Here is a 72,089-nt window from a genome sequence, read left to right as displayed (position 1 = left end):
ATATTTAAAAGTTAGAAATTGTAATAATTTTTAAAAGAAAGAATAATTAATAACATTTAAAATATAAATTAAATATTTCAATGTTAAATAAAGAGTAATCAATAAAATTTTAAAATAAAAATAAATTTTTAGAATTTTAAAATATTAAAAAAATTAAAAAGAAAGTAATTAACAATATAAAGTACATTCAATAAGTTAAGTTTCAAGATTTTATTTTTTTATTTTTTTAAATAAGAGTTTATTAAAGTGATGAATTAACAATATAAAAAAAGTCATCAGGTGAACATGTGTTGTATAAAGAGTGAAATTTAGCGTAATTGTGGAAAAACATATATTCACACTAGTTATCAAAAAATAGAACTAGAAAATTAATGTATCAATTGTCAATTTAGTAGATATATAAGAATGTTAGGGGTAACTATTTAAGGTGTAATAAATTTGCAAAGTAAGTTTCTGAAAATTATGATAACTGAGGGGAGGATAAATGAAAAAGTTAAAAATAATGTATAAGCAAATTCATTAGTTACTTCCTTACCTAGTCATGAGACTAATATTCCCAGTAGTCTATTTTAATAATTCTAAAATTTTAAAATTTGAGTTGTTTACATACCTCATCTTTCTAGGCTATCACATTATATGTCAATCACATCATATGTTAATTAAGGATAATTTACTTTTTGAAGATTAAAAGGTTATATTTTATCAAAGAACAAATGTTAAAACAAATTAACAAAATTATATTGAAAGTTCATATTTAATCAAATAGGGAAAATGAAAGTAAATGTTAGATTTATAATCAATTGGTTCTTATGATTGAGGCATTCAATTAGCCCACATATATTATTATTTAAAAAATGTAAATAATTGTTCTAGTGTAAATATAAAATTAGTAACTTTTCTAACCTTTTTCATTTTTAATGCTAATTTAGATTACCAACATATAATTTAGTTTATGTAAAACAATCTAACAAAATTATACTAAAAATATATAGTGCATGTTTTAATTTATTAGAAAAAAATAAAGGTGATATTTATAGCGAGTTCTTATGGTTGACCCATTTAATCAATATTTCATTTTTATTGTTTAAAAACCGCATTTATTGTCACATCCCATCTAATAATATATTACATCCTCCTCATTCCAATAAGGAGGGACTCTTGCTCTGATAGAACTCTTGTTTATTGATGGACCTATAATTTAATCCTAATTTACAGATGCATTTCTTGCATGCACTGGAAAATCAACTAATTTAAGCAAACCTATTGACCAATTGAAATTTCCAAAAAAAAGAGAATTCTACACTAATTAATATTGTAATTTTGATGTCTATTAATTGATTTGACTAGAAAATAATTTAAAAAACGAATAGAAGAAAAATATGAAATATAAAATAAAATTCAATTTATGCTAAATATTAATCATTTTAATTTTAACTTACACAATCAAGGGTATAATTATAGATTTATAAAACTCAGAACGGATGGACGCTTGTAACCCAAAGGAATCGAAAAACAGTTTTTCTCAGTGAAAAGAGGGTAGCATTACAGTCACGCAATGCCATCCGCAGAGCATCTCCACCTCGAAACATTCTGTCGAGAGGGTAAGGAAATCCACCAAAGAATAATAGATAGATTCTTTCAGATTTTATAGCTCTAGATGTTGCCATAGATTTGTATGTAAAATGTGGATGGATATAGAAAACACGTGAACTGTTTGACAAAATGCCTGAACAAGTCACGGTTTCATGGAATACGATGATACCATGACATGCACAAAATGGTGCTTTCGATGAGGTTATACATATTTGAAATGTCTCGTCCTAATGTAATTTTATGGACACCAATAATTGCGGGATATGCGCACAAAATGTGATTGCTGAGAAAGCCTTGGCTAGCAAGTGTGAAACAAACTCCACAACATTTGTCAGCATCATCCCAGCACATTCTGAACTGGGAGGTGTCGAACTGATGGGGACACAATCTAAGAATAGAATGGACACAATAGAAGAAGGGAAATTGTATTAACTGAAAAATAAGCTAGTACATTCAGTACAGAGGAAATAAACTTCAAAACATGCCCTAAGGGCTTACAATAGCATAAATGTGGAGATAATTTCTCCTATCAGTACTTCCTATCAAACTCCACTCTGAACTGTCTTTTACAATGCCAGAAATCTCCTTAAATAGACTCCGGAGGGTTAAGGACTAGGAATACATTTTAGAAGGTGCTAGTAGGCATCCACCGACCAAATAGAAGGCTCCAGAAGCTGCGTTAGAAGTCGGCGCAAATCTAGAGGAATCTAGAAATGGTAACCGAACTTTTGGGATGCATAACTTTTGAACCGTAACTCTGATTGACAAACCGTTTATATTTCCAGAAAGCTCTCGAAGTGCTCTATAGCCTTATGGACCAGCTTCACTCGTCCCCCATTTTTTGGCTCTTTTCAAAGTCATTTAATGCCCCTAAATTGACTTTGAAGCATTCTTAGGAAGTCTCCAAAATTCAAAAAATTGCAATAACTTTCAAACCGTGGGGCCTTTTGACCTGATTCTTTTTCTGGAATGTTCTAAATCACAATTATATTCATTTGGCCAATTCACACCTTCTAGTTTACCAAAATGATGGCCCAATTACATGCTCTTATTTTTTCGGGAGTTTCTAGCACACTGATAATGGAACTGTGAGAATTGGAACCTTTATTTGACCCAAATGGGTGTCAAAAAATGAAAACACATGAAATAGAAACTAAGTCTAAGTACATTTTTTTAGGTGACACAGTATTGCCCTTATACCTCTGGATGCTCCTGCATCACAAACTGGGTATGGAAATCCATCGATGTACACTGGAAAGTGGATTTTCGTTAATTTTTCTGATTACCAGTGCCTTTATGGATATGAATTCAAACTGTTGAAGCATTCAGAAGGCTCAGATACTGTTTGACAAAAAGTCTCAACGAGATGTCGTCTCGTGGACTTCAATGATCGTAGGATTCACACAAAAATTGGTTTTTTTGAACAGATCTTGGAGACTTTAAAGCAAATGCGATTAGGTGTAATGCCCAATTACACAGCCCTTATCAGCATCTTCCCAGCCTATACCCAAATGGGGGCTTTAGGCGGACTTTCGACAGACTTTGTAGTTGTGTATGCCGTGATAGACATGTATGCAAAATTTGGAACCATATGAAAGGCATATGAACTATTTGACAATATGCCTCAAAGACAAAATGGGCTTGTTGAAAAATCTCTGAAGACCTTTAAACAAATGCAATGATTGGGTGTAAAGCCAAGCTCTTCAATCTTTACCAGCAGTCTGCCTGTGCCAAATTGAGAGATTTAGAAGGGTGTACGAAATCCATCAAAGTATAATTGAAAGTGCATTTTCGTCAGATGTTGTAGTTGGAAGTGTTCCATAGACATGTACGGAAATTGTGGAAGTATACCTAAGGCACGGAAACTCTTTAGCTAAATGTCGGAAAAAAGTGGGGTGTCATTGACCGTGATGATACCATGATATGCACAAAATGGTTTTCTCGAGGAAGCTTTTTCAGAAAACACCTCAACGAAATTTGGTATTGGTGTTATAGACTACAATGATTGCAGGGTATGCACGAAATGGCCTTGTTTGGGCTTGTTGAAAAGGCCTTGCAAACCCCTCAGGAAATGCAACTGGAAGATGTAAAACCAAACTTCACAACCTTTATCATTATCCTTTCAGCGTGTCGCAGAACGGGAAGCTTGGAGAAGGGTATAGACATCCGTCGAAGGATAATTGAAAGTGGACTTTCATCAAATGCTGTGGTTGTCAGTGTCCTGATAGACATGTATCCAAAAAGTGGAAGTATACACAAGGCACGGAGGCAGTTTGACAAAATGCCTGAAGGAGACGTGGTCCTATGAACTGCAATTATAGCAGGGTATGCAATGCATGGCTATGGGGAGGATGCCCTTAAACTGTTTGAGCTAGTGAAGCACTCTTGAGCAGATCCAGACCAAGTAAGCTTTGTGTGTCTCTCATTTCCATGCAGCCATGCAGGTTTAGTCGATGAAGGTTGTAAATGCTTGAGCTCCATGAGGGACTTGTATTGCATTACACATAAACTGGAGCGTTATGTATGTGTGGTTGACATTCTTGCTCGTGCTGGCTATCTTGAGGAAGCTTTTATCTTTATCATCAAAATGCCAATGAAACCTGCTATTGTCGTGTGGATTTGTTTACTTAGAGCTTGTAGATCACCTACGAATAGGAGGTGAGATTCTATTTCAGCAATGTCCTTTTCGAGCTGAACCCTAAGGATACTGCATCTTATGTTCTTCTGTCAGACATCTACACAGAAGTGGGCAGGTGAGGGGATTCTCAATAGGTAAGGAGATTGATGAAAGATAAAGCAATAAGAAAGGCACGTAGACGCAGTTGGATTGAAGTCCATAAAAGAGTGCATGCTTTTTATGCTGGGGACAGATCACATCCACAAACACAGGAGATCTATGCAATGCTAGAGTAACTTTCTTGTGCGATGAAGGCAGCACGGTATGCTACAAAAACAAGACTTGCATTGAATGATATTGAAAAAGAATTATTCCTCAATCATCATGGTGAGAAGGTGGCAATTGCATTTGGGTTGTTAAACACATCCCTCTTTGACCGACTGTTAGAGTTGTACAGAATCTTTGAGCATGTGTTGAGTACCACAATGCAACCAAATTTATCTGCAAGATAGTTGCAAAAAAAATGTCGTAAGAGATGCGATTAGATTCCATCATTTCAGTCATGGACGGTGTTCTTGTGGAGATTATTGGTGATGCTAAATGAAGCAGGCTAAGCACAATATCAAACTTGCAGTGACAAGAAGGAATCAGATTTTATATGGTACCATACTTGCAGCGATAACAAGGAATCAGATTTTATGTTTCACTTTATAAGAAATTATTTTCTTAAAAGCTTTGATAGGCACACCATGCCGTTGAGTTCAGAATGTAAAGTATCCATCCTTGCTGACATATATTGGTGAAATTCGTGTTAATACTTGTAGTATATTGTCGTCGATATGTCTGGACATGGCACCAGTTTTGACAAAGCACATCAAATGGAATTGACCCTAAGAGTCACTAAATGCTACAGGGAAGCAATCTTTGATAGGGCATATCTCGGAGCTAGTGCAAGGTATGGATGCAATTCCAGGTGCTACAATATCATGTTTCTTAAAACTACAATAACCTCTTTCATTTTTTGAAGATTGGATTCTATTTTGATTTTGCGGCGGCCCCATCTTGGGTGATGCTAAAACTTGTAGTGTTGGCCAGTACAAAGTCACCAACTGGTGAATCTCTCTAACCATTCATCGTGGGATCAAACTATCTATTTTGTTAGCTTCGGGTGGCTGGGTAAACCCCAGTCCCAAGATCATCTCATCTTGTTGATCACTCAAACATTCTCAAGAACACCAAATGAAATTGACCCTAAGAGTCACTAAATTCCATAGGACAATTATCTTTGATGGGGCATATCTTAGAGCTTGTGCAAGGTATGGATGCAATTTTAGGTTCTATAGGATTATGTTTCTAACACCTACAATAATCTCTCTCACTTTTTTTGATATTGGATTCCATTTTGATTTTGTGGCCCCATCTCGTGTGATGCTGAAACTTGTAGTGTTGGCCAATACAAAGTTGCCAACTGGTGAATCTCTCTAACCGTTCGTTGTGGGATCGAACTATCTATTCTATTAGCTTTGAGTGGCTCGTCAAACCCTAGGCCCAAGCTCGTCTTATCCTATTGACCACTTGAATTTTCTTGAGCATGCTAAAAGGAATTGACCTTAAGAGTCACTAAATGCCATAGGGAAATGATCTTTGATGGGGCATAGCTTAGGGCTTGTGCAAGGTATGGATGCAATTATAGGTGCTATAGGATTGTTGTGTTGACACCTACATTAACCTCTTTCACTTTTGGAGATTGGATTCTATTTTGATTTTGCAGCTCCATGTCGAGTGATGCTAAAACCTATACTATTGGCCAATACAAAGTCACTAACTAGTGAATCTCTCTAACCATTCATCGCGGGATCAAATTGTCTATTCTGTTAGCTCCAAGTGGCCACTTAGAAACATTTTTCCCTGCCACAACTTTCAAAATCAGATTTCTTATTCTAGCATTGCCCTTACAAAGATATATTTTGAGGAATATTGGAGGCACAACTATTGTAGAAAGCCATGACTACCAATTTGAATTCATGGGCACAATAATTTATTCCTCTTATAGTAAAATACATGACTTTCCCTCCATGCCCATCCACTTTTCCAATTTCCCCTCCAATAGTGAATGAAACCTCACTGATATCATACAATATTGTCCCAACTCCATTCCAATTGTAGATAAATTATGTTCCATGCATCATGAATTATATTCCAAAAATCTCTCCACTGAGTTTACCTCTCATGAGTTGCTTGATCCCTTCTTCTCCTATAAATACTCCCTTTCCTAGTGGAAGAATAATGGAACTATATAATTGTTTGCCCAATTTTTCAATTTTCCCTCCTCATGAGAAGCAAGGTTTGAAGGGTCCTATTGTCACAAAAGTTTACACCCTTTCCTAAAGTTTTTACCTAAAGGAAACCTTATGAAACATGGAAATAATATCCAAGTTCTGGGACTTGAACAATGAAATTGAATCTCCAGAGAAGGTCAACTACCTTACCATCAAGGTGCACCTAACTACTCTTGGGAGGAAAAGGGAGAAGGAGATGCATGAAAATCAAACAACCTAATCTAATATAAAGGAGGTGATACACCAAAATAGTTTGTTCATCCTTATCTCTGCCTAACAACGCACTATTCATCAATAAAATCTCAAAATAAATTGATTCAACCTTTTCTTTAATTCAACAATCACATGTAGATTAGGAGCCAAATGAGATGCTACAAGGAAGGAACTTCACTCTATATCATTCAAGGCCAAACAGATACTATCATGCAAATTGAAGAATGGAAACAATACACTAACAAAGGAAAAAATGGTTTACACTTATATTAATGGGAGAATGAGATTCAACATAAATATATATTCATTCGTAGGAAAAAGGAAATTACAATAGCGGAGCACATGATACAACTACTATAGAATTAAAGAAAAAAGGCTAACCCTTGAAAGGGTTACAAAACTTTCTTTTATAATTCAAACATAACTAAGAAAACTTCTACTGGAAGCCAAAACCAACTATTGCCATTAAATTTTTATAGAGAACAATCATTATTGATCCAAAGAAGATTTGATGAAATGCATGTCCATATGCAAAAAATCTAATCCTACACACAAATCTGAGCCCTAAAGAGATAGAAACAATGGCCATAGCTACATAGTTGAGTGAATAGATGACTTAAGGTGATAGAATGTCCTTTGCATCAAATAGGCATGGAGATCATCAAAAAGTAGTTGTAGACGATCAAGAAATTAGTTTGCCATTAAAGGACCACCTTGATAGTGTTTCAATATGCCAAATCAGCTATGTCATCATGTCAGCTGAATTCAACTCCTACTCTATACCTTTCCTATGATTTTATTGGTTGAAGACCCCTTATTATTTCTAGCTTGGACAAGAAAAAATTCTTTTTGTGTCAACCTACGGTCCTACGATCTTATGATCACCTTTGAAGTCAAAACCCTTTGTATCATCATCAACAACAAAATTGGCCTTTATGATCTTATGATTGTTAGTTTATCACATGGTCAAGGGTTCCCTTTTAAGCTTTCTTCGATCTTATGACAATAGCTTTTCATAGCATCACTAGTTTGCATTTTAGCTCCTATCATGTTATGATCATAGTTTATCATGATATCAGGCCTTCCTTCCTCCTACCTTATGATCTTATGATTATAGCCAACTAACCTTTTTGTGACATCGACAACTTCCCTTTAACCACTACTTCTGACTCCTGATCATATGTTGGCAGTTTCCTTCATTGTTGTAGCCTTGGAAGCCTTAACCACTTACCCTTACGATCATATGAAAGGCAATTTGTCATATCATTGAAAGACTTCATTGCTTTCCCCTACACTTGGCCCACCATGACATGTGTCAAAAGCTCATATTCCTGCAATGGCTAAACATCAAGCATTTTCAAAATGTGGGGATATGCCAAACATTGATCTATTGAGATCTGACGATAGCTGTAAAACTAGAAAACTCTTGGCATCTTCAACATCCTCAACCAAGTAGGCATCACCAACCTTTCAATGCTCTAACTCATCCTCCATTGTACAGCCTACATACTAAATTTGGTCACACCATTTCCATGCGTCATTGTGTCATTTTCTCACTTTATCTAAAATTCATGCATTTCCATAAAGTGGGCAAGTGACAACCATTGATCTACTTTTGATCTGATGGTCACAACAAAACTAAAATCCCTCTAAGCATTGTCAACACCTCTAACAAATTAGAACATGCCACCCTGTTAACCCTTCTAATACATTTCTTAGTTTACGATCTTATAATCACTTTCCCCTCATGGCTTTGAAAGTCTCCTTCATCTGACCCTACAATATTATGATCACTGACTATTGTAATTTTGGAAGCCCCAAAAATCACCTTCACGATCATGCAATCCTCCTTCAATCTAAGATCATACCCCTTTTATAACCTCAACACATTTTTTTCCTCACAACCCTATGACCTCACAATGCTACAACAACACTTGTCTTTTCACATGGATGTGGAACCTCTCTGGAGCCTTTACAATCTTACGGTAGATAGCATGTCGTTATATTGTAACACCATCTTTCCATTTGCCATGAAGCCCCTTATGATGTCACGACAATAGGGATATTGTGAGATTGTGAACCTTGAAACTTTCATTCATGATGCTACAACCATTAGTATATCGTAAGATCAAGACCACTTGCCATCTACACCTATGATGACATGATCAACTAGATTTTGTAAGATCAGGAGGCTTATCATTTATCTTTACGATGCCCTGCCAACCTTACTTTGTTTGATCAAGAGAGACAACAATGAAGACTTATGACTAGATGATGAAACCCTCAATCGTAAGAATGTGACTCTTGATAAAAATATAATAATTAACATATGATCAAAATATGGCACAAAAAGCTAGGGTTTAGCAAATTTTGACCGTCTGAGTAATATTGATGCCATTAAAGGTATCTCTAATCAGATTTTGATGATGGCATTAAGAAAATGGGGGCGGGGAAAAATTGCCTAATAGGTCCTCCTACAAAACATAATTGTATGAACTTTGACTGACTAGTGTCCCTCCTAGTGTTTATTTGCTTGTACATACCTAAAAAATGCTTAGCCAAACCAACTTGATATAAGCACACTAACACACCACCCTAACTTGGCTAGAGTCACAACAAGCCTCAAAGAAACAACGACACAAACAAAGCCAAAACAAGAGTTGTTAGGTGCCTTGCACTAGGATAATGACAGACAAAAGATATCCAAGAAAAAATGTAACAACTATAGCTATTGGAATCATAAGAAGAGCATATATAATGTGTTTCCATGAATGAAGCTCTCAAAGAGATGGATAAGAAAGCAACATTGATATCAAATTCCATGAATAAATTTAAAATTGTATTTCAATTCTTCTCGTGTTTTTAAGATAAAGAATATAATATAAGCTCTTCAAATTTTTATGACGACAATAAGATTCAAGCTTAGAGATTTACATAATGCAGCCAACTCAAGATTCACACTTCAATGTTAATTGTATAACAGTAAAAAGAATTCAAGTTACATTGTTCTCATCACAAAAAAAACTCCAAATAAGCTACCCATAACTTATACAATTTAAATACAAATTAATATCATAGCCTTATTCACATGTCAAAAGATACTATCAAAGCTTATTATTATGATTCCAACCCTTATTTTGGATGCAAATTACATTAAAATGAAATAAATGCAATACTTAAAATGTAAAAAAGAAAGATGAGATATATATTATGATAACCAATGATGTCATACATGAACAAACTAATGCATCAAAGTTGTAAGTCTAATAATGTCATGCATCAAATATATGTGATACATCAAATATAAAATGTCATATATACATCAAATGTATGTCAAATATGTCCACTAACATAAAATCCAAGATATGTGTCTAGTAATGCCTATACATGTGTGTCCATCCCTATACCTTCTCCTTCCCATGAGGGGAAGGGAAAAAATCCCTAGAGATCTTCAATCATTGCATGGAGGGAGATGATGGGGATAATGGGGTTTCCTCACATGCTCACTTGTCATCTTGTTTAGGCTCCTCTCGAACTAGAGTTGATTAAAAAAAGTATATATGAATCAATAATTATTATACATTGAAATCAAATATATGTACACACAACATTAATTATTTTCTTACCCCCATCAAATAGTCACTATGTACATCCACCTCAAAGGCTCACAGATGATTAGGAGTAACAAGGACCAACAACAATTCAATCAATATAATCACTCAATCATACTTATAAATACTATTTGAAATTTCAATACTAAATATTATAAATAACAACTAAAACTATGAAAACTCTTTCATACCTTAGTCAATGAGTCTGAACTAGCCATCGCGACAGCAACTCCATGATCAATGGATTGGTGAAGATGAGGAGTAGTTTTAGATGTCAACAACTGCAAATCATATAATATAATTTACATGTTTTTATAGAATATAATATAATCAAATGAATTAAATTAATGTGAAACAAATGTACCTCTATGAAGCTCATATCATGCATAGGCTCAAAGTCCCTTGTGAATGTCGATGGTCTAGTAGAGAACTAATGCACAAGGATAAAAAAATTTCCAATCCTTCATATGATTAATTAATAAATATATGTATTAATTTAAATGACTAAATTGATACATACCTCTCAACTAGTCGATAGGACATAAAATGGGGCCTAGGAATCTATACTGGGGCCATCAACATTCTTATCTTGGATTTTGAACAATGTCAAGACATGCTAATTAATTAGTCATTCACTCTACATATGAAATGTGATCAAATTAGTTTATTATATTTGTAATTTACCTATATGCCAATGCCAAATGTGTCACTCAGGAACTCATCAGTTACTAACCCATCATCCATAGTGTCTCCAACATGACTGCCAAATGTGCATAAGCATCCACATTATGTGCACATGTGACCATAGCGCAAAGAAGGCTCCTCCTCAACTAATGGATAGGCGAAATGAACGAGGACCTATGTGAAAGCATTGATAATCCTTAAAGTACTAGTCTCTACATGTTCCTTCACAATTGAAGGAATAATAACATGTTCACCCTACTGCCTAAAAATAGGCATCCTAACTACACTAGGGTCATGACGTGCCCCTGACCTCTCAAATGACAACCTGCCACCTCTAGACTAAGAATCTAACATGTCAAAATAATTGGGGATCTTCCCAAGGATAAATTCACAATACAATTTTTTTAAGAAATACATTGGAACCTCATGATTATTGCATGGAGGGGCATCAAAGACCCTCCACCATTTATCCCAAAAGTTATTTCTAATATCATCATGTTATTACCAATGGATGGGGAACCTTTTAGTTGTATGTTTAATAGTGTCTTGTTTTCCATGCTTTTAAAACAATGCACATATGCTACCTTTCACTATGTCCTTTTTCCTTACATCTTTATAGGATAATTTTTTTACATAATATCTTCTTTTTTCTTCTCTCTTAATACACCAAATATCTAACTGACTACTAAAAGAAGCTACATGGTTCATAATGGACTCAAGGGAGGATGCCTATTGTGCTCTCGTAGGATTAGTATTCCTGCAAGATTTCAACCTACCAATGATTTCTTCTAATTCTTTTTTCCCTCTTTCTATTTAATTCATTATACTATCCTAGGTTCCAAGAGGAGTTCTTTTAGTCGATGGAGGTTGTAGAAGTTCTTGCTTTTCTTGTGGAGGGTTTTGATTTGATCTTGTGGAGGGTTTTCATTTTAATTTTGTTGATCAAGCTGGGTATTTGGTGGTTGACTATTCACACTTCCTGATAAGAAACCAATTGCATTTTAAATAAATAAACAAATTTGAAGCAAAACTAAAAAATACAAAACAATGCAAAAAAAATACAAAACTATGCAAAAACAATAGTAGAAAACATACTTAATGATCATGATCTTGATCTTTGATGACAAAGAGGCATTTTGAGGAGGAGAGTAAGAAAATTATTCAACTTCTACAAATCATGTGCATGCTATTGAGGGGAAAGAAGGTAGTAGAAAAAATAAAGAAGAGAAAATGGAATGGGTCTTGGGTTTGCAGCCCATATATAAAAGTTTTTAAAAATGCATACATGCTTAGTCTTGTGGAGACCAAGCCCAAGTGCATGCACACTTTTAGAATTTTGAAAAATTGAGTTGTGTGTCATCTTTTTGAAACCACAACATGGTGCATTCACCCACCCTATGAACCCTTTTAACACATTTGAAAAAGAAATATATGTCCCTAGGGGTCTTAAGACCCTTAGGTATATATGTTGTCAAGAGATGGATCAAAAGTGGTCATATGATACCCTATGATCCAATTCAACCCATTCGAACAAATTTAATATGTTCCTACAAGTCCCAGGACCTAGGATTTCTACAGACATATGTTATCATAGAATGGGTCAAGAGGGGTCATAGGACAGCATATGGCCCCCTTTTCACAATTCGAACAAGTTTAATATGTTTTTAGGGATCCTAGGACCCCTAGGGAAATATGTTGGCTTGGAGTAGGTCAAAAAGATCACAAGATACCCTATGACCCTTTTTGACCCATTCAAACAAATTTAATATGTCCCTAGAAGTCCTAGGACCCTAAGGGTCATATGTTGTCAAGAAATGGGTTGAAAGGGATCATAGGATATTCGATAGCCCCTTTCAAGCCATTCAAACAAATTTACTATATTTGTAGGGGTCATAGGTCACCTATGAACATTTGTTGTCATGGAATTCGTCCAAAGGGGTCATAGAATATCCTATAACCCCTTTTGACCCATTCAAAAAAATTTAATATGTCCCTAGGGTTCCTAGGGACATATGTTGTCTTGGAATGGGTCGAAACCCTATGACCCCTTTCGACCTATTTGAACAAATTTAATATGTACCTAGGGGTCCAAAGATCCCTAGGGACATATGTTATCATGGAATGGGTTGAAAGGTGACAAAGGATACCCCATGATCCCTTTCAATCAACTTGAACAAATTTTATATGTCCCTAGGGATCCTAGGATCCCTATGGACATGTGTTGTCATGGAATGGGTCAAAGGGCTCATAAGATACCCTATGACCCATTGTGACTCATTCAAGAAAAAATAATATGTCCCTAGGGGTCTTAGGACCCCTATAGACTTATGTTTGCATTGAATGGGTTGAAAGGTGTTATAGGGTATCCTATGACCCCTTTGGACCTAAGGGGTCCTAAGACCTGTAGTGACATATGTTTTCATGGAATGGGTCAAAAGGAGTCATAGGATAGCCTATGACCCCTTTTGATCCATTAGAACAAATTTAATATGTTCGTAGGGGCCTTAGGACCTCTAGGGATATATGTTGTAATAGAATGGATCAAAATGGATCATAGGATACTATATGACCCCTTTTGACCAATTCCATGACAACATATGTCCTATGGGTACTAGGACCCCTAGGGACCTATGTTTTCATGGAATGGGTCAAAATGGGTCATAGGATACCCTATGGTCCCTTTTGACTCATTAGAAAAAATTTAATATGTCTCTAGGGGTAGGATTCGTAGGGACATTCTTGTCTTGGGAATGGGTTGAAAGCCCTTTCAACCCATTTGAATAAATTGAATATGTCCCTAGGGGTCCTAGAAAGCCTAGAAACATAATTTGTCTTGGAATGGGTCAAAATGAGTCATAGCATACCCTATGACCACTTTCAACCCATTGGAGCAAATTTAATGTCCCTAGGGGTCCTAAGACCCTTAGTGGCATATGATGTTATTGAATGGGTCAAAATGGGTCATAGGAACCCTATAACCCCTTTCGACCCATTATAACAAATTTTAATATGTCCCTAGGGGTCCTACCCCTAGGGTCATATGTTGTCATGAAATGAGTTGAAAGCCTGGTCATATGATACCTAATGACCCCTTTTGACCCATTAGAAAAAAATTAATATATCCCTAAGGGTCCTAGGACCACTAGCGACATATGTTGTCATAAAATGGCTTGAAAGGAGTTGTAAGATACTCTATGACCCCTTTTAACCCATTAGAACAAATTTAATATGTCCCCTTTGGCCCTATAATAAAAATAAATTAAATAATTAATAATAAATATTAAGTATATTAAATAGTCACTATATTATATACTATAAAATAATATATACTATAATTAAATATATATTATAATAATAATTTACTATATAGGCAAGAGCCTACAACACAATGATAAATTGTGAGCCTCTCATTTGGGAGGTTTTGGGTTTGAATCAATGTAAGCTTAATACATAATAATAATTAATCTCAAATTTTTTTTAAAAAAAAATTACCAATCTAGGCTTCAACCCATTACCTATCAAAAAATTAATAATAATAATTTAATATATATTATAATAATTTAATATATATTATATACTACAATTTAATATTTACTGTAATAATTATATAATATGTATTATATAACTAACTCACACATTTTAGGTAGAATAGTTCTTATGAGGAATCATATCGAGTAGCCGATGTTTCAAGTATCGGATATATCAAATACTGAGCATAATCGGATGTTGATATTTGATTAGCCTTGGCAATCACCAAGCCTATATGGTGCACTCTAAAAACATGACTTTGCAATGTTTAGGTGACTTCCTAACTTTGAGGAGGTACCTAAGAAATTTTAATTTGTCTAAATTAGGTGAAATGAGAATGGTTTCTTGAAGATGTTCTCATCTTTGCAGCAATATAATTGTTGTCAAAACATTAGTTTGATACGTATTTACTACTTATTTTTAAATGAAGATACCTATAAGGTGATGATATCCATACTGATTAAAAAATAGCTATAACTTTTGAACTATAAAAGATTTTTGAAATTTGAAAGATGTGTCACATTCTATGCTTTGCCTACTATGATAAAAAAAATTTGTTATGTTTTGAATTAGTTAAGGCGGTTAGACATGAACCTTTTGTTCTGAAAATGTTGTGGCAAAAAAATCATAATTAATTATTTTCTTGGAATTAAAATACCCAAAAATATGTGTCACATATGGGAATTAGTCTACTTCTTACATCTAAAATCTTATTTTAAAAATTCTAATTTGATTGTGTTTAAGGTTGTCAAACATACAACTACTTCTTATTTTTTTCCTAAAATTTTTGTACTACTACACTAAAAAATGAATTTTTGACCGATCCAATTAAATTACTTTCATATAAGACCTAGTAGTTTAGAAACTACATTTTAGTTTCTATTCCTACAATGTTTTAATACAAACTTCATAACTAGTTTAAAATTGCACATCAAGTTGACATAAACCTGATATGTTGATTTTACATTGTCACTTAAGGGTATAGTTTGGCCCAACATGATCCTGCAAACACCCTTTCCCATTTCTTCCATTTCTATACTTTTTTCTATGGCCATGCACTTGTTATGAGTAAATGCACAATATTTTGTTGCACTTGATATTCCCCTTTTAGCTTCAATCTCTTCCAAACCACCAAAGAACTTGCAAACATGACGTGATGAAATAGTATGTGTCATTCTCTCTGCAATTTACTTTTATTTCATTTCCCTATGATTTTCCCTCCTTCCTTACTAAATAACTTAGTTAAATTGTCAAGCTAAGGTCAAACCTATATCATTAATAAGCTTAATAGAAACTATTTCTCATGGTCAAATTTGATTTGATAGTGTACATGGTTCACTTTACATTGCCATGATTTTTGGTAGTCATATATAGAAACATGCGTAAATATATTATGTGCATGCATGCACACACACACACACACACACACACACACACACACACACATAGACATATAATGTACATATATATACATATATGCTTCATTCCCTTCTTCTAGTTCAGAAATCTTTTTGTAAACCTATATACATATACATTAATACAAGCATCCACATTTTTTTTTTCCATTTCCTTATGGAAGGTTCCAGCATGGTACATAGAAGACTAGCAATGAAACATAATTTTTACAATAAATAACAAACAATGATGAATGTAAACAATAACCCAACAATGATGCAACTATTAAATGTTTTTTGAAAGTAGTACACCATAGATCAACATATAGATTCCAAACACATGTGCATTAAAAAGTATAGCATAAACTAGAAAACTAGAAAATTAATGTATGAGTGATATATCTACTATATTGAATTACCAATAATGGTTAGAACCAAATAATTGGCATTGTAATTTAGAAGAAATAACAAAGAAAAAACTATAATATTAACATAGTAGTTGTTACCCATGTTTTGGTCTTGTAGAATTTTGCCTAAATGTTCAAATGGTTAAGTCCACATGTAATTGTTGTATCTTGAAATTGACCATAGTTAGTTTGAAGTTCAAAGTTCAAGGTCAAGCTATTTTTCTTTAGTTCTCCATTTGTTATTGATTTTTCATGTTGTGCCTTGTAGTTACCTTGCCTTCCTCATGAACTCGAATTGTTGAATTGTGAAGTTTGAGGCTCAAAGTCCATCCCACGTCATCTATTATCTTAATTGATAGGCCACATCATTTATTTTACTAAGGTGCAATGAATGGAAATATTTCGCACTAAACTTAAAACATCGAACTTTATGTTCAATGGTTTAGAGTTAATGATTTATTGAGAATGCGAGAATAGCTAGTCATCAAAATGTTTCATCCTACATTTCATGGCAAAGGGAAGTTGAATCTTCCAACTTAAACTTTGAAGTTCAAAGTTCACAATTTCTAAGATGTATTACATTGTCGATAGATACATGGTGATGTGATAGGCTGGAACACCACTTGTAAAAGGTATAAGGACATGAATTAAATGATGATTATAAAAGGTGACAATAAGGCATATTTTCTATGTGCAAAATATTAAGCTATTTTTTAAAGTTTATGACTGCCATCAAATTAGAACTTTTCCCTATTATTTAGCGTAACTTGCCGAGTATGTGCAAGATCATGGTCAACCAAACTATGCTCTTAAATGACAATAAAAAAATAGAAAATTAGGGTTATGTCAACTTGACGTGCAATTTTCTACTTTTTATTAACTTTATATCAAAATCTTGAGAGAAAAGAATCTCTAGCAAATTGAATCTAGTTTCTAAACTACTAGGATTTATCTCAAAAAAGAAAAGAAAATGATTGGTCAAAATTTTGAATTTTAATGCAATATTACAAAAATTTTAGAACAAAAATAAGAAGTAGACGTATGTCTGACCACCTTAATCAAAATTAAATGATAATATTTTTTAATAATATTCTAGATATAAGTAGTAGACTCATGCCTAGATGTGACACATATTTTTGGGTATTTTTATTCTGAATGAATAATAATTAATTAATTTTTGACTTTAGTATTTTTGGAATAAAAAACTCTCATGTCTAACCACCTTAACGAATTTAAAACTCTGCAAAATTTAATTTTTCATTTTTTTTCTTATAGTAGAAGAAACATATAATGTGATGCAACTTTTGTATTTAAAAAATGTTGTACCATTTGAAAGTTATAGTTATTTTTCAAGTAGTGTGTTAGTTAACACTTTATACATAACTCCATTAGAAAATAAGTAATAATTATTTACTAAACTCATAATTTGACAGACCTTTCATTTATGGAAAGATAAAAACATTGTTAAGAAACCCTTTTCATTTCATTAAAATTTGGTGAAAAAAAAGGCATCAGCTACATGTTTGAAGTAAAAATCACATTAAAACAAGTCAAAAGCACAGTTATAGGATGTTTTTAAAGTTGACCATATAGGTTTGGTATCAAAATATATAGTAGACCTTATAAAGATATTAATTGTTTTCATTTAGTATCAGGGTGGGTGGGAAAAAAGTTGGAATACATTTTGAAATGGTTTGAGATATTTCAGAACTACAAATTTTTTAGATCGCCATTTTTTGGCACACCATGATCCTACACATACCTTGCCACTCGAGTATGATTTAAGTAAACCCATTTTCTCTTAAGTTGCCATGATTTTCTATAATTTTACTAGAGCAAAAAGAAGGTGGCGAAGTTGCATTTCTTCTCAGAGGTTCTTGGGAGCTGAAGTACATATGAGAATGAAATGGTTTTCTTGTATTTCTTGATTTGGTTCACTCTTTTATGCAATTAGAAGCTTTTCTGGTTTTCTCTCTCTCTCTCTGTTCCCTTGTGTTTTTTATCAATTTAAATCCTACATATATCCTCATGGCCTCCTCCCACTTGGAAATTCCTAAGGAGAAGAAACCCACACCTTTAATGATTTTCCTCCAAGAATTAGGGGATACTGCTATGGTAGATGAGGGTTTTGAGAAAGTGGTCGCAAGATTTGAAAATGCTCAACCTAGTCCATGGAAGACAAAGTGAGTAGGAGTGGTCTACTACAAGATGGTGGTTTCCCTAAAGTTGCATTGTGTCCAAAGTGAGTCCTTGAGTGCAAAGATAAATATGACAATTCAAAAAGGTGCAATAAACCAAGTTTTATAAATAAATTCAAAATGTTTGCATATAGTTCAATTTCAGAGAGAGAGAGAGAGAGAGAGAGAGAGAGAGAGAGAGAGAGAGAGAGAGAGAGAGAGAGAGAGAGAGAGAGCTTTATAAATAAATTCAAAACATATGCATATAGTTGAATTCAAAGAGAAAGTGGGGGTGGGGGGTAATTATGGTTACAAATATGTATCTATACATTTGGGAAAGAGAGAAATAGTGAGAGACAAGAGAAAAAAGTAAGAGAAAGAGAAAGAGTTATCAAGGCTTTAGTTTACTAATAGATTAAAAAAACTATATATTATAAAATTAAAGTCTTTATAACTCTCAACTTCCCTATATATATTATAGAATATATAAGCTCCACTATGACCTTTATCTCTTTCAAGTTATGATCTAATCATAATGGTATAACTTATGTTTATGCTAATGAAAATCAAAATTCTAATTTCAACCCTAATTTAAGTCTAGATACTTGAATAAAAAATACACATTTTGATTATATTAATTATCATATATAGGATCAAAATAAAATAAAATTTTCAAAAGGACATATGTTGCATTAAATCTCTTTTTTAAATGAACTAATAAAATTTATAATACATCATAAAATATTATATATTTAATAATTATATTTTACTATTATAAATTTATTATAATAATATGTTTCTTCTTGATTGCGATTGCTACTAGCTTTTTGAAAAGGATATCTCGACTATACATACAGTCAAGAGATATCCTTTTTCGAAGCACCTATTTTCATAATTGAATTCAGTTGAATAGATGTCTCAAGAAAGATATCTTATATATACATGTATATGTATATATAAATGGACATGTAGTACATGTACATGTATATGTACATATACATGTAGTACATATATATGTACATGTATATGTACATCTACATGTGTATGTGTGTGTGTGTGTGTGTGTGTGTGTGTGTGTGTGTGTGTGTGTGTATACATGTGTATATATATACATGTGTATATATACATGTGTGTATATATATGTGTGTATATATACATGTATATATATATATATATATATATATATATATATATATATATATATATATATATATATATATATATATATATATATATATATATATATATATATATACATGTATATATATGCACACACTCAACTAAACTCTTTAACACTTCTTACAACTTTAAGAACTTTAAGATATATAATATAACCACAAGGAAACTACATTCATGTATAGTATTATTATTTTAATGTTCATTTGTTCATTTTATTCACATATTATGATGATAAATTTTAGTTGCACCATAGACAACGACCTACAATAAATCCTACACCACGAACGACACTTAAAAATGAAAATCAAACACAGATTAGCTAGGATGCAGGCAACTGGCTAGAACTTTGTGTGAATTCTTGCCCTATCCCAATGTCGTGCACGCTATTAGATTGTCCTTTCCAGATGGTAAGTGTACGTGTAAGTGTTTGTGTAAGTGTTTATGTTTTATTTTAGTTTTAATTTTGTAAGTGTTAGCTTTTACTTAAATTTTAATTTTATATATATGTTCATAAAATAATTCATTAAGTACAAATAATTTAATGTAAATTGATGGTTTTTTTATATTGAACTAAAAATGTTTCTTTTCAATTTTCTTTTTAACTTAAATTAATTTAATGAAGAAAAATGTTTCTAAATATTGTCAACTTACACACTATAATATTATAATATCGCTTTCAATTTAGTGGATAAAAGTATGACATGATTTTTAATGTTAATTTTTTGATAAAATTTTGATACAATTTTAAATGTTAAATTTTTTTAATATAATAGTTATATTTTATATTTTATATTATAAATATTTACAAGATTCTATTATGAAAATCTACTATTTTTTTTCTTCATTTCTTGTTATATGAATAAAAGAAAATAAAGCTATATTTAAAATGTAATATAGACAATTAATAAATATATTCAACTAAACAATAATATATTTTTCTTTAATAATTAAAAAATTGAAATTAATAAATTAATTATTTTGAAAACATTTCATTATACCAATCAAATTTTTAATATAATTTTTTATTTTTTCTAAAATAACCTTTACTTATATTTAAAATTTTATATATAGTTTATAAAATTTAAATTTTATATAGAATATTTTTCATTTTAAAATTGAATTAGATTTATTGATATAACCATTTTTATAAGATTTATTTTATATTTTAGATAAGTATTCATGTATTCTATTATTATTCAATTAAAATTAAATCAATAATTATTTGTGTTGATTATTAAATTAGATTAGATTTATACATTTAAAACTGCATTTAATACTTTTAAAAAAAGATTCTATTAAATAAAATACACACACATCTTGTTTTTAAATATAAAATTATTTTTTAATATTCTATTATAATATTTTATTATCTAGATTTTATTTGCTAAAGCTTAAAAACATATATACATAAATAAATTCAAATAATTTCAAATTGAAAATATAAATTTATTTAAAAATATATATTAAAAAATTCCATTTTCTTTAAAAAAGACATTACATTTTTTAATATTTATTAACAAAATATAATTTATTTTAAATATTAAAATAAAAATTTATTATCATTTAGTTGAATTTATAAAAGATGTACTTATAAATTAAAAGTTGAGTTGAGTAAGGAAAGAACATATGACAAGAAATGAACAAAAAAATTGTTCAATAGACTTTCATAAAAGAATATTGTAAATTTTTATGATATAAAATATTTAAAAATAACTATTAAATTACAAAAAAAATTACATATTATAAAATTATAATTTCTAAAATGATTTTAAAAGACAACATTGAGAGACATTTTTTCTAAGAAACAAATTAATAGATAATATTTTTATTTCAATGTAGTATGAAAAATTAACAATACGATTTTTTTAATATTTATTAATAAAATATACTTGTATTTTAAATATTAAAAAGAAAAAAATTATTAGTACTTATTGAATTATTTTATGAACAATATATATAAATTAAAATTAAAGTAAAAACTAGGGGAGAGGACCCAATAGTTGAACCCTATCGTGAAAATAGAATCCAATCTTCCAACACATTTTTACTATATATTGTAATTAGTTGATCTATTTGTAAATATAAAAAAATCCAAATGTTGATAAAAAATATACCAATACTTGAACACGTGAAAATTTATAAATGTTATAGAAAAAATCAATAAATGAATTCATTAATGAGTGAAATAAATAACTTTTTGTCTCAAACAAATTATCATAGCCATCTAATATGTGTGTGTCATTCAAAACATAATGTGCTCGCTTGAATAAACATTGATATCTTAGTGTACACATACTATTCTTATGTGCTCAACTATTGGGGTAGCAATGTATATGCATAAAGTAAACCATATCAATAATATGTATTATCACAAATATAAAATGTATCATCGCAAATATAAAAAGTGAATATCGATAAATGCCTTGTATTTTCTTATGAAATGTGTAAGATTGTCAAAAAAAAATAGTGTTCAACTAATGGTCCCTTTGTGTTGGATATATGTTGTATTTTATATAATAATGTGTTATTTTTATAACAACAAATAATTTTTTTGTGTTAAAGTATTTGTCTTTTTGTCTTATTTATAAAAGTTATATATAACAAATATTTATAATTAATAATAACTATTTGGTCCATTTAAGTTGCATATATGTTACATTTTATATAGTTATACAATATTCTATTAACAACAAATGATAATTTAAAATTCAATTAGTAGAGATTTTTAGACTAAGCTTTGGTCGAATGTTCAAGAAGTCATTTTATACACACATTTCACTAGGTGCACTATTTTAACGAGTTGCGTGATGAGTCACGCCTTCAAACCTTAATTGTAGGTAGTTCAATGTTCATTTTACATTTCAAAAAAAACAAACGGTCTTAGACATCCCATATAGCAGCTACATGTTGATGAAGTTAGCCCTCATGACTACTTAACAAGCGATCATCTGACAATGCGCACAGTATGGGAGGGCAGTTATTGGCACAAAGTTCTACCGTGCAAATAGGATGAATATTGTATGGAGAATAGAGTGGGAAGGTACTCGATCTACATTGACTGACGTGATGTGTGTCAAAATTTTCCAAATTGATTGAACCAAATAACATCACAGTTCTTCCTTCTTAATACAATTTCCATAGTTATCTTCAACATCTGCAAACCCATTCTGCCATGGACAAACTGTCTCACATTGTAATGTTTCCGTGGCTAGCTCACGGCCATATTTCCCCCTACCTGGCCCTCGCCACAGAGCTTGCAGACAATGGAATCCACATCTCTTTCGTTTCAACACAACACAATATAGCAAAGCTCAAGCCATTATTCTCAGACCAGAACGATCTTCCAGGCAAAGGAAATATAAACTTCATAGAATTACCATTACCGACGGTGGAAGGTCTACTGCCTGGGATTGAGAACACCACAGATCTCCCCACAGATCAGATGGGCCTCCTAATAAAGGCAACAGACAAAATGCAAAACCCATTTCGAACCCTAATCCAAAAGCTCTGCCCAGATTTCATAATCTACGATGTATTGCAATCATGGGCTGCTACTGAAGCTGCTAAGCTCGGCATACCTGCAATTTTTTTCATCACTTATGGCGCCGCATATTATTCATACGATTACAGCCCAGCAAGAGGCCAAACCGATGAAATCACACCTGAGAATTTGGCCAGGCCGCCGCCAGAATACCCATCATCTGCAATTTCATGGCGGCTGCCTGAAGCAAGAGCGAGATTGGGTCTCTATAATTACAAGATTGGAAACCTAACAATGAGGGATCGCATCATGAATTGCTACAAGGGATGTTCTGCCATAGCCGTTAAATCCTGTGAGGAGTTAGAGGGGAAATATATAGAGTTTTTGCAGAAAACAACGGGGAAAAGAGTTGTACCAGTTGGTCCTCTGTTGGGTAATAAACTTCAGCGCCCATTCTTTGGGAAAAAATCTCCAGATCTGGGTGATTCTTCTGTTTGCATGAGATGGTTGGATTTGCAAAGGGCTTCATCTGTTGTTTATGTATCATTTGGCAGTGAATATTTTCTCTCCAGAGAGGAGATAGAGGAGATAACTTTGGGTTTAGAGGCCAGCGGGCAGCCATTCATTTGTGTTCTTCGGTTTCCTTGCAATTCAGAGAGGGATTTTCATGAAAATCAGAAGAATCGTTTGTTGGCCTTATTGCCAGATGGATTTGGGGTTCGAATTGGGAACAGGGGAATTGTAATGGCGGGCTGGGCGCCGCAAAGAGAAATTCTGGCTCACTGTTCTACTGGAAGCTTTGTGACCCATTGTGGGTGGAGTTCGATTATGGAAGGATTGAGCAGTGGATTGCCTCTGATTGCTCTGCCTATGCAATTGGATCAGGCCATTAATGCTCGACTTATTGTTGAGGAATTCAAGATTGGAGTTGAAGTTGAGAAGGGAAAGAATGGGAGAGGGCTTAGCAGAGAGGAGATTTGTAAAGCTGTGAGGAATGTAATGGTAGGAGGAGGGATTGGTGGGCAATTACGGTCTAGGGCTCGGGAAATGGCAGATTTGTTCAGGAATAGAATAGTGAATGATGGTGGATCTCAGAACAGATGCATACAACAATTCATCGATTATTTATCTGAGGTAAAACCCATTTAGGGTTTGTTGCAAATTTTATAGTTTGATGTGTATTGGTGTTAAATAAACAAGGGAAGAGTAAAGAGGACATTTCAAGGTGTAATCTTGAGATTTTGTATAAATTTGATTATTAGAATAAATAGACAAATGTGTATGTTTTTGTCTAGTTTGTTTTTATCATTATACTTATTATAAAGATGGAATCATATATTTATGTTTTTGTGTTATGGTTTGTTTTGATGAGAATGTCTTTAATATGTCAACGAGTCTATGAGTGGTACATTTTTCTACAAATTGGATTAATGGTTTTTAATTTGAGCTAGTTTTACAAGTGCACAACTTAAGTTATTTTTGTAATTATTAATTTCAATTGTTAATTTTTAAATATATAATTCAAGTTAAATATGAATGTTTTTTGTTTATTTGGACTTTGTGATCCAACCTAGCACATGTGTGTATGGATCTATGTCTTGCATTTAAATATATACATTCAAAATCAAATTGAAATTATCAATAACATTTCAGAAATCTTTGAAGAGCAATGTCATGGAGTATTTATGAGAACATTGTAGGAAAATTACATTGTAATACATCATCCTAGGCCTATTTTGTACTTGTTTGTTGACTGTGATCATTGCTCTAGATTCATTAAAATAGGCATCATTGGGCTTGATTAAGAACTCAACACTCAATATTCAACAAATTCGTTAAAGATGAATTTGAATATTACTAATTTCTTTGGAGGTCTAAATGTCATAAGTTGAGTCAAGTGAATCTCAAAAGATAAGTTTCTACTAGTTACTATTAGTTATAGATATAATTGTCTATGTTAGTTCAATTATACAAGCATGAAGATTTTCTTAAAGATGTAAATCTTAACCAAATAGAATGCTCACAATTTATACATTTTAAAGTGTTCAAGCGCATGCAAGACTTCTAAATTTTAGCATTGAGGCAAAGCGGTTCTGATGTTGTTAACATATTATTTCCATCTTTGAAATTTAATTGATTATTTTTAATTAATTCTATATCTCTTATTTACTAGTCTAACTCTTTCATATATATGTTGATTATTCTTTTTAATCGTAAAAAATTATGTAAATAGTTTCTTTACACATTCATTCTTTTGTTAATTCATTATTCTTATATGACATATGGTTTTGACTTTAGGATTTATTATTTTATTTTATTTATATTTTCAAATTTAATCTTTTATATTACATTATCCCATTGTTAAAACTTACAGGATCTAGATTTCATTTCCATTATGCTTTTGTCTATATCTCCCTTTAGAATTTACAAATATTATAATGTTATTTCATTTTCACCTAAAAAATTTCATTCTCTTATTTATTTGTAGATCTCATTGTTTGAAGTATTTTTAATTATTAGATCTTAATTAGTTCTCATAATTTTTCATCTCCTTGCTACTCTCTTGCATTGATGATGGTTCATAGAGTGTGGCCTGTAACATTGGCTCAAAACGATATACACAATCTAAATCCACAAGTGAAATATTAACATTATAGATTATGGAAACAAATTTTCAATTAGATCTCACATGTTTATACATTTTAGACTCAAGGGTTTTAAGTGTTAACTATATTGTAATATTTCATTAGTATTTTAATATTTCCTTATTGAACTAACTAAAAGACATGACTTATAAAAAATGATAAATCCCATAATAAGCATTTTTGTTATTTATATTGTTCAATATGTGTAGTAAAACTATGATTATGAAGCATGTTTATATTAGCATCATGTTTCACATCATCTTATTCATTTAATTAACATAGATCTAGTCTTTAAAAAAAGAAGGAATATTTTATAAAGCATTATGTTCTAAGTTGTAGGTTCTTAAATGCATTAGTATTAAGGAAATTGGTAATTCTTTGAATGGTCACCCTTCAACTCACCCTACTAGTACCATCTTGTCTATATTATTGAGACAATTAATTTTTTATTTTATTTTTTTTGTTCATAGTTCTATATCTCATTACGTAAGATGCACACATACACACACATGTATACCCGCCCACCCACAGACATGTACATTCACATTCATGTACATGCACGTGTAGCCACACCCACATGAATGCATGTACACACACACACCAACATGCATGTACACACACATACACATACACATGAATCCCACATGCACACATACAACCTCTCTCTCTCTCTCTCTCTCTCTCTCTCTCTCTCTCTCTCGTATCAATGGATGCACACACATACACATGAATCCCACACCCACACCCTCCCTCTCTCTCTCTCTCTCATATTTTTTCCTACTTGATCACACACGCACGCATGCATGTGCACGCGCACACACACCCTCTCTCTCTCTCTCATCAATGGATGCACATGCACACACATCAACATACATGCACACACATACACATGAATCCCACACCCACACCCTCTCTCTCTCATATTTTTTCCTACTTGATCACACACACGTGCACACATGCACACGCACACGTGTGCGCACATGCACGCACACACACCCACAGCCTCTCTCTCTCTCTCTCTCTCTCTCTCTCTCTCTCTCTCTCTCAGACACACACACACACACACACACATCAACACATGCACACACATACACATGAATCCCACACCCTCTCTCTCTCATATTTTTTCCTACTTGATCACACACAAGCACGCACATGCACATGCACACGCACACACATACACATGAATCCCACACCCACACCCTCTCTCTCTCATATTTTTTCCTACTTGATCACACACACACACATGCATGCATGTGCGTGTGTGTGTGATCGCATGTACGTGTGTGTGTGCGTGCATGTGTCTGTGTGATCAAGTAGGAAAAATATGAGAGAAAGAGAGTGTGTGGGTGTGGGATTCATGTGTATGTGTGTGCATGTGTGTGCGTGTGCATCCATTGACGTGTGAGAGAGAGAGAGACGCACACGCACAGGCGCGTGCACATGCACACACACCCACACACGCACATGCACACACATGTGCATGTGTGCATACGCATGCACACACACATGCACACGCACACGCACGCATGCATGCACATCCACACCCTCTCTCTCTCTCTCATCAATGGATGCACACACACACACACACATACACATGAATCCCACACCCACACCCTCTCTCTCTCACATATTTTTTCCTACTTGATCACACACACACACACACACACACACGTGTGTGTGTGATCAAGTAGGAAAAAATATGAGAGAGAGAGAGAAGGTGTGGGTGTGGGATGTGTGCACATGTGTGTGTGTGATCAAGTAGGAAAAAATATGAGAGAGAGAGAGAGGGTGTGGGTGTGGGATGTGTGTGTGTATGTGATCAAGTAGGAAAAAATATGAGAGAGAGAGAGGGTGTGGGTGTGGGATTCATGTGTATGTGTGTGCATGTGTGTTGATGTGTGTGCGTGTGCATCCATTAATGAGAGAGAGAGAGAGAGAGAGAGAGAGAGAGAGAGACACACACACATGCACACACATGCACACGCATGCACACACATGCATGCATGCACACGCATGCACACGCACATGCACACACGCACACATACACATGCACACACGCACGCACGCACACCCACACCTTCTCTCTGTCTCTCTCTCTCTCTCATTTTTTTCTACGTGATCACACACACACACACACACACGCACATGCACACGCATGCACACGCGCGCATACACACACACACACATATTTGTGTGTGTGTGTGTGTGTGTGTGTGTGTGTGTGTGTGTGTGTTATTAGTCATTTCAATTAGTCATTCAAATCATATTTCTCCTACATGCGTGTCCTATTTATTTCCTTCCTTTTATTAACCTCCTTAGTGTGTATAGGGTCATTTTTTTTCTTCTCCATTTATTCTCAATTTTCTTAGATCTTGAAGGGGTGGGTTTATGGAAAGGAGATTTCCTTTTCTAAAGGGTGATTTTGAGAAGATTCATCTCCATGACCTTGTTCTATGGAGGAATTTTTCAATCAATGTACCATAAATTCTAGCAATGAGGGTTCTCTTTTTAGAGGGAAAGGGTTGGTTTTAATAATCTCAATATGAATTCAGCTTTGAGGAGGTTCAACATATTCACAAGGGTTTCAAAGGTAGGTTATTAGGTATATTCTTTGGGGAAATTAGTCAAATTCATAATGATAGAGGGAAATGATTAAGTCCTAGTGAGAAGGAGGGGAAGGAGGGGCAAGCCCCTTTACCAATATTCATTGCTTAAGATAGAAATAGATAAAAAGGAATATTTATCTTCTCACCATGAGAAATTTAATTAGGGCTATGGAAGGGATACATGTGGATAGCAGAATAATGCCCTTATAGAGTAAGCTATATTCATAACACAAACACTTACCAATGGCATAGAGGGGTGGCAAGGTTGAATAATCATCAATATTCTATCTAATCACCATTGATTCTTTACCCTTCTCATTTTTAAAAATAAACTTTGTATACGCCTGAACTTTTCTTTGCCACCCTTTTTCCTTCTCATTTTAATATAGTCACGTCCACAATGAGCTCTAAAGTAATAATGCACTTAAAACTTCTAATAATGATGGTTTCCCTATGTCAAGAGTTTTATAGGATTTAGTAGACATAAACTTGTTGTAATGCTTCACAATTAAGAAGAAAGGAATCAACCCCAATCCATCAAATTGCTCCCATAATTCCTCATATTTCTTAGCTCTTTGTAATATTTTGGCTCTCCATACAACCCTCATTCCTCCTCTTTTCACATCAGCAAAATTTATGGACTTGTAGATAAAGAACTAAATATAGCCAATTTGATATCTTGGAACTAATATGGATGGAGTTAAAAAATATAGTTAAGAAAGGGAAGGTATTGGCTAGATAAATCTAACTCATTACATGTGAAGTGACAATAACAAAAATGAAAATCCTTTTGAAAATAATTTTGATTGTTATTGTCATCACCAAAAATCATGGAGTAACTAATGTCAATTATGACATTGAAATTCTTATGTAATTCAAAATAATTTATTTGCATTATTAAAATTACTTCTCATGTGTTGAAAAAGGCTTTTGCTAACTTCAAGCCACATTTCCAATCAATAGAATGCCATCATAGTGAGGTACATATGGTTTAAACTAAATTGAAAGGCATGGAAATTTTTTAACTTTTGTGAACCTAACATTAAGTTTATTCTTATTTTGCTTTACCACATATATCCATTGATGAGTTACTGTCATCCTATTCAATAAAATATTCCCATTGAAGATAAATAAATTCTTTAAGTTTGTGGGGCACTAAGGATAATATAAGCCAATACAATTTTTGAAACTAAGGTATGTATTGGCTACTTCATCTACCACTGATATAGGTAAACTCAAACCTGCAACTTTTACATTACATTTTGGAGCAATACTATACCTCAAAAAGAAAAGAATTAAGGAAATAAAACTAAACATAATACTATGCTCTAAGAAACTTGATCAATTCTTTCATTATTCTCTTACTTAGGATCTTACATTGTTACTCAAAAATAGAAATTGATTCCTACCATAACAATCAATACCCTTTACTTGAGTTTTCCCCACAAACTTCCTCTTATGGTGATTACAACTCCCCAGTTAAATAAAACAACTATTCCTAATCTTACTCCTATGTAACTACCACAACTAACACATGTAAGAACCTATATAACACTACGGTAAATTGTGAGCCTCTCATTTGGGAGGTCTTTGGTTTGAGTCTACTCGAACTCAATGCATAATAATTAATTTCAACAAATAATAATTATAATAAATAAACAATAAATTATATAGGCTTCAATATATTATCTATCACATATATACTTAAGAAATTCTGATTATGAGACCCAAGAGTTATCTTTCCACTTATTAAAATATAGTTTGTAAGAGCTATATCAAGCAACTTCACCAATTTGGTATCCAAAATTCATTCAATCTACTCTATTTTCTTCCTTGGTAGGAGTTTGATCCAATAGTCATTCTTTTGCTCTGTCTGCTCATTGTCTATCTTCCTGTCACAATTTCTAACTAAATATGAATATATGTTAGCAACATTAAAGATGTGATAATGTAAAATCTTTAGGCAATTCAATTTGATATGCATTATCATCTATTGCTTTGATTATTTTGCAAGGACCAATTTTCTTAGGATTTGACTTGTTGTAGGCACCTTGTTGGTATCTATCATTGTATAGGTGTACCATGACTAGCTCTCCTGTTTGAAAGAGCTTTCTTCTGCGATTCAAATCTTTTGACTCTTTATATTGTTTATTCATGGGCCTATAATTTGAGCTTAACCCACTGATGTATTTCTTGAATATTTTCAATCCAACTTCTTGATTATCGTGTGTATTTATTGGAAAATCAACTAATTCCACATTGCTTTAGGATTGATATCATATACAATTTACAAGCTATTGAGAATTCTAAAATAAATATGAAAATTCTACACTAACTAATATTGTAATTTTGATGTCTATTAATTGATTTGACTAGAAAATAATTTTATAAATGAACAAAAGAAAATATGAAATATGAAATAAAAATCAATTTATGTTTAATATTAATTATAGTTCTAGCTTACATTGTGAATCAAGGGTATAATTATAAATTAAAAAGTCAATGGGCCCTTGGTCTAATTTGAATGACTCACAAAGAGCCCACCATTGATCAAGTCTTGCTTAATGCAAGGTTCGAAAACATCATACGAGATGAGCTTGGGATCATGCCTGGACGAATTTGGTGGATGTTCCTTAGTGCTTGGCTCTTAGCCGAAGAGATTTCAGGCACGCGTGGGCTTCTAGCAATTTCCTAAAATTTGTTTGTGGATGACCTCCATTAGGGCCCGTTTGGTTGCGGGCATAGGAATTGAAAATTAGAATGGGAATGGTGATTGAGAATGAGATTTGAAAATCACAATTCTAATCTTGTTTGGTTCAGTTGGACTGAAATTGGAATAACGACAGAAGAAAAATAAGTGGATAAATGCAATTTTGTGTCCTCAGAACAAATGTTGCATTAAATAACGCCAAAATGTGTCCTCCCACTGAATTCTTCCAGAACCTGAAGCTTTCGTCAAGCAAAATTCTGCCGAACTAATTTTTCAATGAAAATTCTGGTCTAGGGTCTGTCGTATCAGGAGTCACCTGCAATGCGCCCTTGTTAATGTTTCCATTTGTGATATCTTACAGTTTCGTTAAACAATGGAAATGCGTACGTCTTTAGCGAAGCCAGAACAATATTGCAATTCATGAACAAAACCAGTAAACTTAACAAAACTCTGGTCATCAAAGTAAAAAAAAATCTACTGCTACAGAGCTCTAAAAACAACCCAATCAATTTAAATTAATGGCGGGGGAGATATAAACTAATAATATATATTTAGTTCGATTGGAATGTTCTTTGTGTCCATCAATCCACGAAATTTCTTTGCCGGTAGACAGAGACCTTGGACCTGACGAAATCATAAAATTTGATTAAGTAAGAATGAGAATAGGAAGGGGCATTCCAATTACAAGTATTTTTGGGATTTGATAAAAGCTTATTTTGGGCTATAATGAGAATACGTAATCCTATTCTCGATTTCAATTCTGCCAACCAAACAAAGAATTAAAAACGTATTCTAATTTTCCTGTGGTATTCCAGCAACCAAATGGGCCCTTAGGGCCTGTTTGGGGAGCGGAATAGGAATACGTATTCTGAAATACGTATTCCAAAAATTGTGAATTCCTTGTTTGGATGCATCAAAACGGGATTGGAATACGAAGCAAAAATAGAATACGTATTCCATTTTTGGCCCAAAAATGGAGTTTTGCAATTCCACCAAAATAGGTGGTATTTGAATACGTATTCTTATTCCATTTTTTAAAATTTTAGAAAACATAAATTTTCGGGTCCACGAATTCCCATCAAATATTGGCTGAACCAAACAGAGAACAAGAATACGTTCCATTCCATAATATGTATTCCAAAATACATATTCCTATTCCGCTCACCAAACAAACCCTTAAAGAAAACCCAAAACGGATGGACGTTTGTGACGCCGAAGGAATCGAAAAATGTCGGGTAGAAAAGTCAAGAGAAGGCGTCAGTGAAAAAGAGGGAAGCATTACAGTCACACAATGCCATCAGCAGAGCATCTCCACTTCAAAGCATTCTGTCGAGGGGGTATGGAAATCCACCAAAGAATAATAGATAGAGGGTTTCTTTCAAATTTCTCTATATGTTCCCATGGATTTGTATGCAAAATGTGGATGGATGCAGAAAACACGGAACTGTTTGACAGAATGCCTGAACAACTCACGGTTTCATGGAATACGATCATACCATGATATGCACTAAATGGTGCTCTCGATGAGGTTATACAGATTTTAAATGTCTCGTCCTAATGCAATTTATGAACAGCAATATTTGCGGGACAAAATGTGATTGCTGAGAAAGCCTTGGCCAAATGCAATTAGCAGGTCTGAAACAAACTCCACAACATTTGTCAGCATCATCCCAGCAAATTCTGAACTGGGAGGTGTCAAACTGGGTATCGAAATCTATCGATGTACAGTGGAAAGTGGATTTTCGTTAATTTTTCTGATTACCAGTGCCTTTATGGATATGTATGCAAACTGTGGAAGCATTCAGAAGGCTCAGATACTGTTTGACAAAACGTCTCAACGAGATGTCTCGTGGACTTTAATGATCGTAGGATTCACACAAAATTGGTTTGTTGAACAGGTTTTGGAGACTTTAAAGCAAATGCGATTAGGTGTAATGCCCAATTCCACAACCTTTATCAGCATCTTCCCAGCCTGTAACCAAATGGGGGCTTTGAACAACCTATAGGAATCCATGAAACCATTATAGAAGGCGGACTTTCGACAGACTTTGTAGTTGTGCATGCCCTGATAGACATGTATGCAAAATTTGGAACCATATGAAAGGCACATGAACTATTTGACAATATGCCTCAAGGACAAAATGGGCTTGTTTAAAAATCTCTGAATACCTTTAAACAAATGCAATGATTGTGTCTAAAGCCAAGCTCTTCAACCTTTGCCAGCAGTCTCCCAGCCTGTGCCAAATTGAGAGGCTTAGAAGGGGGTATGGAAATACATCAAAGTATAATTGAAAGTGTATTTTCGTCAGATGTTGTAGTTGGAAATGTTCAGTAGACATGTACGGAAATTGTGGAAGTATACCTAAGGCACGGAAACTCTTTAGCGAAATGTCGGAAAGAAGTGGAGTGTCATTGACCATGATGATACCATGATATGCACAAAAAACAGGATCACCCCATGAATTCATACAGCCAAAGGCTGGATATCAACTATTCATAAAAAAAAACTTCAAAACACATAAAAAAAATCTTCAAGCTGCCAGCACAGCGCCAGCCAAAGGAGGAGGATCCTTATCATCAGAACCCCACCTGAGGGTGGGGTGAGTAGACAGTTCAGGGGGAGCCCATCCGTCATCAGCAGCGGCAGTATTATCTTCATCTTTCTCTCCCTCAGGCCTAGGAGGAGAAATCGTTAAGTCCAGCCAGGGAAACACCTACTTGGGGTCTGTGTGCATAGAGGGCCAACCGGTAGCAAGACCCCACTTGAGGGTGGGGTGAGTAGACAGTTCAGGGGGAGCCCATCCGTCATCAGCAGTGGCAGTATTATCTTCATCTTTCTCTCCCTCAGGCCTAGGAGGAGAAATCGTTAAGTCCAGCCAGGGAAACACCTACTTGGGGTCTGTGTGCATAGAGGGCCAACCGGTAGCAAGAGGAGCCATTTGAGACCACCTCGAGCCAGACCTCCGAGGAGGTGAGGCAGAGCGGTGCCGACCACCAGATCCTCCAGAAGAGTGGCGCTGACCAAAAGCACCACCACTAGGAGAGCAGTGTGGCTGAGAGTGAGGTGTGTGAGAGCAGCGAGCAGAACTGCTTCATCTGGAGGCCAAATCCGGCAGAAAACTCCTAAACAAAATGTGGTATTGAGGTTATAGACTACGATGATTGCAGGGTATGAATGATATGGCCTTGTTTGGGCTTGTTGAAAAGGCCTTGGAAACCCCTCAGGAAATGCAATTAGAAGATGTAAAGCCAAACTTGACAACCTTTACCATCATCCTTTCAGCGTGTCGCAGAATGGGATGCTTGGAGAAGGGTATAGACATCCGCCGAAGGATAATTGAAAGTGGACTTTCATCAAATACTGTGGTTGTCAGTGCCCTGATATACATGTATCCAAAAAGTGGAAGCATACACAAGGCACAGAGGCAGTTTGACAAAATGCCTCAAGGAGACGTGGTCCTATGAACTGCAATTATAGCAGAGTATGCAATGCATGGCTATGGGGACGATTCCCTTAAACTGTTTGAGCTAATGAAGCACTCTTGAGCAGATCCAGACCAAGTAAGCTTTGTGTGTCTCTTATTTCCATGCAGCCATGCAGGTTTAGTGGATGAAGGTTGTAAACGCTTGAGCTCCATGAGGGACTTCTATTGAATTACACATAAACTGGAGCATTATATATGTGTGGTTGACATTCTTGCTCATGCTGGCTATCTTGAGGAAGCTCTTATCTTTATCATCAAAATGCCAATGAAACCTGCTATTGTCGTGTGGATTTGTTTACTTAGAGCTTGTAGATCACCTATGAATAGGAGGTAAGATTCTATTTCAGCAAATGTCCTTTTCGAGCTGAACCCTAAGGATGCTGCATCTTATGTTCTTCTGTCAGACATCTACACAGAAGTGGGCAGGTGAGGGGATTCTCAATAGGTAAGGAGATTGATGAAAGATAAAGCAATAAGAAAGGCACGTAGATGCAGTTTTATTGAAGTCCATAAAAGAGTACATGCTTTTTATGCTGGGGACAGATCACATCCACAAACACAGGAGATCTATGCAATGTTAGAGTAACTTTCTTGTGCGATGAAGGCAGCAGGGTATGCTACAAAAACAAGACTTGCATTGACTGACGTGGAAAAAGAATTATTCCTCAATCATCATGGTGAGAAGTTGGCAATTACATTTGGGTTATTAAAAACATCCCTCTTTGACTGACTGTTAGAGTTGTAAAGAATCTTTGAGCATGTGCTGAGTACCACAATGCAACCAAATTTATCTGCAAGATAGTTGCAAAAAAAAATGTCGTAAGAGATGCGATTAGATTCCATCATTTCAGTCATGGACAGTGTTTTTGTGGAGATTATTGGTGATGCTAAATGAAGCAGGCTAAGCACAATATCAAACTTGCAGTGACAAGAAGGAATCAGATTTTATATGGTACCATACTCGCGGCGATAACAAGGAATCAGATTTTATGTTTCACTTTATAAGAAGTTATTTTCTTAAAAGCTTTGATAGGCACACCATGCTGTTGAGTTCAGAATGTAAAGTATCCATCCTTGCTGACATATATTGGTGAAATTTGTGTTAATACTTGCAGTATATTGTCGTCGAGATGTCTGGACATGGCACCAGTTTTGACGAAGCATGTACATGTCTGGAACATAAAGCTAGAGGAATAGGAAAATCAACTGCAAATGAGCACTTGAAGGAAATGAAAAGTTGTGCGCCTATGGAAATGTAAGAAAAAAGGTTGATAATCAATTGAAAATAGCTTGATAATTCTTTACTACAACATTTGTAAATTTTTTTGTCCTTTAATTTTGATCGTATTAGCTTGGTCCATTAACAGGCCTTCATATAGAATTAATTATATAAATCAGTTTTTGTGTGCAATAAGTTTAGAGGACTTAGCTGTGGGTTTTATAGGGGTCCATTTGTCATTGAAAAGCCTTTTCTGAAATGTCATTGATGCATACAGCGCCTCAATCCTCTACCATGCAAACAACTCTAATTGAATTTGTTAAAAACAAAGAGAAGCAGACCATCAATTTATTTCATGATTTGCAAAACAGTTACAGGCAAGCAAAACTGTCTTACAGTATTCCTCCATACTATAACAAAACAAAACCTCAGGAAAAAGGTAACAACAGTTACAATCTAAAAATAGGATCGACCAAAAATGAAGTTAAAGGTCTTTCAGTGGGCGCTGACTTAGTAATGTCTGTATTGTGAATCATGGTTACATTGATCATCCAATTCAGTAATCAAAAGTTAATTTTGATCACTAAAAATAACATTAACTTTCGCCATAGTTCATGTAGATTATATCAACTATTTGATCATTGAACCAAATAATTCACAAACAATACGCATATAAACAGCTTACTTCCATACATCTAAGCATTCATCAAAACTACGAACATAAAACCTGACAAACGAGCTGAAACAACTTATCTAAAAGCATACTTATAGGATCTATAAAAGCTGTCTGTTGTAAACAAGGAGGAGAAGATGAGAAGAAAAGGTGGAAGATTAGAAGGATAGGGAGAAGACGATAAATTGGTAGGATGATGAAGAAGCAGACCCCAAAAAAATGCAAAAGAAGACGATGGAGAAGATGGTGGAGGAAAAGGAGAAGAGGAAGGTGTAGAAGAAAAAGAGGAGAAGGCTAAGAAGAAGGAGGAGATGAAAAAGAAGTAGAAGTTAAAGAAGAAGAACAAACAAAATAGATGGAGAAGGAGAAGGAGAAGATTGGGAAGAAAAGAAAGAGGGGGAGAAGAGGAGGAAGGAGGAGGACGAGGAGAATAAAGAAAGAGAGAAAGATGCGAAGGAGAATAAAAAGAACGAGGAAGAGGGGGAAGACACGAAGAATACATAGGAGTTTAATAAGAAAATGAAGTAGAACTGAAAGAACAAGGTATATTTTCTATCAGTATAACCATTGCACCCTTATTAAGTGCACATGGAAATAGGAAATATAGTTTTAGGGGCAGGTGGACAGTCTAAGCGCAGGAGTAGCAACAAGGTCGACAATCCTGGGTGTGGTGGCTCCAAAGACTTCGGTCATATCCAAATCCCCTTCCACACTCCATTCAAAGCAATGAATGAACTGAGCCAAAATAAGGTTCATGGTCACAACGACCATGCCTGCTCCTGGGCATCCTCTCCTTCCTGCTCCAAATGGCAACATATCAAAAAAGTCTCTGTCTCTCACAATATCAACATTTTTATCTATAAATCTCTGTGGCTTGAATTCCAGAGGATCCTTCCACACCAATGGGTCCCTTCCAATAGCCCAAGCATTGACAATAAGCCTGCTTCTCTCAGGAATGAAGTACCCACCAACTCTACAATCCTGTGTGGATTCGTGTGGAACCAGCAATGGTGCCACTGGATATAACCTCAGCGTCTCCTTCGCAACACATTGCAAGTACTCCAAGTTTGGCAAATCATCCTCACTTACACACCTCTCTCTCCCTACCACCAAATCCATTTCCTCTTGCATTTTCTTGACCACGCCTGGGTTCTTAAGAATCAAACTCATTGCGCAATCTGACGCAGTAGTTGTCGTTTCAATCCCAGCGAAGAAGATATCCTGTAAAAATTATACAATTTCCTTTTCAAAAATGCGGCCACCCTTGAATACATCACACTAAGAAGAAAATCAAGGTTGAGAAAAATAAATCAACTTTAACTATTTAACACTTTTAACTTAAGATTTAACTTCAGAACCAAACCAAACCTCAGTGTTTGATGTTTAAGCAAATCCAAAAAAAAATCAGTCAAATAGAAAAAGATTAATAGAGGGGTTTGCATTATAAATGAAAAGTGATTGAATACGTACAAAGACAATGGCTTTAATGTTTTCTTCTGTGATTGGCATTCCATCGAGGCTCTCCATTTCCAAGAGCAGGTCAATGATGTCCTTCGTATCAGACTCCAGCAACTGCCCCTTGCGCTGCTGGTGCTCCTCTACTATTTTATTTATCACTTGGTCGAAGAACTTGTGCACCTTCTTCATGCGCCCCTTCACTCCTTGCAAGTCCATCCAGTCCAAGCAAGGAATGAAGTCCCCAATATTGATAAGGCCAATAGTAGCTGCTGTCTCTGTAGCCATCTTCTTTAACTCTTCGCCATGACTGCCCAGATGACTGTCACGGTTAAGAGAAATCTTGGTACCACAAAGCATGCGCCACATAACGGCCTGCCCAAACAATGAAAACATGTTGGTGAGATTAACGGGCTTCTTACCCTGCTTAGACATCTCCCACACCGACCGGAGAATGAGAAGCATTTCTTGTTCTCGTACACATTTGAACGACTCAATCCTTTTCGCATTCAGCAATTCTACCACGCACAGCTTCCTCATGTGTCTCCAGTAAGTCCCGTAAGGTGCAAATATTAGGTCCCTATTATTATATCCAATGTATTTTCCTACAGCAGAAACAGGCCTGCTTGCAAAAACCAAATCATGGGTTTTCAAGAACTCCTTCGCCATGGCAGAAGAGGAAATCACAACAGTGGAAATAGAGCCCAATTTCAACATCATGATGGGCCCATATTTCTTCGCAAGTTCATGAAGATCACGATGAGGAAGCTTTCTCAGCTGGTTCAGATTTCCAATAATGGGCCAGGCAAACGGTCCAGGGGGTGATCTCAATCCCAGTGAATTCTTCCTTTTCAGGCTAGATCTATACAACACCCATAAGAAAACTACGAGTGAACAAATTGCAGCCATTGCTGGAGCATACGCACCCTCTTCTATTACATTTCTAAATGCATGGAACGATGCAGGAAACTCAGAAAAAGAAGCCATATTGAACCAAGATGCAGAAATCGCTCTGTGTGTGTGTCAAATTTATGGTGTTTATTTGATTTGAGATGGATAGGATAGTGGCAGTAAAACGTGTTGCTAGATTTTCTTTTATATTAGTCAAGTTGTTCATTTCGTAGTTCTACTATATTTATTTAAAATACAATTTGCTGAATGCTGTGCACCTTTTTTCAAATTTTCCAGTTATTCATTTTATAGTATGCACACTATTAAACTTATTTGATTGCAAACCGAATCTCATAGCTTGATCCTCTTTTTATTTATTGAATAAAAGATCAGTCGACGTTGAATCAGCTATTATGACTCACATTTATTTGATTGGTTTTTAATTATGTGACCACCGCAATCTGGTGGATAAAATAAGTCCTGCTCGAATTAAATAGAGCGAGGGGTGACTAATGGGCGGCACATGTTTCAGTTAAAAGAATTATTGGGATTGTTAGTTTTGTTCATTGCAAATTTAATAAAGCTGGTATCATAGCCAACAAAGAACTGTTTAAGTTCCTGTCGAGTACTATTTAATTCATTCAATTTGATTTTTAATTGACCGAATCTATTATTAAGTAGAATTAAAATTTTAAATAACAATTCTATACTTTATATATATTTTTAAAATAATTAAAAGATTAATTCTCTCTTTTATTGATTATAACAAGTGTGAAATTTAATTTTCATTGTCAAATCATCTTTCATTAGCGTTAATGAAATGGCTAAATTCTAAACTAAATGTAAAGTATGCCATGTCTACTGCCCATGCATATGTCTCATACCATACCATACTCCTAGTATGGTCCCTCCTGTTATAGTGTCCTTTTAAATGCGATAATTATGTTTGTAATTGATTATTTCAGGGGATTGAAATTTATTTTTAATATTTAAAATTTAGATATTTTATGTGATTGTGTTTAAAGGCATTCATATATTTAGAAATAGTCTTAGGAGATTTATGGAAAGATTTTTTGGAGTATTTAAATCTTGTTTCATTTCTTTCTGAATGTATTTCAACACTTGTTGGATGCTATTTACTTATTGTTTTAGAAAGATGTAAGTTATATAAAACCTATTACTTTTAATATTCTATCTATACCTATATTACAATTTTATAATTAATATCTAGCAGTTGTGCATTTATGTACATGCAACAATCTTACAATAGATATATTATGTTTCTATAGAGAGGAATAATTAGCAATTAATTTTTAATTGTTGACTATATTCATGCGAATGTGATACATGATGTGGAGTTTACATATTAAGTAATATAAGTAATGATTAGAAATAGAACAAGTAAATTTTACGAGGAAAGCATAGTATTCTTGAAAATGAAAATATATTATTTGAGAAATACAATTGTAAATAATCTTGTTATTAGATGGGCTATAACATTAGAATAAGTTGTGTAAATTTACTTTAGTGTACAAGATATGTTTAAGAAAACTTGTAGTGTCTAAGTGGATGTAGTATATTATGATCTATAAAAGAACATTAGAATTATGTTAGTTAGATGAAGCTGTTGTAGAAATGTAGAAATGTACGAAGGAAAAATATATTTAGTATATAAATAATTAGCTGTAAACAAATTTGTTTAAAGAAAAAGATTACGAGTAGATATTGCATTAGATAGAGTGACATGTGTTTGAATCTTGATATATTATGTTTGAAATCTGAAATGTAGTACACCTACTTTGTAAATGTGGTATTAGTTATAAAGAATGTAAAAAGCACAAACAAAAAAGTTAAAATAAGTTTCAATTACTCATTTTAAAGTTTGGATGGAAAACTAAAACTCAAAAAATGATTGCATTTTTTCTCTAAAATCAATATGGAGCCCTTTGTGACGAGAATTAGTTTTATTTAAGTTTATTAGGTTGTGATGTAGCTCTTAAATACAAGAACTACCCCTAGTCGTACTAGAAAAGAAAAACTAAGATTAAAGAAACATTTCACATTAAATAATAATTATCTATAGACAGTAATATAATGTTTACATGTTTCTATTTTGGAAGATTTTTTAGGTTTGTGGAAAGGAGTAAAAAACGTGTACAACTAAAAAAGGTCAATTAAAGATGTTAGAGAACTTTTGAAAAAATGTACAACAAAAAAAATCAATTAAAGATGTTGGACAATTTTGTGGTAGAGATTGATTTTTTTCCCCTTAAGTTGCTTACACTGTAATAGTCTTGTCACTACAGTAATGGGAAGTGACTAAGCTTTGTATTCAATTTTTTTTTACTGTTGATTATTTTCATTATTAAATTTTAAATACAAGATTAAAAAAGTATATTTTAAAGATTTGAAATTGTTTTAAGTACCATTTTATATAGAGTTTAGCGGCTTCAAGAACATACAATCTTAATAAGGAAATAAGATATATATTTTATAAGTAGACAAGGGAAGAATAACTTAAAGAATCTATCAAATCTATAAAAGTGAATTACTTGGCTCCACCAAGTAAAAGAAATCTCAGAATGTCAACTAAATAGAAATAAAGGAAAGGAACCAATACAAACTTTTAGATCAAAAGTAATAATGTGAATATAAATATATATTCAAAATATAATTATTTATCCTTTTTGGGTGGGACATAGATGATTATATGGTGGTTCACATGTAAATTCTAAATTAAGTATTTCATAAGATTGGTGAGTTTCATTTATTTATGAAATGGATCTAAAACCTTGATCAAACAAGAAGCTCCTATCAATGTAATAGATTGTAAAAATCTCATGGACATTTTTGTTTTGAAATCAATGATCTTTACATCTTTGAATTTAGAATACCATGACAAAAGTGTGCCATATTTGATTATCTGACCTCAATAAATTTTTTTTTTTTAATAGTTTGGATGTTCAGAGCATTTAAAAGATAATCTGTGTTGTTTTTAGAAAATTATTTATTAGTTGGGAGTGTTAATGTTTTCTCGAATATATACTTGATATTCTTCTTTTAGATAGATTGGTTTGTAGGGTCCATGAGAATTATTTGTGTAGATTATAGAAAAATCCTCTAAAATTAAGAATGATGAGACATGAAATATGAGGATAAGACAATAATAATAAGAATAAACAAGCATTTGAAGTATATTAGGAAAACACATGGATCAACAAATAGGTAGAGATAGAACTTCATAATTCAATTTAGTAATGCACATTCAATTCCAAGCGCTTAGCAAATAAAAAATTTAGAACCTTTTAAAGAAGGAAATGTTAGAGTGGGATTGTTGTTGTACCAAAAGACTGATATTTCAACACTCAATACAACCACTCAACTTATAGTACACATGAGGCAGTTAAGCCCTTGTCATGAATTTCCTATGGGGAGCGCTGAACAAGTTTCCAACAATCACCCCGTTAGTGTTACCCGAAGGTCTAAGGATTAGAAGTTGTGACCAAGCTTTGATACCACTTGTTAGAGTGAGATTGTTGTTGCACCAAAAGACTGATCTATCAATGCTTGATACAACCACTCAACTTATAGTACATAAGAGGCTTTTAATCCCTTGTCATGAAGCCTAAGGGGAGTGCTAAACAAATTTCCAACATGAAAATGCTTATTAGGATACAAAGCAATTGTGTGGCATTAGAAAAAACTAAAACAGAGAAGCTAAATGATTGCAAGATAACTAGATTAACCATAAATGGAGGAAAGCCCTGTATAGTTTTAATAGAAGACCCAACATAAATGGAGCCATCAGTTAAACTAATATGCATGAGAAATATCAGTTATGGCTCACAAAGCTACAAAACAAAACCTATCAAATAATAATAATAATAACATGTGATTCAATAGGAATTTCACAGTGATAGATTATTGTCACAAAAAATCTAGTTGGAGACAAGCTAAAGCTCTCACGAGTAAAATAGTAAGATGAATGGAGATAAGGTAAAGTTCTTACCTCAAATTCTGAAAACAAGTTTCTTACACAATGTAATATTTTATGCATCAATGATACAATGCGCAAGTGATCTTTTTTAGCCAGAATGAAAACTCAAATTTCCAAAGAGCCAACTTATTGCAAATCATAAAACCTACAAATTCTAAAGAAAATCCATTAATGTATAATATAGAAATTGTTACTAAATTAGAAATATAGAGGATATATTCAAGAATTAGAAATAGGTCAATGAAAGGAAAATATCAAATATGAAAAAAACCTAAAAATAAGTTAGAAGTCAGAAAATATAAAAGCACGGGAAGGGTTGACAATTTTTCCACAAAAAAAATGTAAAAACCAAGAGCAAAGCTCCCACATATAAACCTATCGACTTAATTATATAATATATAACTTGAATTTATGTTTGTGTGACATATATATATATATATATATATATATATATATATATATATATATATATATAATTTGGATTTATGTTTGTGTGATATATATATATATATATATATATATATATATATATATATATATATATATATATATATATATATATATATATATAAAATTAATTAAACATATATTAATCAATATATATTAAATATTAATATATATATATATATATATAAAATTAATTAAACATATATTAATCAATATATATTAAATATTAATATATATATATATAATTAATTAAACATATATTAATCAATATATATTAAATATTAATATTATTGTTATATTAATGTTATATGACCATTATCTATTTTGTTATAAAAAAATTATCATATTCAATATTTAAAATTCTTATTGCATGGGCGAATATTATTAATTTGATAATAGATCAATAAGTAATGTTTTTGTTTCTTAATTTAATGAAAATCAATTTGATTATGAAATCTTACTAAATAAATCATTTAATTGACTTTACTTTACTAGAATTTATCTAATAAGATTAGATGTCTTTTGTTCCCATATAAATATTTTAACATCTCTAGTTCTATCTTCTACCATTTGTCATTTTTAGTTGACATTGTTATCAAGTTAATATTAATTAATGTCTTATTATTTAAATTATTAAAATAAATATAAAATTTTAAAAATGTTTATTATTTTTATAGAAAAATATTGTATATAAAAGAATTACATTTTATTTATAAAATAAACAAGAATAATTTAAAATAACTCCAAGCATATGTGAAAGAAAGAAATAAATAAAATTAATACATTGATCACACAACTTGTACTTATAGAAAAGACTTACAAAAATAATTTAAAATAAGTAAAATACTAAAAGTAATTAATTCTTTTTAAGATCTAGATTTACTATTTCTAAGAATCAATATTGTATTAAAACACACACATATATAATTCTATTAGATATGAACTTGTAACCTCTCTGTTATCTTTACTACTAGATGAATTTAAAATATACAAACAAATAACATTTTTTTAAAGAAAAATAGTATTTTACAAGAAGAAATGTTAAATATAGTTTTAAGGACATGTGGATATCCTCAAGACAGGAAGAGCGAGAAGGTCCACACTCCTAGGTGTGGTGGATCCAAATACTTCCGTCATATCCAAATCCCCTTTCACACTCCATTCAAAACAGTGAATTAGCTGAGCCAACAGAAGGTTCATAGTCACAACAGCCATGGCTGCACCTGGGCATCCTCTCCTTCCTGCTCCAAACGGCAACATATCAAAATACTCTCTGTCCCTCATAATATCAACATTTTTACCCATAAATCTCTCTGGCTTGAAGTCCAGAGGATCATCCCAAAATGATGGATCTCTTCCAATAGACCAAGCATTGACAATAAGCCTACTTCTTTCAGGAATGAAGTACCCACCAACTGTACAATCTTGTGTTGATTCGTGTGGAAGGAGTAATGGTGACGCCGGATATAACCTCAACGTCTCCTTCACCACACACTGCACGTACTCCATGCTTGCCAAATCATCCTCACTTACAAACCCCTTTCTGCTTACAACTGAATCAATCTCCTCCTGCATTTTCTTGGCCACATTAGGGTGCCTAATAATCTCGCTCATTGCCCAGTCTAGCGTTGTAGACGTGGTTTCAACTCCAGCAACGAAAATATCCTTCAAAACATTATTAAGCCTTGTTAGATCAAGATGTAAAAGAACTACCCATTTTTAAAAACTTAAGAACCATGTGAATTAGAAGTGAATACATACGAAAACAATAGCTTTGATGTTTTCCTTTGTGATTTCCCTTCCATCGAAACTCCCTATTTCCAAGAGCACGTCAATGATGTCCTTGGTATCAGACTCCCTTCTCCGCTGCTGGTGCTCCTCTATTATTTTACTCATCACTTGGTCGAAAGAATTGTGCACCTTTTTCATGCGCCCCTTCACTCCTTGCAAGTCCATCCAGTCCAAGCAAGGAATGAAATCCCCAAGATTCACAGCTCCTACTGTAGCTACCACTTCTGCTGCCATCTTCTTTATCTCTTCTCCATTCAAAGAAATTTCGGTGCCACCTAAGCTTCGCCAAATGACAGCCTGCACAAACGATGACATCATGTTGGTGAGATTAACAGCTTTCATCCCCTGTTCAGACATCTTCCACACTGAACGAACGGTGGAAAGTGTTTCTTCTTCTCGTATACATCTGAAGGATTCGGTCCTCTTTGTGCTCAGCAATTCTACAACGCACAGCTTCCTCATGTGTCTCCAATAAGACCCGTAAGGACACAAAATCAGATCCTTGAAATCATAGCCGATATATTTTCCTGCAGCAGTAAGAGGTCGGCTTGCGAAAACCACATCGTAGGTTTTCAAGAACTCCTTTGCCATGGCAGAGGAAGAGACAACAACAGTGGGAACAGAGCCCAATTTCAACATCATGATTGATCCATAGTTCTTCCCAAGTTCATGAAGGTCACGATGAGGAAGCTTTCCCAGCTGGTTCAGATTTCCAATAATGGGCCATGCAAACGGTCCAGGGGGTAATCTCTGTCCCAATGAATTCTTCCTTTTCAGGCTAAGTCTATGCAAAACCCACAAGAAAAATATGAGTGAACAAAGTGTAGCTGTTGCTGGAGCAAAACCCACGAGAAAAATATTTCGTGCATGAAAAGATAGAGGGGAGTCAGAGAAAGCCATGTCGGAAAAGAATGCAGGAAATACTCTCTATTCAAGTTTTATGATGGTGTTGGCATCACTGTGCATACGACACTGTCGGTTATAGTGTTTATCAGTAACACTTGTATTCGTCAAGATATGTATGACATAGCTTTCATATATATTTATTTCCAATGTAAATGTTATTTAATTTCAAAACGCACTTGGTTGATTGATTCTTTTGTCGCGATTTGATTAGGTCATTATAATTGTTGACGTAACTGATGCTCCGACTCACGCTTCCACTGGTATCCCGCGGCAGGGCTTAACCCAGCACACTCGAAGCGTCTCGAAGCGTTGACTGCTTCGAGTGCGTTAGGTGAGGTCCAGTTGTAATCCCTCTGCTTTCATTGTAGTTAATTCACAGACCGTTTGGTGGAAGGGGAGTATCGATGGGGAGTCATATCATGGGCACGGGCTAAGGTGCCAATAAGTTACACCGCGGAAAGTGTCAAAAGTGTCAAGCTTTCCATGACCTCCCACCTACACGCATTCATGCATTCATGTCAATTCATATTATGTCTATTTAATTTATGGACACGGCTATTCTCTCACAAAATGTATAGTCTATTAATTTTCAAAAGATCGAAAACATTATGAATTTTAAAATTTTTTTAAGCTTTTGATCTTCATGATCTGCACAGTTTGTAGTAGAAAACAACAAAAAAAAAAGGAGAAAAATCATTATGTTTTCGTGAATGTCCCAACTTATTATACAGGTCACCTCTGTCATATTTTACAATGTCTGAGGATGATAATGGCTTTTGATTTATTTTGAGATGAACTGTACGACTGTAAATATTAAATGAGCAAAGAAATGAAACAAAATCAGAATAAAGAAGACAAATACACAAAATACAATACTTTCGTGATTCGACAAACGTTGCCTACGTCCATACTCGAAAAGAGAAATCTTTATTTTAGAAATATCTGATACAATTACATAGACTGCACAAAACATATATAGAAACTTAGACTGCACAAAACATTTATAGAAACTTCTTCAAATGTTAAGAGTTGAAGGAAGATGGATAGTCATATGACTGTTAGACTTCATATCCCAACACTCTCCATCATGAAGTCCAACCGAAATTGGCCTAGTGGTGGAGAACTTGTACTCTTGAAAGAGAGGTCACAAGTTCAAATCCCACTGGGGGGTAGGGTATGTACGCCTCGTTTGTAGCGCCAAGTGCCTCTCGAAAAAGAGTACGAGGTAGTCCCATATCACTGTCACCATATGTAAAAAAACTATGGCATAGTATCGTGGACTATAAAATCCACTTACTTACTTACTTATAATGCACTGTGTCATTCCCTACTTCCTCTTTCGATTTACATCATAACAAAATCCCAAGAAGACTTTAACTTCGCCGAACTTTGTTCGAGAACAACGCAAATTAATCTCCTCCAAATTTTATCAACTTGAATATAATTTAACAGCCGAAAAACTTTTGTTCTAATGCTTCCTTCTCCTCCAATAATGAAGAAAGGATCTACAAAACTACCATCTTCCTCTTGAATTGAAATTTTCTTCAAGTCCACGGTGCCTACATCAATTTGTTCCCATTGCTCCACCATTTGACTGCCACTTCCCTTACAACATTCTCCAACATAAAAATAGGATTGGCTTTTTCCAAACTCGGCATCTAAAATATCCACATAATGTGCAATAACGGGGTGTAAAGGACAATCGCCAGCCATCTATTTATCAGTATGAATATAATCGTAGTTTTCATCAATCTTTGCAGGATTAGCCAAATTAGAAATTCCCTTCATATTTGTTTGGGAAAAATAATGGAATGAGATGGTGATGTGTCCACAACTTATATGTATCTGTGAATGACGTGAGGGAACAAGTTTGGCCCCCAAATTGCTTGAATGTGACATGTTGTCCATCGTGTTACTCTGTCCAGTATTACCCATTTTGAACTGGTTTACATCTATAGTCTTCCAAATTGCGTATCTGCAGAGAGAATTACCTGCAACTATTAGAGGAGTCTGCAGAGGATTATCTATGGCTGTTGTGGTGTTGATAGAGTTGTGTTGAGTGACACCATTCAACAAAGTTGGTAGTCCAACACCATATGTACTCCACTCATTGAATGATTCCAATAGATCACCAATAGGGAAGAAGGGTGCATGTTCAGGCTCAGATACCTTTTAACAGATCGTTGGAGTGTAACTAGTCCACAACTCATGATCACGTTGTGTTGTGACAGGGTGTCTTGTATTATAAACCCACACCCAAGACTTTTCCCAATATGCATCTTGATGCCCATAGAAGGGCCTTGTTGTAAAGGCCGCAATCCATCTGCATCCTCCCAAGGTCATTGTCCACGTGGGTAGCTAGCATAGGAGTATTGACCAATTATTTTGAAAGCATGCACACAGTCCTCCATGGACTCTTGATGGACTTGACAGAATTGCACACGGTCAATTTTGTTGAAAGAATCTGCACAATCCTCCATTACCAGCTCTGACTTTATGACTTGCTCATGCCAGTGGTCATCCAACGTCTCAACAATAGTCCCACCCATTTCATGTTCACTCAGGCATCTATTCATCTGCATGTCCACCTGGTTGCAGGTTTGGTCATCGCCCTCCCAGTTTGATGTGTCATGTAACATAGAGCATCCTTCAATTTACTTGCCAAAATTATCATCTTACGCGTGTAAAGGAAAATCAAACCTCTCAGATATCAATATCATGTGAGATCCTTCACCTGGCTCACTTTGAGCCCTTCCATCTTTAGAAGACAACATTATATTATGTGCTTTTTCTTCTTGCTCAGCAACAGTTTGCACCTCTTCTTCTTTCTCGATATGAAGGCCTCTCCTATTGGCTTCCACCAGCTGTCGGAACGGCTTAAACATCACACAGCAAGGCTTGATTCCTAGTGCAAAAGTGTTAAATAGTCAAAGTTTGACTTACTTTTCTAGGCTTAATTTCTTCCTTAGTGTGTGATGTTTAAGGCTGGCCCCAGCTGCCTATGCCTAGCAGCATGTTTACAAGTTGCATCGCCCACAACTTGAGAGGCAAATTCCACAACAGTTTTGACATGGGACTCTAATGACACATCTTCTACACCACCTTCGTTCTCAAAAGCAGGGACTATTTGCTTGTTTAGTATAAGGAAAATAAGTTGGAAACTTGTCTTACGAGGTCAACTATTCTTCTGAATAAATGTCATAGCTGCATCAACACTGCAAAAGGAAATAATTCCATCTTTCACCTCTTCTACAAGTGAATCCTCCGCTCTCTTTTTTTCCAACCATCCCACTTCATACATGTCATTCCTTTTTGACCTTCACATACACATCATCTCTTTTTAAATTTTCAAGAAACTCATCGATGAAAGAATCAACTGTATCTTCTTCCATCTCTGCTCAACCTCACTAGGCTCTGATACAAATTTTAAATATTGAACAAGCAAAGAAATGAAATCAAATCAGAATAAAGAAGACAAATAACACATTATTTATTGTGGTTTGACAAAACTTGTCTACATCCACACTCGAGCAGGGAAATCTTGATTATAGAAATATCTGATAAAATTACATAGACCACAAACGTCATTTATAGAAACTCTTCAAATATGAAGAGTTGAGGGAGAATGAACAATCATATGACCATTGGGTTTCATATCACAACAACAACTTTTAACAATAAATAAAACTATAAAATTATATCTCGTTGTTTGTGATTTATTGTTTACATTTATTTTACTTTATTCTAGTTTAATTACTTTTGTTATTACTTAAAATTTGTTATAATATTAATAATAGTTTAATTTTTTTCTCATATATATATATATATATATATATATAAAATTTAAAATTTGTTATTATTATTTAAATAATATTTTTGCTTTATGTTACTAGCTAAAAATTGGCAAGTTATTCTATAGATATTATTTTTTGATTGATTAAGAAATGTTTAAGTGTAATTTTTTTTGTAAAATTAAATAATGATTCTTAAAAATATTTAATTCTTTTGAGATTAATGAATGAATTTTGAATCTTATATTTAATAGAATCTTTATAAGTTAATATTTATAATCGAATTGCAAGAGAATAGAATAATGAGATAAATGTATAACATATATTTTAATTAATCAATCTATTTGCATATATTTTAAATCCAATAATTAATTATAAACTATGCTCTTAAATATCAAATATTATCTTTTAATTGCCTCTTAGTGCATGGGAGTATACGGTTAAAATTTTGATGGTGCTTATAATGGTGTGATGGGTTGAAGTGTAAAATTCTCTAAGTTCTATCTTGCAAGAAAGAATAGGCACACAAGGTTCAAACTAGTCATGACTAATAATGAAGAAAAAATCTTAGTTTGATCATATTATTCAAAACCATGCACATATGTTACACAAAAATGCTCATTTGACCATGTTATTCATAATCATACACATGTTGCTTCAACATTTGTGTTATTACAACATGAGAAGTTGGAGACAACATAAAGACGATGAACAACCATAGTCCAATAACTATAACTCAAAGCATCATAGTGCTTTCATCATGAGACAAAATCAAATCTGTTCAAGCACAAAAACAAGAAAGTAATATGTGGATGGTAAAATACTACAATAAGTTATGAAAATTCCTCATAGTAAAGCTTTTGGCATTGACTTATATTAAACCCTCTTCTAATTGGAACCAATTTTATTAGTTCAATCAATTTACAAAAAAATGTTCATTGTTATCCTCAATATAAATATCATCAACACCTGCAAATGCATTGAGTTAATAATAAAATTAATTTTCAAACTAAAGAAACATAGTTGATTGAAATTCATTTCACATTTTCCTTACCATCTCCACTTTGAATTGTCTTCATTTTTGTTATTGTTTGATTAAGATCATAAAACATGGTTCCACAAGTTTTTGAATATTTTTTTGACCATCTAAATCTGCAAAAGCATTAACATTTAACATATATCCTAAATAAATTTAAATGTATTTGTAAATTAAATACTGAAAATTATGTTCATTTCATAATTCCATTACCATATCTAGCTTCCATTGCATCATTTTTTTGTTGATGTTTGATTGGATTCAATGGAAAAAGGTGACATGTGTTCTAGATTTTTTTGTTGATCGTCTAATCCTGCAATAACATGAACATTTATTATGTCAATTTTGATAAAATAATTTTACAAACTAAAGACTATTAATTAATTAATTTATATTTATAATGTCATTACCATATCTATTTTGAGTTACATTTAGTGTTGTTAATGTTTGGTTAAGATCAATAGAAAAGTGCAACACAGGTTATTGAGCTTCTTGTTGATTATCCAAAGTTGCAACAAAATTCATATTTAACATGTTAACTTAGATAAAGTGTTCAAGTATAATATTAATTTTATGTAATTAATCTAAAAAATATGAAAATTACTAGCTACATGTAACAGTTTGTCAAAGGTATATTTGGGGATAGTACTAAGCATTGATGGTTGATCTCTACAAATTGTATCTACTTTGTTTGTTTAAAAATATGGGTAAAAGCACAAACCTGTGTCACCATTTGTGATATCTTTCACTGTTTCGGCCGAAAGCCTTTCAGCCGTTACGGTTCCGGCCGAACATACGTGGCGGTTTCGTGCGCCTATGTGGCTCGTACCGTTCCGGCCGAAACTCGTTTGGCCGAAACTGTTATGGCAGAAACCTCAAGCCGCTATAAAAACCACCGCAAACCTCTAGCGGCTATCATTGTTATTGTAGCTATTCCTAGATTTCTGGAGAGCAGGTCAAGGGTTTCGGCCGTAACTGGTTAGTGGTTTTTTCCTCCCCATTTTTAAATAGTTTTTAAATGTATTTTTTGATTAATAGATGTTAATTGTACTTAAAATAGTTGTTTTTGATCTATTTTGCGAGTGAAATGCTTAAAATTGTTTATTTTTTAATATGTTTAAATTATTTAAATTATTTTAGATTGTTTTAGAATAGTATTTAAATTAATTTGTTAGCAAAAATGTAGTTAAACATGAGATAAAAATGTAGAAAAACATTAAGTTAAAATATAGAAAAATATTAGGGAAAACATTAGGTTAAAATATAGAAAAACATTAGGAAAAACATTAGGTTAAAATATAGAAAAACATTAGGAAAAACATCAGGTTAAAATATAGAAAAACATTAGGTTAAAATGTGAACAAAATTAGTTAAAAAATATAGAAAAACATGAGGTAAACATGTAGAAAAATATTAGTAAAAAATGTAGCAAACCTTTAGGGGACATTATTCAGTTTCTAACATAACCTGATGGATCTAGAGGTGAAACAATAATATCTTATGGTGAAATTAATTTTGACATTAAATACACCTTCTAACATAACCCTATATTAACTACAATCATAACCCATACCACATTCTAACCATAACATAGGCCCTCTACTAACCGAATGAACCACACTTAGATATTGATGATGTTCATTTTAGCAACTAGTTATTGTTAGGTAATAATGAGTCTTACATTACCAAACAACACATTAAGATCAGTTAAATGATATGTTTTTAGGTACGTTATCCATGCATCTATGTCTTAAGGGGACAGAGGAGTCGTAATAGGTCATACTATTTTTTATAGGTTCTAATAAGTCTTAATATGTATTATTAGGATATAATAGGTCTTATTAGGTAATGATGATTCTTACATTATCAAATGACACATAATGACCTCATGATACATTTCTAGGTATTTTTATCCATATATATGTTAAGGGGACCTAGGGACTCCTACTAGGTCATTACGTCTGTTATAGGTTGTAATAGGTATTCATATGTTTACTAGCACATAATAGGTATTGTCAGGTAATAACGAGTCTTAGATTACCAAACAACACATTAAGATCACTTATGTCAACTGCATTTTTCAATACATTATCCATACATGTGTGTCTTAAGGGGACATAGGAGTCGTAATAGGTCATACTATTTTTTATAGGTTCTAATAAGTCTTAATATGTATTATTAGGATATAATAGGTCTTATTAAGTAATGATGATTCTTACATTACCAAATGACACATAACGACCTCTTATGATACATTTCTAGGTATTTTTATCCATATATATGTTAAGGGGACCTAAGGACTCCTACTAGGTCATTACGTTTGTTATAGGTTGTAATAGGTATTCATATGTTTACTAGCACATAATAGACTGACCTTACTATCAACCTTAATAAAACTATATCCCATTTACTTTATTAACATTCTTAACTCTAATTCAAACTACTAAATTAAGTCATGAGTTCTAAATTGTAAACTAACATTTGCTAACTAAACTCATTTACTTATCTAGTAACAATTTTTTCCATCCCTATGTCCTAACTCTCATCTACACTCCCCATAATCATCAAAGCATTTACATCAAAATCTAGATTTTAGTCAAGAATTATATTTTTTTATTGCATGTATGTACATGTGTACACTTAGTTATCATTTAATCAAGAAATTTTATTTTATTTTTATTGCATATACATGCACATGTACGAATATTTATTTTTCACATTTGCATGAGTACGTTACAATGTACATTAGATATGGTCTCTAAGATAATTTGTTTTAAAATACATATATATGTTACATGATTGAATTTAGCACCATACATTTAATGTTGTGTATTTTCATGTACATGCGCTTCAAATTAAATTTAACTTTTAATTATTTTAATTTAAATACACTTGTATGTTTATATTTGTATATATATGCATGTGCAGATTTCTAGATATTTATCACATTCATATCCTCATATTTATTTTCATATATACATTATGGCATCTGGTTCTGGGGATCGTGCTCCTGCATCCTCAGGGGATGCCAGTGTTCGTGGTGGGGATTAGAGTGTTGAGTTTGGTACAACACGTAGATCGACCTCCTCCACTCATGATAGACAACAGTTATTTAGAGATACAATTGCAAGATTATCTTGGGCTATGTAGGTATTGGATACCTCACTTTCCTCTTCTACCACCCTCCCTAATAGGGAGAAGGTCACAACGATGCGAGAGGAGTTATTTTGTATGATTCAGACAGTTGAATCATACAACCCTTTTGATGATATGAGCATTGAGACATTTTATTCTTCTTTATCTCACAGTGTCACTGGCCCTGTGAAGTACACACAGATTGACACTGAGGTCTCCATCGGCATGGTGAAATTCATGTTTCCATCTTATGTAGATCGTCGCAGAGTCAGAGGCTACTCTACGATGAAGTGTACTGATCCACTCGTCGCACCATTGATGTATCCTCGTTGGTTGGCCACTCATCATAGATGGCCACAGAAGGATGAGTTCCCCCTTTATTTCTACAAACAATTGTTTACAGAATTTCATTTACACTATGATGTTGACTATACAGATTATCCAGGGCATGTTGGGCAGGGTTAGGAGAGACTTTTTGACAGATTTAGACTTGCAGACACTCCTACGCCCGTTAACAAACGAGCAATGGTGGGTCCAAACCTTTTGGTTATGCCGAGAGGTCCACAGATGGCTACTGCAGGTGAGAGTGTTCCTGATGACACAATTAGGACACAGATTTTTTCAAGCATCGCCACCGTCGCCACACAGTTACACAAGATTTCTTCCGATCGATGTAGTCGATATATGCTACGGTCTCGAGGTACCACTCCCACAGTTGCATCATCTAGCACACCTGTTGATGATGATTATGGAGTTGCAGACATACCTTCTCCTGTAGACATTTCTTCAGTCTTAGAGTTGGATGCATTGCATCGTTTGGCATCATATTTAGCATCTGATCTTTTAGATGCATATTGAGCATTATCTACACTCTCAGGGATTCCACTTCATGACATGAGCTCTCAGATTAGACATATTTTTTCATGTACAGTAGTCCCAGAGGATTCACAGAGGCAGGAGGACATTCCTGCACCTTCTACTACTCCTACTACTACACAGGCCTAGGCTACGGCACCAGCCCCAGCTACTCAGGACCCTACAACACCCCCCCTACTCAGGATCTCAGTGGCACCATATAGCCTGGTCTATTTACTTCCATGCTTTCAGATCAGGGCCGCACTATTGACTTGGATGCTGATACTATTTTTTCATTACATGATTCAAATATCAGTCAAATCGCCAGAGCATTACATAATGCTACGGTAAATATCTCTATATGTTTAGATTTATTTTTATTATAGTAAATAATATGTCTATATGTTTAAATTAATGTATATGTGTGTGTTTGTGTATGTGTTATAGGGTTTGAGTGATGGTATGTTACGTTTTGCTGATCTGCAGACACCGACAGATCCTACACGTCGTGAGTCCCATGTATGTTACAATATATATATATATATATATATATATGATTTATATACATGTAGATCTTGATATAATTTGTCTATACACATAATTAAATGGTTCAAGTTATCATTTGACACAGGGTTCGGATGCAGCTGATAGACCCTTTTGGGGACAAGGCCCGGGATCAGGAGGGGGGATGTAGCTGATTAGATCATATGTGGCAGGCTTTTTATTTATATGGATAGTTTGATGTTTTATATGTTATTTCCATATGCATACATTTTATTTCCAGACACTTTAATGTCTTATATGTTATTTTCAGATACATGATTTATATGGACACTTTGATGTTTTATATGTTATTTCTAGATACGTGTTTATATCATGGACACTAAATGATGTTTTATATGTTATTTCCAGATACATGTTTATATGGAGATTTTGATGTTTTATATATGTTATTTTCAGACATTTGATACATGATCTATTTTTATACATTTGATATGGGTACATTATATTCTCCAGATATATGCACATGTATGTTATTGATCTTTTAATGTAGACATCTATTTTATTGATCTTTGGATGTCTTCATCTTTTATGTAACTTATGTATGTGTTATGCACATGTTTCTATAGGTTATTCATATTTTCAATATTCAAGTTTACATGTATATGTACAGTTATTCATCTTAATGCCTTAATCTAAGTGTAATTAACTATATAATTTTAATGGTCGATGTACATAACAATATAACATATATTTAATGACATGTCTTAATTAACTGTATAATTAATTATATTTGGTCTAATTATATTTAATGTAGATCATGTATTAACTATATTTAATGACATGCCTTAATTAACTATAATTAACTATATTAAATCTAATTATATTTAATGTCTTAATAATTAACTCTATTTAATGACATGCCTTAATTAACTATAATTAACTATATTTAACCTAATTAACTATAACTAACTATATTTAATCCTATTAACTATATTTAATCTAATTATATTTAATGTCTTAATAATTAACTCTATTTAATGACTTAATTAACTCTATTTAATGATATGCCTTAATTAACTATAATTAACTATATATTTAACCTAATTAACTATAACTAACTATATTTAATCTAATTAACTATATTTAATCTAATTATATTTAATGTCTTAATAATTAACTCTATTTAATGACTTAATTAACTCTATTTAATGACTTAATTAACTCTATTTAATGACATACATTCTTAATTAACTATAATTAACAGCATTTAATTAATAAAATATGTATGTAATATGTAACATAGTTCATATAACATATACATGTAAGAACATAATGATTATATACAAACATAAAGAATGTATCATATAAGAACATATAAAGATTATATGTACATAAATACATAACAACATTAACAATCATATGTAAGAAAACATAAACAATGTACATATAAATACATACAAATACTAAAAGGGTTGTCTTAAGGAGAGGTCCTAAGAGACCTGGTCCTAAATGAGATATCCATGTCGAATTTAAATAAAAATAACAATACATGTCTAATTTTGCATATGCAAGATAAATGATCCAATGTACAAAAATTTATAAAACAAATATCCTGTCAATATTAAATATGAAAGTATAACAGCTATACAGGCATAACTCAACTAGAGCTCCACAATAAGTACATAGGTAAACTAGAGCTCCACAAAAAATGTATTGTTAGGATCCTCTCTACTTTTTATTATCTCTAGAAGTTTTTCATGTTCTTCAATAGGTAATTTCCACTTTTGATTTCCACGATGTCCTTTTCTTTGTACTACTTCAAATTGTAATTTGGTTGCTATAACATGGTTACTGTAGTGTAAAACCTTTTCTCCAGGCTTGTATTCAATAAATTCAATACCACTACCAATTACCCTTGTTTGTTGATAATATGTTCCTTCAATAACAACTGATCCAATTGGATATGACTGTTCATCAGCATCTATAGTTCCTTCTAGCAACTTGTGTTTTGCTTTTGTGCATCTTAAAAGATAATAGTCCACATTTTCCACATTATCTGGTAAGGCTTGAACTGCAAAAATATCTCCTACATGTATATAAAAAGATAAATATAAATTAATTTTAAAACAAATGTACATGTATATTAATTTATATATATGTATATATGCACACAAACCTGCCATAACTAAATCAGAAATGCGCTCATAATCAGCTGAATATACAGGATCATGAATGTCAATGTCAATGTCAACATCTTCAAAAGGAGGCTTTCTAACTATCTCCTTCAAATCCCAATGTGAAACATATCCATTCCCAATATTTTCTTATTTACTACACTGTCCTTAATGCAGTCATCACAAAAACATGTTTTCTCTCTTACTTTAATTACTGGAGGTTTATGGTTTCCTGTAGTCATCACTTGATGTAAACTTTTAATTCCAGGAATTGTTTGACAATTGTAAGGATCAGATCGATCTATATCCTTTACAAATACAAAAAATAATTGCCATATTTCAAAATAAATATTTAATTAAAAACTCAACTTGATTTGAAAAATACATTAAAAATAAATATAACTTAGTTCACCTTTCACCTCCCAAAAGTAATGCTTATTGTATTCAGTATCTCGAGTAGAAAAATGAACTTTGCACCATTCAACAATTTGATTTGCGCTCTCTATTCTATTCCTTGTATGTACATACAATATGCATGTATATATAAAATTTAAAATATATGCTATTAGAGTATTAAACATGTACATTTTAAAAATGCATATATTTACCTGCAAGTTCATGTTGTCAAAGTGCATGTTTTATACATGCTCCTGCTCCATCATGCTCCCCTTTTTTGTGTCCACTTTCAAAGAAATTCCATAAAAACCTAACATTGGTTCTAGCATGTTGCATTGCTAACCAATTAAATGCTTTTGCAGATTTGAATTTTCCTATGAACATGAAACATGATAAGTATCTACAATTATCGATGTACATATATCAAATAGAAATAGACATGTCCAAAGAAATATAAGTTAAAATAAAGTTAAATAAATGTGTAACTATTTTGTGTATACTAACCTGCACATCCATCAGACCAAATCCAGTGCTCTGAAACATTTATTCCACGATTTTTGAGATCTTCAGAGAACATTGCAAAACAATGAGCCACATAACTCCTGTCATGAACTCTATCATCACTAATATAGAAATGAACCTCTTTGATGATGATGCATTCATTTTCATCCAATCTTTCTATCTGATCCACCTCAAATTGTGCATGTCTATAGGTCACTTGCACAAATATTGCAACTTGTTCAGAATGATAATATTGGCTTTGGAGCTCTGTATGAGGTGCAAATGTATAATTCTCAGAAAAATCTACAACTGAAAGTATACAACCAGGTGGAAAACAATTTTTGGAATCACAAAACTGTTTAGCTTTCCATCGTGCACCATGCCAATGTTGGATATGTGGATATATCAATGGATGGAACTTGGCCATGAACTCATCATAATGCAATTCACTCTCCTTCAATAAAAATTTTCTGGATTCATCCCCTCTATTATTTTGGTATGTCTCATATTCATTTCTCATCCATGAAACTGGTGTGGATTCATTAATATTCTCAACTTGCATAATTTTAGAATTTTTTTGTAAATCTGCACAATCTTCACACTGATTTTTGATGCATTGCACTTTGAATTCATCCGAATCTTCTAATTTATCACATAATATGGACCTCACAAATTGTGTTGTACTACTAGGGATGACCAAATTAGGATCAAGTATTGCCATAACTTTTTTAAATGATTGCAAGTGTAGACCAAATTCAACATGATTTCTACAACAACAAGTTTCTCGCATCTTATTTATGCGTACAAAGGAAGGACATAAACTCTCAAACATTCTCTGACATATTTTGACATTTGAAAATTCTTGTTTGAATGCTTCAAAAAGTTCACTTTGAGTTATATCTATGAAATGTTTTGGATGTTCAATTTTGGCCCCTGTTTCTTGATCTTTAATTTGTATAGTATCACGCCTGTTGCAAGAAACACGAGAATGTGTGGTCCAAAATTCAATAACTTGTCTTTTTACTTCTTCAGAAATCTTGTCTTTTCGAGGAACTCTACAAATATTCACCCAGTTATTCTCAATGTTATCATCTAGCATATTTCTCCTCTTGATGTATCTCTGGATAGTTCTTCTAGATATATGTAGTACATTAGAAATTGCACGTACCTATTTTCTATGTGTCAATTTTCTACTAGATATAGTAGTCATCAATGCTCTACGTGCATTACTCAAATCACCTCCTCGAGTTGTGTTGTCAATTTTGTTATAAGCATTTTGCAAATTTTCAACTATTGTCTTATTAATATTATGGGCATGGCTTTTCCTGTTATCAACACCCAACAACTCTAAAACAGGTCTCATATCTTTTCTCCTAAATAACTTGACAAATAATTGTGCCTATCCAAATATACTTCTATCCTTGAAATATTCATTCCACATGTTTTGACAATGCTTTCTGATAGTGTTATCATTTATCATATCTTTAGATGGAATTTGGTTAAAAAGTAGTTCTTCATCCAAATCCATCAAATCTTTTATGCTTTCTAATTTGTCTCTATTAATAGAACTACCAATTTCTTCCTCTTCATTACTTTCATTTTCTTCATGAATCTCATCATGTTCAGGAATTTCAGTAGGTTGGTTTTGAGCATGTTTTGTATGGCCTTTCATTTTGTCATCTCTTTTTCTAACATATTTCCTTGATCTTTTCCTTTTACTACCCATTGAATATTTCAATCTATAGAAAATTAAAAAAAAAATTTAGATTTCACTAAATATCAGCTAATGGTTCAATATATAATACATAAAAATAAAAATAATTAGAAGAGAAAAAAAGCACCTTCAAAATATTCGATCCTTTGCAATATTGATTAAATCCGCAGAACAGTTGTTGAAAATTGCTTCAAAATTAATTGTTTTTTGAAAATCTTCCAATTTTTGCTGTCCCTGTATATTTAATTTTTTAAAAAAAAGGAAAAAAAATATTTTTTTATATAAAATAGTAACATTAACCGCTAGCGATTTATTTTGCCGACAAGGGTTTCAGCCGAAACTGTTTCAGCCGAAACACTTCTGGCTGAAATAGTTACGACTGAAACAGTCTATGTGGCAGCCAAACAAGAAAAAATCAGAACTTTTGTAAACATCTCATTTTGAAGGCCAATTTGACTTACTAAATTGAAGTATTTTTTAAAACTAAAAATAGAATTTTTTAGTTCTCGGAGTCACAATTATGATTGTATAATTTTTTAAAAGTTTTGATTATGAATAATATGTTATAATTTGAAAATATTACAAGTAGGTATCTTAAGATTCAGGAAGATGTCTATTCAAAAATAAGAAAAAAAAATAAATCATGTTAAAAAATTAATTTTTTTATGGTGCACTAGAGGAGAGAGTCTTCTTCAAGAATATGTAATTTGTTTTAAAAAATATGTAGATTTGATGGAAAAAATTTAACGGGAGAAAAAAACTATCTATTTTTGATAACTTTGACTTTGACCAATTATAACTTCAAAAACATTAGCCGAATTTTAATTTTTCTTTTTCAGTGCACCAAGTATACATGTTAAATCTAACATATTCCAAAATCAAACCCAAATATGAACATTTTCATATATTTGTTTGACGGGAAAAAAACTCTATATTTTTAGTATTTTTAAAAAATTAAAAAATACACTTTAAAAATTCAAAAATAAATAAAATTTTCATTCAATTTAAAAAAAAAATTTATAGACATAAACTTCATTCAATTTTACACATTTCATTAGTTTACATCATCTTCAAATTCTAAGCACAAATGCTACTTTTATTTCGTTAAAGTTGAAGACTTTAAATTCTGATATCACTTCTCCTTTATAAAAGGTGACATAGGTTTGTGCTTTTACCCATATAAAAAAGTATTTAGAAATAAAAACTAAACACCTTTTTATATAAGGAATTAAGGTATTTAATAGTTAAATGATTACCTTTTATAATTTGCACTTCATTTATTATTTTATGGTTTATATCAATGGAGAAAGGCAAATGACATCATGGAGTGCTTTCTTGATCACCCAAACCTACAATGACATATATTTAATACATGAAATAAGAGTGAGGAGTAATATTACATGTAAATTACTAAAATATATTTTTAAAATGCACTCACTTTGTTGCTTGATAACATATCTTTCTTTTTCAATAGCTATGCTTGAGCAATTTGTGACCTTTTTTTCTTCTTCATTTTGCATCCTATTGAGTGGAACTGAAAATTTTCATACTCATCAACTCTACTATTTAAGTTTATAGAGAGGGATTTGTGCCTTTGGTAAGTAGATTTTTTTGTCATTTTGGTTGGACTAAACCATGGTGATATTCATTTCATAGACATGTTATTTGAGCCAAGGATTGGTTCAAATATGGAAGATGAAGCAAGAGATGTATGAGTATCTCTAAATCTATCAACAGACTAACTAAAAATATCTTTATCATGGTCAGTAGTTGGTAAATTTTGGAGCAATGGATTTATATAATCAACTGATTTTTTAAACTTATCATTGATAGTATTAGATTGATTTTGGTCATTTACAATATGAATAACAATGTAAAAGTCAATAGTACTGAAAATAAAGTCAAAATTTTGTTTAAAAAAATGGTTTTTAAATTTACCAATTGTGTCACCTTCACCAACATTAACAACCTCAAGCACATCTTAATTTTTTGAAAGTATACAACCATATACCATTGAAATATGGAGTAATTAATGTTGAGAATCATAAAATCATTTAATATTTATTTACACAAATCATATCATCATTAACAATGACATTAATTTCTTGACAATAATTTTCTCTCACTTTCTCATCATCAACCTTTTGAGTATGAATAGCTTCTCGAGCAAGACCACTAAACTCACTCTCCAACTAATCTCTCAACTATTCCTTGCAAAATAATTGTTCATACTGCTTTATCCTCTTTCCTCCATTCTGTCAACCAGACCAATCATTATCAAAGCTTGTAGACTAGGACACGATCCTCAAATCCAAATATCAAACCTCAGATTTCATAATAAAACCTCGACAATGAAGTTTTCTCCAACTTCGCTTTGCTTTGCTAATCTTCTCATTTCGCTCTTCATGCTACTTGCAATCATTCATGCAATACCATACATGATAAAGAAAAATGTCCTTCCTTTATACCAACTCCATAAAATAATTTCCTAAGTCATTTATTATACCTTCTCAATTAATTATTATAGGACCTCATTAGGAACACGTTACACTTAGCGATAACATTAATCTTTCACCTTATAACTTGAATAACTTTCCATATGTGTGGCATCATGATGAGTGAGCTTAGCCATGTCATCTTTAGAACTTTTTCTATACATCTTTAACTTCAACTTCTCAAAATACAAATTTTGCTAAGAGATATAATAAGTTTACCAGAACATGCTTCTGTAAAATCTATCTTAGAATAGTCTTCACAAAAAATTTCATGAATTCTTCTAGACTTAATATCTTATGCTTCCAAGATTAGCTACATCTACTAGACACTTATTAGTATCTCCCTTTAACCTCTCTTAGTGAAAATGCTCAACTATCTATCCATACCAATTGATCTTTATAGTCATTCTTTTGTCAGATACCACAGAAAACCACTATGTTGACATCAATGACAAACATAGTCATGAATGTAATATATTATCATGATAATGATCTAATCATGTTTCTAAAATACTCCCCCATAGAAGTATCATCAATATTCATGCTTCCAACAGTTGGTCCCTAGACCTAAAGATAAGAATGTGATTGGAACTAAGTGGGTATTCAGAAACAAGATAGGTGAGCAAGGAGAAGTAGCAAGAAACAAAGAAAGGCTAGTATGAAAAGGATATTCACAACAAGAAGGAATGTATTATGAGGATCCATATGCCCCTATATCTTGAATGGAAGTAGTAAGAATGTTCCTAGCTTATGCAAAAAATAAGAAATTCAAAGTGTATCAGATGGATGTTGAACCAACCTTCCTGAATGGAGAACTTGAAGAAGAGGTATACATTGAGAATCCTAAAGGTGTTCCTTTGAAAGAAGAAAAAGATATGGCATATAGATAAAAGAAACATCTATATGATCTAAAGAAAAAACCAAGAACCTGGTATGCAAGGTTGGACAAGTATTTGGCAAAACTTAGATTTTCTAAAGGTATGACAAATAATAACTTGTATTTGAAAGAAATTGAGAATGGTTTGTTGATAATAGAAATATTTGTTGATGACATAATATTTGGAGGAAATGATGAAGCAAGTGATAAGTTTTCTGAAGAAATGAAGAATAAGTTTGAAATGAGTATGATAGGAGAAATAAAGTTTTTCCTAGGTTTTCAAATTGTATAGAACAATGATGGCATTTTCATTTCACAAGTGAAGTATTTGAAGGACTTGTTAAAGATATTTGGCTTGGAAAGTTGTAATAGTATTGGTACACCAATGATAACTACTCAAAAGTTATCTAACAAAGATGAAACACCTATAGTTGAGAAGAATAAGTATAGATCTATGATTGGAGGTTTGTAATATCTGACTCACACTAGACCATATATAGAAAATGCAGTTGGAATTGTAGCTAGATTTCAAGATGATCCTAAAGAGTATCATTATGTAGCAATAAAAAGGATATTAAAATATTTGAAGGGAACATTTGATTATGAAATATGGTTTGATAGATTAAGTGATTTCACTATGTGTGCCTAGATTGATGCAGATTGGGCAAGCATTATGAGTGATAGAAAGAACACTAGTGGTGGAGCATTCTTTCTTGGAGGAAGATTGGTTTCTTGGCTAAGAAAGAAGAAATATTGTATTTCATAGCGTAAAACTAAGGAAGAGTATGTATCAAAAATAATTAATTGTAATCAAGTTATGTAGATGAAGCAGATGCTAAAGGATATTGCAAAAGAATTTTTAGAACCTATTGAGCATTATATATTATTTAGTAAAAAAATTAGATAGCTGAAAATATCTTTTATTTTATAGAAAGGCTTTGTTGGTTCCCAAAATTTTTGGTTGAATTTCTTACAAGTCTTTCCCACTCGATGCTAGGAGTCACAACAAAATCTTGATTAGTGTTAGAGACAAAAACTAGATAATTCAATCTCCACACTTCAAAATTTGTAGACCTAGGCAGGTGTACATTTTTCTTAACCCTTGAAATGAGTTAAGGCTTTCTAATGCAAACTTTATGAATGAAACTCTTAAGTTGGTAAGTATCTTCTCAAGGAGAAATAAAATGTGTTAATTTTTTGAGTGAGTGTAAAATATTAAAGATGAACTATGCAATGCTTGTGAATAGAACTTCACCAATCTACGATTACATATATCAACTTATAATAAGTACACAAAGACTAGTCCTTAATCCGATTGGGAAAATAGAGTCAAACCCCACCCAATCTTATCATAAAATCATCAGAGATAGTTTGCACCCTATCAACTATTGGATAGAGAAAATGTAAATACAATCCCTAGTCTAAATGATTTCAAGGAGACCAAATAGACATATACCATAGCGTTGTATCATAATATTTGATAATCAAGATCATGCATTACTTTAATCCATCAAACAATAGAATAGGTCCAAATGGACAATGAAGAACATGAGTAATTAGAAGACCATATGCCAAAAGAGATATAAGGGAAGTATCATTGTATTAACTTCATTGATAAGGAAATACAAAAGAGTAGTTTAGTTGCATATTCAAGTAAGTAATTGTATAGAAATAAAATTCACTTCGTAATGTAGAGCAACATATTGTATCATATCTTATTGATTATCAAAATATGAATTCTTCTTCTCTTTACATTATACATCTCTCTCTCTCTCTCTCTCTCTCTCTCTCTCTCTCTCTCTCTCACTCACACACACACACACACACATGCGCGCGTGCGCGTACATGTGTGTGTGTGCGCACGCGCGTGGTCTGTGGTTGAATGGATTTCACACCCCTTTAGGTTGAAAATACACCACCCTTTTAAATTAAAAAAATCCCAAATCCCGAAATTGCCTTAGTTTATGCCATTAACTACCATTTTACAAGTTATTTATGCATATTAGAGGTAATTCAAGGCTTCTTTAGGGGTATATAATGGATAAATGATCCAAAAAAGATGTAAATACCCCTTCTAATGCTTTATAGTCCATTATTTATGCCCATTATTATATTCTTCCACAAGGGTAACACATATTACTTATCCCTATTACTTTTGAATGCATGTTATCTTATTTCACCTTTATACATCTTTTACTTCTTATCTATGACATCAAACATTTGGCATAAGTGGTCATGTCTTTATCTCATTCATATGCTAGGACTTCAATTTATTACCTTCTTCTTTTAATGATTTATTACTTTTCACACATATATCCACCTCATAATCATCTAATTTGTCGAATTATCTGAGTACTTGATCTATACTTTAAGCTGTTAAATTAATGATTTGTCCTTTTAAAACTTAGTAAAAATATTTTTCATTTTTTCACACCTCTGTCTTGGGATCATTTCCAAAATCATGATTTTTTGAAACTTCACTAGAATTCTTCAAATGCTTTTCTGAAATCATGATTTTGGAACTCATCTTTTTAGTCACCAGGGAAATCATAATTTCTTCGACCTTTAAAAAGTTCCAATCTAAAGTAGAAAAGACATCACTTTTTCACGATCCTTGTACTTTTAACTCTCTAAAGTGTCGATATTTTGATTTTTTTATGACATCTTAGTCTCTCCTCTCCAAAATGGCAAAAATGTATGAAATCATTATCTATTGAACTAATGCAAGATCATCCTAGGGAAGTTAGCAATCCTATATGTAGGGGCTTCGTGCTTAATTCTATGGAGCTATGATTTTCATAGTTGGGGATTTTTTCAAGGCATATTGGGGAATTTTTCCTTAAGAGCGCATAAGGATTGGATGGATCATGTTGAAGTTATCTAGCTATTTTACCTTGCTACTGAGTTGTGTTTTTTGTTTTCCATGTGCTATTTGTACATCGTGTAGCCATTTATCCTTAATGAATCAGGATTTGTACATTTAGGGTCTTAAAGAGGACCTAAAATGCCACCTTCAATTAAGATCACAAGTCCAAATTTATCTGGAGTTGGGAGATATCGTTGTTTTCTCGAGTATCAATTTTCAACTAGTTTTGTGTAGTTCAGCATGATGAAATGGGATCTTTCTAAGTTAGGGAAATATTCTTGTGTCATGTGTGGACCTAAATGTAACTTGGCATCTAGTTTTTTTTGATATTTTCTATACTTTTGGTTTACTCTTCCAACGTGGACCTATAATGTAATCAAATGCTTGATTAGCTGACTTGTGGCTTAGCTAGCTATATAAGGAGCTTGGGTTCATGTAGAAAATTATTATTGTGGATTTGTGATGTCCCCAGTCAGAGATTAATATAGATAGATAAATATATGATATAAAATCATCTAATACATATATTTTGATATATTTAATATAATATATAATAATCTATGAGATATATAATAATTATAACAAATAAATATTTTGATTATAAATGATATCAAATACCAATGATAATTTTATAATGTACCTACATGGGTTATATTATGAAATGAACATATTCAAGGATAATATTATAATATAATTGAGAATTAAATGTTATTGTAAATAATATATAAAGAAATATACTATGTAATAGTATTAAGAATAATGATATTACTAATATTATTATTAATATAATATATGGTATATTATAATGTTGTTATTAGTATAATTATAGTTACATAAGAAGAATGGTAAAGAAATGAAGAAAACACAACAAGTACTATTTAAAATGTATCTATAGTATAATTATAGTATAGATAAACAATAATATTAAAATAAAAAAATAAGTAATAAGCAATAATCACTATAAATAATACATAATAATTTAGTAAATTTATAATTAATAAATAATATGTAATAAGTAAGATATGATCATAATAATAAAGATGAATAAATATCAATGGTCAATAGAATATATAATCATATATTGAATACCACTGATATATTAAAAGAATAACTTTGTTCAAAATATAAAAATATTACAATGCAATATATATCAAATGATAAATGAAAATTTTGGAATATAATATTTAATAGTAATGACCTATTATATATAGTAAAATATTAACATACTAATATTAAATATTATTTCAAAGAATAGCATATTAGAATTTATTAATGATAATCAATACCAAGTGACTTAGAGAAAAGTCATGACCTTTCCCTTCACACCTATATATTTTGACTATATTAGGAGATATAAGGAAAAATTGGGCACTAATATCATTTGACATGGACAACCAACAATTATGGACATCGAATCAGAAGGAGGGATTAAGGAGGATCAAAACCAATAGAGGGCACACAACATTAATATTATCAAGATATTATATGAAGTGAAAGATTCAGGTAGCGTCTAAAATACAATATGTATTACTCAGCATAGAGACAAAGTTTTAGTGGTAACACCCCCTCTGTGATCATAATGACTTATTCATTATAGTGAATGATATGGACCAAGGTAGAGTGGGCAAGGTAGGACATGAGCAACATAGAAAAAAAAAATGCAAGAAATAATAAGATAGAAACCACAAACAATGAATAGAGGTGAAGACATGCTAGGGACAATGAAGACAACTAGAGATTGACAATATCATCCCAATTCAGCAATATGGGGTATTCCAGTTCACTAACTAAGGTTATAGCGAGTTGTGCAAGTATTGATAATAAAGAATCCAAGGAATGTAGTTGGGTATCAACGAACTAGGAAGAGGTAATTCAAGGTAAGAACTTCAACATATGGATTGGAGAATCCCAATCAGTGATAAAAATATGTCAAACATATAATTGACACACCATTTAATGAGAGGACGTGTTAGAGGATGAATACAATTCTACTTCATAATAGAGACTATAGATGACGATGGGAGTAAACATATAATCATGAACGAAGTGATTTTCTAGTCCAATCAAAATTAATATTATTATCAATAATATCATTATTGATCAATCCTATGAATATCAACTTAAGAGATTACAACCCTTAAAGTGATAATCAAGAATATCGAAGGTTTGATTGTTGTATTTATCACAAGTGTTATTGTGACAGTAATTGGGCTATATCAATTATGCTTATGCCGCTAATCATGAGGAGGTGTCAACACCTTGTCTATATCATCATCGAGGAAGAATAACAATTGTCTTATCATAATCTATATTCAGAATTAATAATGAGGATTAAAGTGATAGGTAAGGAATAGTGGAAGACTATATGTGATGGTCAGTGATCCTACTTGAGTTTTGAGGAAGCATGAGATTAACTATTGATAACTAAAAAATGCCCTAAATGGGTCATTATAGTAGCCCATGGAAAATTGAGTAGCTTTCTTTCTTAGTTTCATTGGTGTGAGTGTTGAAGTTTAGCATCTGTCAAAGTAATTATCAAAAAGATGTGACCAATAGGATACAAATAAAGAAAAAATCGTATATAAACGAATGACCCCTGAAAAGGGTTCATTACAAGATCATGATTTGGAGGATTCAATATCATTAGTACAAGAATAATTGAGATAGCAAAGTTGAGAAGAGCTAGTGGTTGCGATTTAGAAACAAGGAGGTTGCTTAGTGGCTTGTGAGCACAAGTTTAGATCTTACTGGAGGTTTCTACTAGATTGGTGTTATGTTACAAATCTAGGCTAGCTAGGATTTGAGTTGGATCTTGCAGAACTATTGTAATTGCATTGTATTTGGCCATAATTGGGAAGGCCTTATAGCCCAACAAATTGCATGTAATTAGTTATTTTATGAATAAAGAGTTGTGAATTAGTAGAAGATCTTGCATTGTTTCCACTATGTAGTTATTTGTTGGAGGCCAGGACATCTCTTTTGGAGATTCTCCTACCTTGCACTACATCATGTGGTATTAGAGCATAATTGTTCCTAAGGGTGTAAACAAATTACCAAAGTTGAGGTAGTCTACACTAGGACCTAGGGTGATGATTATCAAAGATCTCTATGATTCTATGGAAGTGAGGATCTCAGAGAAGGTTAAAGAAGATTTCTAAACTGAGATGAAGTTGATGAAAAGTGATATGATTGCTAATATTGTGAGTGCTATAGGTGGTGTACCTCAACATATGGGTATGAAAAATGCTAATGAGGAAGTTGCTAAAGACTTTGATGTAGTTGGATCAAGTAGAATTGATCAAGTTAAGAGACTGATGGGAAATAGGGCCTGTCAGTTTGATAGATCTAGATCTAAGTTGAAGCTAAAGCGTAAGATGGAGGTTTCTAAAATTTTAGGTACTTTGAATCCTAAATTCCTGATTGATTGGATTGGAGAATCAGAAGAATACTTTGATTTAGAGGATATTGAAGGCCCACTCAGAGTGACGTTGGCACAAACTAAGTTGAAAGGACATGCTGCTCTTTGGGGGAAAGAATTGTAGTGAGATCGAGAAGAAGAAGGTGAATTGAAAATCGCTAGATGGAGATTGATGGTAACTAAAATGAAGGCTAAGTTCATTCCTATAGATTATGAACTTGAGTTATTTAAGAAATTGCAGAATCTCAAGAAAAAGGATATTACTGTGAATGATTATATAGAAGAGTTCTACAAGTTGACTATTTGGTCTAGACAAAGAGAATTGTCTAAGGAGAAGGTGGCTAGATATATATTAATGGTTTGAGATTCAATATTCAAGATGAGGTTGGTATTCTAAATATTGCTTTAGTTGAGGATGCTTATCAATATGCTTTGAGAACACAAGAGAAGCTACAGAGGAGACATTAAGGTAATCCTTAAGGAAAGGAGAAGCATGATCACTTGGTGAAGAACAAACAAATTACTGCAAATGAACCAAAACCTATTGAATAGAGGAAGGGAAAAAAAAAGGTGTATTTAAGAGTACTTGCTACAAATGTCATGAAGAAGGACATAGCGCTTATGAATGTCTTAACACTAGTGACAGAAGAAGTTTTTTGGTGCAAGAGGTCAAAGACTTGGTGAATGAACCTGAGTAGGATGGGGATAACTTTCTAATTCAAAGAGTGGTTCTTGGAAAGAGGATACTAGAACCTTATCAAAGGAGGAATTTGTTCAGGACTCATTGTAAGTCTAGAGGTAAGATTTGTAATGTGATTATAGATGGTAGTAGTATTGATAACCTAGTTGCTAAAGAGATGGTTCAGAAACTTGGTTTGAAGAGGGTAAGACATCCTTATCCTTGTAGGATTAATTGGTTACAAGATGAACATGCTTTGGAAGTGATAGAACGATGTTTTTTTGATTTCCAGATTGGGCATTATAAGGATCAACTATTGTGTGATATTATGGACACAAGTAGTTGTCAAATATTGCTTGGTAGTATGATTGGAGGGCTATGCATGATTGTGAAAAGAATGTGATTACTATTTAGAAAGGTAGTAGGAAGCATTCCTTGATTCCTTTGTAGAATGAAGAACTCAATATGAGGAATTTGAGTATTGGTAGACAAGTTGAGTTGAAGGATTTTGAAAGGGTTATAGATCAACGTGGAAAGAAAACCTATTGTACACCAAAGATAGATGCAAACATGATAGTTGCAAAAAAGAAGCTATAAAAGAAGAATAAAGAAAAGAGTGTACAATTTAATGTGGTGGAGGACATCTATGTGAAGAACTAGTTTAGGGTTTATGTGTTGAAACCTAAAAGATGTTCTTCCAACTATTAAGAATATAATTTCTTCTCACCTAGGGTGTCTGATGTAGGAGCATCCTAGGGAAGTCAAAAATCTTTTACGCAAGGGATTCATGCTTAATTTTGTGTAGTTATGATTTGCATGGTTGGGGATTTCTTCAAGGCATTCTGGGGAACCTTTCCTTAAGAGTGCATAAGGATTGGATGGACCGTGTTGACATTAGAGCTATCTTATCTTGTTGTTGAGATGTATTTTATATTTTATGCATACTATTTGTTCATCATGTAGTTGGTGATCATTAATGAATTAGACTTCGCACATTTGGCTTCTTAAATAGGATCTAAAATACCACCTTTAGTTAAGAGTGCAAGTCCTAATTCATTTGAAATTGAGAACTATTGTTAGTTTCCTTAGGTATCAATTTTTAGCCAGTTTCACATAAAACATGGAGTTTTTTTTGTCTTACATAGTTCTGTATGATGAAATGGGATCTTGCTAAGTGAGGAAAATTTTCTTGGGTCATGGGTTGACCTAAATGTCACTTGGAAATGAGGTTTTTTCATATTTTCTATATTTTTGGTTTACTCTTCCAAGGTCAACTGTAATGTAATTAAATGCTTGACTTGTCAACTTGTGGCTTAGTGGGCTATATAAGGAGTTTGGGTCAATGTAGAAAAATATTATTGTGAATCATGATTTGGAGGATTTGATATCATTAGTAGAGAAATAGCTAAGATAACAAAGTTAAGAAGAGCTAGTGGTTGTAATTTAGAAACAAGGAGGTTGCTTGGTGGCTTGTAAGCACAAGTTTAGATCTCGCTGGAGTTTTCTACCAAAGTGGTGTTATGTTACAGATTTGGGCTAGCTAGGATTTGAGTTGAGTCTCAAGGGATCTTATAGAACTATTGTAATTGCTTTGTAT

General features: G+C 32.8%; 3 protein-coding genes across 3 annotated transcripts; 1 reads left to right on the top strand and 2 right to left on the bottom strand.

Annotated features, from left to right (window-relative positions):
* Positions 1-22,541: 22,541 nt before the first annotated feature.
* LOC149563113 (mogroside IIIx synthase-like) lies at positions 22,542-24,517 on the top strand. The gene has a single exon (XM_089826538.1). The coding sequence runs from the start codon at positions 22,915-22,917 to the stop codon at positions 24,370-24,372; it is 1,458 nt and encodes a 485-aa protein (XP_089682664.1). The 5' UTR covers positions 22,542-22,914; the 3' UTR covers positions 24,373-24,517.
* Positions 24,518-37,173: 12,656 nt separating this feature from the next.
* LOC149563112 (cytochrome P450 750A1-like) lies at positions 37,174-39,006 on the bottom strand. Its single transcript, XM_089823964.1, has 2 exons — positions 38,035-39,006; positions 37,174-37,785 (listed from the first exon to the last, which is right to left on the bottom strand). The coding sequence occupies exons 1-2, from the start codon at positions 39,004-39,006 to the stop codon at positions 37,174-37,176; spliced, it is 1,584 nt and encodes a 527-aa protein (XP_089680090.1).
* A 5,327-nt stretch (positions 39,007-44,333) lies between these two features.
* On the bottom strand, positions 44,334-46,058 carry LOC149563111 (cytochrome P450 750A1-like). Its single transcript, XM_089826537.1, has 2 exons — positions 45,116-46,058; positions 44,334-45,019 (listed from the first exon to the last, which is right to left on the bottom strand). Exons 1-2 carry the CDS (start codon positions 46,043-46,045, stop codon positions 44,408-44,410), a joined length of 1,542 nt encoding a protein of 513 aa, XP_089682663.1. The 5' UTR covers positions 46,046-46,058; the 3' UTR covers positions 44,334-44,407.
* Positions 46,059-72,089: the final 26,031 nt, after the last annotated feature.

This window comes from Cupressus sempervirens, chromosome 4 (assembly GCF_028749045.1).
Source record: "Cupressus sempervirens isolate cs-2001-9-10 chromosome 4, ASM2874904v1, whole genome shotgun sequence".
In the NCBI taxonomy this organism is placed as follows: domain Eukaryota; kingdom Viridiplantae; phylum Streptophyta; class Pinopsida; order Cupressales; family Cupressaceae; genus Cupressus; species Cupressus sempervirens.
The sequence above is the reverse complement of the archived record's forward strand: the minus strand, read 5'-3'. Positions and strand labels throughout refer to the sequence as shown.

Bases quoted from the DNA above. Each gene is read 5' to 3' on its own strand.
- LOC149563113 (XM_089826538.1), top strand. From the start codon at position 22,915: ATGGACAAACTGTCTCACATTGTAATGTTTCCGTGGCTAGCTCACGGC.
- LOC149563111 (XM_089826537.1), bottom strand. From the start codon at position 46,045: ATGGCTTTCTCTGACTCCCCTCTATCTTTTCATGCACGAAATATTTTT. The intron at 45,020-45,115 runs GTATGTATTCAC...AATGTTTTGAAG, and splicing joins ACATCAAAGCTATTGTTTTC to GATATTTTCGTTGCTGGAGT.
- LOC149563112 (XM_089823964.1), bottom strand. From the start codon at position 39,006: ATGGCTTCTTTTTCTGAGTTTCCTGCATCGTTCCATGCATTTAGAAAT. The intron at 37,786-38,034 runs GTACGTATTCAA...TAATTTTTACAG, and splicing joins ACATTAAAGCCATTGTCTTT to GATATCTTCTTCGCTGGGAT.